The sequence below is a fragment of the Marmota monax genome, unplaced genomic scaffold (genome assembly GCF_021218885.2).
Source record: "Marmota monax isolate L192 unplaced genomic scaffold, Marmota_monax_Labrador192_F-V1.1 WCK01_AAM20220418_F8-fsc00073, whole genome shotgun sequence".
In the NCBI taxonomy this organism is placed as follows: Eukaryota; Metazoa; Chordata; class Mammalia; order Rodentia; family Sciuridae; genus Marmota; species Marmota monax.
In genome coordinates, this window is record NW_026692846.1 from 6,754,130 (window position 1) to 6,826,218 (window position 72,089).

General features: G+C 44.3%; 1 long non-coding RNA gene across 1 annotated transcript; it reads left to right on the forward strand.

The window, feature by feature from the left end:
• Positions 1 to 22,374: 22,374 nt before the first annotated feature.
• On the forward strand, positions 22,375 to 28,039 carry LOC124095687 (uncharacterized). The gene is made up of 3 exons (XR_006852571.2): positions 22,375 to 22,628; positions 24,665 to 25,096; positions 27,518 to 28,039. It is a non-coding gene; the product is annotated as an uncharacterized LOC124095687 (long non-coding RNA).
• The last annotated feature ends 44,050 nt before the right edge of the window (positions 28,040 to 72,089 follow it).

Genomic DNA, 72,089 nt, shown 5'->3' on the forward strand with positions numbered 1-72,089 from the left:
AGATAATACCATGCATCTTATCTGATCATAATGGAATGAAACTGAAAATCAACGATAAAAGAAGGAAGGAAAAAGCATACATCACTTGGAGAATGAACAATAGGTTACTGAATGATCAATGGGTTATAGAAGACATCAAGGAGGAAATTAAAAAATTCTTAGAGATAAATGAAAACACAGACACAACATATCGGAATCTATGGGACACACTGAAAGCAGTTCTAAGAGGAAAATTCATTGCTTGGAGTTCATTCCTTAAAAAAAGAAAAAAACCAACAAATAAATGATCTCATACTTCATCTCAAAATCCTTGAAAAAGAAGAGCAAAACAACAGCAAAAGAAGTAGAAGGCAAGAAATAATTAAAATCAGAGCTGAAATTAATGAAATCGAAACAAAAGAAACAATTGAAAAAATTGACAAAACTAAAAGTTTGTTCTTTGAAAAAATAAACAAAATCGACAGACCCTTAGCCATGCTAGCAAAGAGAAGAAGAGAGAGAACTCAAATTACTAGCATATGGGATGAAAAAGGCAATATCACAACAGACACTTCAGAAATACAGAAGATAATCAAAAACTATTTTGAATCCTTATACTCCAATAAATTAGAAGATAGTGAAGGCATAGATAAATTTCTTAAGTCATATGATCTGCCCAGATTGAGTCAGGAGGATATAGACAACCTAAACAGACCAATATCAATTGAGGAAATAGAAGAAACCATCAAAAGACTACCAACTAAGAAAAGCCCAGGACCGGATGGGTATACAGCAGAGTTTTACAAAACCTTTAAAGAAGAACTAATACCAATACTTTTCAAGCTACTTCAGGAAATAGAAAAAGAGGGAGAACTTCCAAATTCCTTCTATGAGGCCAACATCACCCTGATACCTAAACCAGACAAAGACACTTCAAAGAAAGAAAACTACAGACCAATATCTCTAATGAACCTAGATGCAAAAATCCTCAATAAAATTCTGGCGAATCGGATACAAAAACATATCAAAAAAATTGTGCACCATGATCAAGTAGGATTCATCCCTGGGATGCAAGGCTGGTTCAATATACGGAAATCAATAAATGTTATTCACCACATCAATAGACTTAAAAATAAGAACCATATGATCATCTCGATAGATGCGGAAAAAGCATTCGACAAAGTACAGCATCCCTTTATGTTCACAACTCTAGAAAAACTAGGGATAACAGGAACATACCTCAATATTGTAAAAGCAATCTATGCTAAGCCTCAGGCTAGCATCATTCTGAATGGAGAAAAACTGAAGGCATTCCCTCTAAAATCTGGAACAAGACAGGGATGCCCTCTCTCTCCACTTCTGTTCAACATAGTTCTCGAAACACTGGCCAGAGCAATTAGACAGACGAAAGAAATTAAAGGCATCAAAATAGGAAAAGAAGAACTTAAATTATCACTATTTGCAGATGATATGATTCTATACCTAGAAGACTCAAAAGGCTCTACAAAGAAACTATTAGAGCTAATAAATGAATTCAGCAAAGTGGCAGGATATAAAATCAACACGCATAAATCAAATGCATTCCTGTATATCATCGACAAATCCTCTGAAATGGAAATGAGGACAACCACTCCATTCACAATATCTTCAAAAAAAATAAAATACTTGGGAATCAACCTAACAAAAGAGGTGAAAGACTTATACAGTGAAAACTACAGAACCCTAAAGAGAGAAATAGAAGAAGATCTTAGAAGATGGAAAAATATACTCTGTTCATGGATAGGCAGAACCAACATCATCAAAATGGCGATATTACCAAAAGTTCTCTATAGGTTTAATGCAATGCCAATCAAAATCCCAACGGCATTTCTTGTAGAAATAGAGAAAGCAATCATGATATTCATATGGAAAAATAAACGACCCAGAATAGCAAAAACAATGCTAAGCAGGAAGTGTGAATCAGACGGTATAGCGATACCAGACTTCAAACTATACTACAGAGCAATAGTAACAAAAACAGCATGGTACTGGTACCAAAACAGGCAGGTGGACCAATGGTACAGAATAGAGGACACAGAAACCAACCCACAAAACTACAACTATCTTATATTTGATAAAGGGGCTAAAAGCATGCAATGGAGGAAGGATAGCATCTTCAACAAATGGTGCTGGGAAAACTGGAAATCCATATGCAACAAAATGAAACTGAATCCCTTTCTCTCGCCATGCACAAAAGTGAATTCAAAATGGATCAAGGAGCTTGATATCAAATCAGAGACACGCCGTCTGATAGAAGAAAAAGTTGGCTACGATCTACATTCGGTGGGGTCGGGCTCCAAATTCCTCAATAGGACACCCATAGCACAAAAGTTAATAACTAGAATCAACAAATGGGACTTACTCAAACTAAAAAGTTTTTTCTCAGCAAAAGAAACAATAAGAGAGATAAATAGGGAGCCTACATCCTGGGAACAAATCTTTACTCCTCACACTTCAGATAGAGCCCTAATATCCAGAGTATACAAAGAACTCAAAAAATTAGACAATAAGAGAACAAACAACCCAATCAACAAATGGGCCAAGGACCTGAACAGACACTTCTCAGAGGAGGACATACAGTCAATCAACAAGTACATGAAAAAATGCTCAACATCTCTAGCTGTCAGAGAAATGCAAATCAAAACCACCCTAAGATACCATCTCACTCCAGTAAGATTGGCAGCCATTAGGAAGTCAAACAACAACAAGTGCTGGCGAGGATGTGGGGAAAAGGGTACACTTGTACATTGCTGGTGGGACTGCAAATTGGTGCAGCCAATTTGGAAAGCAGTATGGAGATTTCTTGGAAAGCTGGGAATGGAGCCACCATTTGACCCAGCTATTCCCCTTCTTGGTCTATTCCCTAAAGACCTAAAAAGAGCATGCTACAGGGACACTGCTACATCGATGTTCATAGCAGCACAATTCGCAATAGCAAGACTGTGGAACCAACCTAGATGCCCTTCAATAGACGAATGGATAAAAAAAATGTGGCATTTATACACAATGGAGTATTACTCTGCATTAAAAAATGACAAAATCATAGAATTTGCAGGGAAATGGATGGCATTAGAGCAGATTATGCTAAGTGAAGCTAGCCAATCCCTAAAAAACAAATGCCAAATGTCTTCTTTGATATAAGGAGAATAACTAAGATCAGAGTAGGGACGAAGAGCAGGAGAAGAAGATTAACATTTAACAGGGATGAGAGGTGGGAGGGAAAGGGAGAGAAAAGGGAAATTGCATGGAAATGGAAGGAGACCCTCAGGGTTATACAGTGGAGGGGGTAGAGAGAGAGGAGGGGAGGGGAGGGGAGAGGTGGGGAGGGGGGATGGTGGAGGATGGGAAAGGCAGCGGAGCACAACAGACACTAGTATGGCAATATGTAAATCAATGGATGTGTAACTGATGTGATTCTGCAATCTGTGTATGGGGTGAAGGTGGGAGTTCATAACCCACTTGAATCAAAGTGTGGAATATGATATGTCAAGAAATTTGTAATGTTTTGAACAACCAACAATAAAAAATTAAAAAATAAATAAATAAATAAATGAATTTTAATCTTTTTCAGAAGAGTAGTTAACAAAGATTTTCTTTCCACATTATATTGGTTCTCTTCACATTTCTAACTGTTTTCTTTGCTGTGCAGAAGTTTTTGTTGTTGTTGTTGTTGTTTTAATTTGATGCTATCCCATGTATTAAGTTTTGGCCTTTTTTCCTGAGCTTTAGGGGTGCTCTTGAAAAAGCAGTTGCCTGTGTCTATATGCCAGAGTCCTGACACTACGTTTGCTTCTATGAGTTGTGTAGTTTCTGGTCTAATTCTTAATTCTGCGAAACACTTTGAGTTGAATTTTGAGCAGGGTGAGATATAAAGTTCTAGTCTCATTCTTCTACATATGGGTAGCCAGTTTTCCCAGTGACATTTATTAAAAGGCTATCTTTTTCTCTAATGTGTTTTGGCACCTTCATCAAGAATCAGGTGACTAAATGCACAGGTTTGTCTCTATGTTTTCTATTCTGTACCATAGTCTATGTGTCTGTTTTTATACCAATATCATACAGTTTTTGTTACTATAACTCTGTAGTATGATTTGAAGTCAGATATTATTCCGGACTTCAGCATTGCTTTTTGGCTTAGAATTGTTTTGACTGTTCTGGGTCTTTTGTTTTTCAAAATGAATTTTAGTGCTTTTTGTCATTCTTTTTTAGATATGGGAAGAATATCATAGATATTTTGATGGGATTGCATTGAATCTGTACATTGCTTTTGGTACTATGCCCCTTTCAAGAGTATTAATTTTCCGTGTAAATGAATGTGGGAGGTCTTTCCAATTTTTGTGTCTTCTTCAATTTATTTTTTCAATGTTTTATAGTTTTCATTGCAGAGGTCTTTCACCTTTTTTCTTAGGTTTATTCCTAAATACTTTTTAGGCTATTGTGAATGAGATTGTATGCCTATTTTCTTTCTCAGCAGATTCACTGTTGCTATATAGGAAAGCTATTGATTTTTATCCTGATTACTACCTTGCTGAATTTGTTTATTAGCTCTAGAAGTATTCTGGAGGAGCTTTATGGATCTTCTAGGTATAGGACCGTATCATCCACAAATGGTTGAAAATTTGACTTCTTCCTTTCCTATTTTTATAAATTTCATTTTGTTCTCTTGCCTAATTACTCTGGCTCAAATTTCTACTACCATATTAAATACAAGCTGTGAGAGTGAACATCCTTATCTTGTTCCAGATACTTAAGAAAATACTTTCCCTTTTACTATGAGATTGATTTTGTGTTTTTTATGGACAACCCTAATGATGTTGCGATAGGTTCCTTCTGTTCCTAGTTTCTCCAGTGTTTTTATTATGAACGGATGCTGAACTTTGTCAGAGTCCTTCTCTGCATCTCTTGAGATCAACTAAGAAATTTTTGTTCTTAATTCTATTTTTGTGATGAATTACACTATTGATTTGCATATATTAAAACATTCTTGTATCTATGGAACAAACCAACTCCTTTATAATGTATAATCTTCTTAATATACTATTAAGTACTATTTGCTAATATTTTATTAAGGATTTTTGTATCTAAGCTCATCAGGGATATTGGTCTGTAGTTTTCTTTCCTTGGTGTGTTCTTATCTAGTTTGGGTATGAGTGTAATTCCTCATAGAAAGAATATGGAAATATTTCATCCCTTTCTATTTCATGAAATAATTTGAGGAGCATTGTAATCAGATATTTTTTAAATCTGGAAGAATTCAGCTGAGAATTCATCTGGTCCTGAGCTTTTCTTTGATGGAAGATGTTTTATTACTACTGCTCTCTCATTACAAGATATTGGTCTGTTTAGGTTTTCTATGTTCTCTTGATTAAATTTTGGCAGATTGTATTCTAGAAATGTATTCATTTATTCTACATTTTCTAATTTATTGGTGTTTAAGTTCTCAAAATAGTCCCTAAAGTTCCTCTAAATTTCTATGATTTTTATGGTGATTTCTCCTTTTTTATCTCTAGTTTTATTAATTTTGGGTCTTTTCTCTTTTTCTGTTGTTTAGTTTGGCTAAGGGCTATTATTTTTTTATCTTTTCAAAGAACCAACCTTTCTTTCATCGATACTTTGTGTTGTATTTTCATTCTCAATTGCAGTGATTTTCCTTTAAAAGAAGGAAATAATTGAGGTAATATCCTCAATTACTTTACTGGTTTGGGAACTGGATTGTCTTTGTTTTTTAAGGCCTTTGAGATACACTGTTAGATTATTTTCTTAGGGTTTTCTGATCTCCCTATGTAGGCACTCATAACCATAAACTTTCCTCTTAGAACGGCCTTCATAGTGTCCTAGAGGTTTTGGTATGTTCTATCACTATTGTCATTAGAGTCTAAGACTTTTTTTTCATTTCCCCCCTCATTTCTTCTATTAACCATTCATCACCCAAACTGTATTGTTCAGTGTCAATGTGTTTATATAGTTTTGTAGGGTTTTTTATTTGATTTCTAATTTTATTCCATCATGATCTGAAAAGATGAAAGTAACTATATCTGGATTTGTATGGTGTGTGTGTGTGTGTGTGTGTTTGTTTCATTTTGTTTTGTTTTGTATTTGTATTTGCTAAGAGTTGCTTTATGTTTATTTATGCTCTATATTGGAGAAGGTTCCATGAGCCACTGTGAAGAAAGTACATTGGACTCTTGTTAGATGAAATATTCCATAGATATTTGTGAAGTCCATAGACTTATAAGACTTTTCAGGTCCAGAGGTTCTTTATTGAGCTTATGTCTGGATGACCCATCTATTGTTGTAAGATATATGTTGAAATCACCTGGTATTATTGTACTGAGGTATATTTGAGGCTTTAGTTGGAACAGTGTCTCTTTTATATAATTAGTTGCACACACTTTGGGGACACAAACATTTACTATCATTATATCTTTTTGGAATAGCATGAGAAGAAGATCATCATTAAACAGGGACAAGAGCGGGGAGGGAAAGGGAGAGAGAAGGGAAATTGCATGGTAAAGGAAGGAGACCTTCATTGTTATACAAAATTACATATAAGAGGATGTAAGGGGAAAGGGGAAAAAAACAAGAGAGAGAAATGAATTACAGTAGATGGGGTAGAGAGAGAAGATGGGAGGGGAGGGGAGGGGAGGGGAGGGGGGATAGCAGAGGATAGGAAAGCGCAGCAGAATACAACATACACTAGTATGGCAGTAGTAAAAAAGTGGATGTGTAACTGATGTGATTCTAAAATATGTATAAGGGGTAAAAATGGAAGTTCATGATCTGCTTGAATCAAATGTATGAAATATGATATGTCAAGAGCTTTGTAATGTTTTGAACAACTAATAATAAAAAAAATTTTTAAAAAATAAATAAAATAAAATAAAATAATTAAATTATTCCCGGTTTTAAAAAAATAAACTTATTCTTAGTATTTTTTTTAAAAAAAAGGATTGTTCCCTTTACCAATATAAAGTGACCTTTTGTCTCTCTTTTGATGAATTTTGGTTTAAAGTCTACATTGTCAGATATGAGAGGAGCTACTCCTGCTTGTTTGGGGGCTCCATTCACATAGTATATCAATTTCCATTCTTTTACTTTCAGCCTTTAGCTATCTTTGCCTGTGAGTCTCTTTCAAACAACATATAGTTTAGTCTTTTTTTTAATCTGTTCTGCCAGTCTGTGTCTGTTAATTGATTAGTTGAGACAATTTTGATTTATTTCTAGTGTTTAACATTGTGCTGTTTCTCATCTTCCTACTTACTGTTCAAATGAGATTTGTTCATTTGTGAGCTCCAGATTTTTTTCCTTCTGTGTGGAATATTTTTTTTAGTATACTCTGTAGTGCTGGCTTAATAGCCATAAATTTTTTTTAATTTCTGTTTATGTTGGAAGGTTTGTTCCCCCTTTTTAATTCTTTTAAATTCTTTATCTGATATTTAATTTATTTCAATAACTTTGGGGTTAGTTGCTGGTGACTTATAAACTTTAGATATCATTTCCTATGTTTCTTTATATTTCTTGTATTATGGTTGGGTTTTATGAATCCGTTGAAATGATTTTTTCTTTTATTTTTATGTGTGGGTCTTTTTACATCTCATCTTTCTCTTGCCAAAGTGTCCTAGTGCAATTTATATGGATACATCCTTGTAGTTGTGGTATCCACAGCCTTTGTATTAATCTTCTCTGTTCTTGCTGTAACAGTAGATTTATATGAGTGGGACCTGAGGGCCCATCCCTAGCCATTGCTATTTGGGGCCTGTCATTAGTTTGGATTTTGTCTAGTCTACTCTTTGTAATAAGGTATAGCTATTGAATAAATGTTACTAATCTGTATGTGGAGCAAAGTACACTGTTTTTTGGCTGAGTTTAGGTCAGCAGCCACGTCTCTACCCTAAAAACTTAGTGTCACTATACTTTCCTGGCACCTCAAAGAAAGGGGGAAAATAACGACTAATGTAAATAATATACATCATTAAAATAAGCACCTGGTTTCTACAATGACATCTACAACACTATTTACCACAAAAATTTGACTAGTGGGGTCAGCAATTGCCAACAGCAAATACAATAAATAATCCAAACTGAATCTGGCATTAAAACAAACAGCTGTTGTCAACTATGTCATCCATAGCAGTAATAATAGCAACAGGATGAATGGTGAAAGGAGGATCTATGCAAACTACTTTGTTCTAAAAGATTTTTTACAGTTGATTAAGAGACAAATAAGTGTGGTAGGGAGTTAATAGAGAATTTACAACATTCAAAATCTGAACAGAGAAAATGCAGAGGAAATATAACAGGAAGTACTTATAAGGGAGGAGTCAAACATAAAAGTAAAGGGAAAAAGAAAGAAAAAGAGAATTTGGTTGTTATTAGGAAAAAAAAGAAATGAAACAAAAATAGACAAGCCCAAAACTGTAACCTTCAAATGACAAGGCAAGAAAAATAATTACAATTATGTATATATTAAACATATACATATATATGAATATAAAAATAATATATATGTATATCATGAATGAAAAAATCAGCATAGCATACATATATAAATTCTTAATGAAAAAATGAAAGGATCATATCCAATGAGGTGGTCAAAACAGTAGATGAGAATAGATGATCCCTGACTGCCCAACTGAGCTGGGTGTTTTAACCCCTTCTTTTTGTGTTGGTCATTGAGCCATCATTTGGAATGAAGCCTCCAGCTGGTCTGAAAATGAAGCTGGTTGAAATAGCTCACAGCTTCCCTTCTCACCAGTACAAGGTAGAATGGAATGGTTTTTGTGTGTGCACAGACCAGATCAATGCATTCCCAGAGCTGGGGCTTAGGTCTAATTAGGCCTTGGGGACTTTGTTGGGAGATAAATGCTCTGGAGAGATTAGATGAACACACCCCTAGGTCCCAACAGATGTCCATCACTGCTGGGAGACTGTATCTTAGGAGCCTCCCAAGAATTTTACTTATGGACCACAGAAGCCCATCCTCCACACTCTCTGCTGCCCATAAACACAGCCTTCTCTGGCTTGTTTCCTGAGTGTATCTGCCTGTTTAGATGCCTGACCTACTTTAGCTGGTCACATGAGCCATCAGATTAAAAAAAAAAAAAAAAGAAAAAGATTTTTGGCTCCTCTTCATTTTAATGACATGAACCCCCCCTGTGTACACTCTCTTCTGTCCCTGTTTCACTCCTGTTCTGCTACGTAAACCTGAAGGCTACCCTATGGGTGCTTGCCAGGACAGTATAGAAGTGTTTGCTATGATCTCCTGGAGTCCAGCAGCAGCGTCTGCAGCCTGACCACCTCAAGATGGCACCCTCAGCTCTCTGCTGCCAGTTTAAAAGTACAGAGCGTTTTTCAAATACCAGTTTGTGGTGCAGTCTCTAGATTAGTTACATTAAGGCTGCTTTTCTGATCTACAGGTCTTTCCATACCAAGTCTTCCTGTTGTGTTTCATGTTATCCCTCCTCTCCACAGTGAACCAGTGCTGCTGCCACTGTCACATCCAACTTGGTTCCAATGTACTCTTTCTCCTTTGTTGATTGTATCCAAATCTCTGGGTCTCTAAGACATTCTGAGTGTCCAATATTGAATTTTAGTGAAATTTCTCTTTCACCCAATCTCTGAGAAGCACTACTTCTGCTGCTAGAACCCCAAGCCATGGAGTAAATGGAAATGCAATTTTCCTTAATCCACCATCTTGAATATCCCTTATTAGAAAATTATTTATGTGAGAAAATATCTTATATAAACACATTCATTTGTGTAATTACTTATATTCAGCCTCTCCACAACTCTTACTATTTTCCTCAACAATGCTTGCCAGTGAAAGTCTGAATAGTCATTGGCTCACATGTCATTATTGGTTAAATGGGTGAATAAGTGGAAGACCTACCACATTCAACTTCAACTCCATCTTGTCTTAGAATGGGTCCTGGTCAAAACAAAAAGTGCCTTAATATTATCTTCATGGCCAGATTAATTCATGAAGAAAAGGTATAAATGCCTGTATTTCCAAAGATGGTCCAAAGCAAAGATGAAGGTATCATCCATTAAACAGGTTGGCCAGTCAAACAGTTCAACATCAAGAAAACAAACAATCCCATTAGAAATGGGCAAAGACAATGAAAATACATTTCTAAAAGAAAGACGTATAAATAGCCCATAGGTATATGAAATGATGTTCAACATCATTAATCATGAAGAAAATACAAATTAAGAACACAATGAGCTATTATTACCTCACACCTGTTAAGATGGCCATTATCAAAAAAACAAAAGATAAGTATTGGTGAGAATGGAGAAAATGGAACACTGTATGCTGCTGAAGACAATGTAAATTAATAGAGCCATCATGGAAAATGATAAATAGAACTACAATATGATTTTTCTTCTAGGTAGAATTGAAATCAGGATGTCCAAGAGGTATCTGAATCCCCATATCCATTGTATGATTATTCACATAACCAACATGTGGGAATATCCTAATCACTTCTCAATAGATGGATAAATAAAGAAATTGTAGTACATATTGCAAACAATGTAATGCTATTCAACCTAAAAAAAATGAAGGATATATTGCCCTTTGCCACATGGATAAAACTAGGAGATTTCTTCTAAATGAAATGTGCTAGTGTTATAGTTAGATTTTGCATGTCTGTGACCAAAGTATCTGATAAAAACAATTTAGAAGAGGAAAAGTTTACTTAGGCCTAAGTTTGGGAGGTGTCAGTTCACACCTTTATTGCTCTGGGCCCAAGATAAAGCAGCACATATCATGAGGAAGAGCCCAGTGGAGAAAAGATGCTCAGCTCACGGTGGGGTCAGGAAGCAGAACAGGGGTGAGGGGACACAAGAAAGATGTATCCTTCCAAGGCACACTCCCAGTGACTCACATTCTCCAGCCAGGCTCCACCTACCTAAAGTTACCACCCAGTTAGTCCATTAAAACTAGGATGGACTGATCAGTTTATAACTCTCATAATCTAATCATTTAACCTCTGAATATTCCTTCATTAACAGGAGCTTTTGGGGAACATTCCATAACCAAACCATAACAACCAGATACACAAAGAAAAATACTGTAAATTCTCATTTATATACAGAATTAAAAAAAAATTACACCCAGATTAAGCTAAGATGCCATCCTCAGGTCTGCTAAATTATACAGAAGTCAGTATGACTGTGGTCTTTTCTTCTCTCATGTGCCCAAGTTGTTCTCTGCCTCTAGAGCCAGAAAGACACATAGGTGAGCATCAAACCTCCTGTTTCACATCCTCCTGAGAATTGGTGCTGCTGTTCTAGGTGACCAACAATTTTCCACTGAAGAAACATAGCAGTAACCAGAGGCTGAGTGCAAAGCCACAGACATCATTGCTGGGTGTTATCTAATATGTGGTAAAAATTCAACTGGCCAGAAGATATGGACAGGAGTTGGCATTGAGCTGAATTGCCCCATGAGTGATTATTGATCATGTCTCTATGGTACTGCAGTGTACTGACTGTGAATTCAGTGAGAAGTAATTATGCCCTTTAAACTAATGTGTCCAGTTGAAAGGGGTAGAATATGCAAAGCATTCTGAGAATTCTTGCATGATAATGGAATGCATCTAAAGAGTGGGGATATGCTGAGTTTGTTGAGCAACCTATTCTGGAAAACTTCCTGCCTCTGTGCTGATAGAATAGTCACCAGAACTTACTACAGCTGTCAGAATCCAAGGAACCTCAAGATAATGGCAGGTGGCCAAGTTCAGTAGACAAATGCCAATCATAAGGATCATCACTATATTCTCAGTGATAGCTGGTATGTTATTAGTTGCTTTCTATGTGCTAGACATTGAACTAATTTACAAATTGCATCTGATTTAATTCTCTAGACTTCAGAGAATTGGCAAACTATGGCCAGAAGGCTCAATCTAGCATGCCCCTGTTTGGTAAGTAAGACTTCAACACAGGCAAAGCCTTTAATTTGTCCAGTTTGAGTTTTTCTCACACTATTGAATTTAGGAAACTAGATTTAGAAGCTATTCTACCTGATACATGCCCTGCATTTTCCCACATTTGCCTGGCACCACCGAGATCTCCCTGGTGCCTCCTTTCCAGTGGGAGTCCTCAGCATGCTGTGTGACAGGTGCTTAGATGATTATGTTTCTGTTTAACAAAGAAAACACTCCACTCAATTTAACCCATTTTCCTGGGAATAATTTTATATGTATCAGCCACAGGAAGTTTAAAAGGTAGGCACTGTTTATGACCAAACTCAATTGTCCAATTACAAGGAGCTGATAGAGTAGAAAAAGTCTATTGGATGAAGTAATGAAAACTCAATCAAATACATCATGTGGCCTAGGGTTAGGATCATGCTAACTGAAAAGGGCAGAATATAAATTTGTGTTTTTATAATTGAATTTGAATGTCAACAAAGACTCAGTGATGATCTAGATACTCCGTGAAACACTGCATGAACAGTGGTAAATCAGTAGATGTTCTCCGCCAAGGAAGTTTGCAGTCTACAGGGAAGAAAGATGAACAAAAATCACCAAAACTGAGGCAGAATCACAAGTTCAAAGCTAGCCTCAGCAACTTAATGAGGGCCTAAGCAACTTAATGAGATCCTGTCTCAAAATTAAAAATAAAAAGGGCTGGGGATGTGGCTCAGTATTGAAGCATCCCTGATTTCAATCCCCAGTACCAATAAATAAATAAATTTATAAAGAAATCAATTAATTAATTCACCCAAACTATGATAACTATAGTGAAACCGAAGTAGAAAAGCAGAATGTTTGGATATAGTTTATCCAGAAGACTGGTCCATGCGGGAGCAAGGAGGAGTTCTTGACATGTGTGGGGCATGTTGGGATCACCCAGCAATGAACATGGGAGAAGCTTCAAGGCAGAGGAGGGAGCAGGACAAGACATGGCATGGTGGGAAAGCCAAGGGGATGTCTGCGAGACTAGAGGGGGATCTGTGTGGCTGGCATCTCAGAAGCCAGCAGGTTGCCAGGAGGTGAGGTCAGAGGTGAGAGGACAGCCCAGGGGAGCTGAGCTGTCAGGTTGGCTGATGTTGGAAGCTTTATCCTGAAGGGCCTGAGGAAGTTCCCCAAGGGCTCAAGTAGTGCATAGCACTCCCAAGTTTATGTGGTAAGACATTCTTTCTGATTGCCTGCAGAGCATGGGTTGCAAGGGAACAAACTAAAACTGCAAACCTGGCACCACGTACACATGACCAAGGATGAGATGGGCACGTGAGGGCATCACCCTGCTTTGAACTGGATGTTGTTTTTCATTTTTACCTATTTGCATTTTTCCTCACATGTTCTATGTAATTGTTGTCTTTTAATAAACAGGAAATCAGACAATTATATAAAGTCCAATGAGAAATAAAAAGGATGTAAGGATGTGCACGATGCCCTTATTCAGGCCAGAAAGTGGCATGCTGAGCTGAAGGAACCTCCTGCTGCTCCTCCCTGCGCGGCCTGTGCCTCCCAGGGCTGTGGTCCTCGCCCTGGGCTCCTGTCTTCTCCAGACCCTACCCAAGGAACAGCTTTTGTCATTGATCAAATGCTGCAGCTCTCCTGGAGCCATTAATCAATTTCACCAGCTGTTTACAGCTTTATTTACTACAAAGGAAGCAAGGTAATCCCTGTAAACTCAATAGATCTAAATTAACTGCATGTTCAGGAGCCAGCTTAGAAAGAATGATTGCTTCCTGACTCGGGGGGACAGAGAGAAAGAATGAGCAGGGAACCTGTGCAGAGGCCTGCCTTGTCTCAGGTCCACGAGGGCCACCTCACAAAGGACACTTGCCTGACTGGGTCTCTATTAATGAGGCCGCAGCATAGAGTCGGGCAGGGCTCTCGCTGGCTTGGAATCCGCGCTGGCTTCCCCGCACAGCCATCTGCCTTTCACTCCTCTTCCTCCCTCCTTCCTTGTCTCCTGGGCCTCGCCCGTCACTGCCTTCCCTGCCCCAGGACACATTCTTCTCAAGTGATAAGAATATTTCTCAAAATCATTTTTAATTAATTTTTTCGAGCTAATTTTGAATTTGTTTCTATTTGTTGAATGAAATTATTATTCAGTCCAAATTTTCTAGGCACCAACTGAATGCTCAGAGAAGATACCCATATTCTATGTGTTGGGAATATACTGGGTTCTTTCATGCCATTAGTTTTTTTTTGTTTTTTTTTTTTAATTTGTCAGAACAATCCTGTAAAGTAAATACAAATGTTTTTAGTTTAAACACAGGAAGACTGAAGCTCAAAAGATACATAAATTCCTAATGTCACCAGAGTGGCTAGAAGGTGGTTCTCCTGGGCTTCAACCTGCTCCCCCAATGCATGCTTCTTCTAGATCACAGTCCTGGGTGACTGGCTCTGTAGCCAAGATAGCTGGGCCCTTCCTGCACTGTCACTTCATTTCCCACTTGCCTTAACTTACCTTCTTTCTCGCTTACTGCTGAATGCCATCAACACTGCTTTGTATTTTAGACTTACCCCCAAGGACTTGCAATACCTCAGGCAAACTTATGCCTGAAAGGTTGTGGCCTGTTTGTTTCCCTGTCAGATGCCCAGGGGGCCAGTTCCTGCATGCCACAGTCTGGCTGGGCAAAACAACCAGGGGGTGACAAGCAACTTGTGAAGATTGAAACAGCAGGAGTCGCTTTATTATGGGACAGCAGAGGTATATATACTTAACTAATTACACACAGCTTAACTTAATTAACATCATCTAGATACAGCAGCCAGTCATTAAGGAATCCTCATCATCTTAATGGCTCGCTGGCTTTACTTTACAAACCACTCCTCCTGGCAAAGTGCCAGGCGCCATCTTAACTTGATTGTGGTCCTCAACATCTGCAGACCTGGGAGACCTGCCTGACTTACCTCCTCGCTTTCCTGCCCTAGTAGGGTTAGGCACTCCTGCTCTGTACCCCTGTGATCCTGCTCATGCTCCAATTACTTCACCTGTCACTCCATTGCATGTATCACCAGGTCCCCAGCAGGTAGCAAAAGTGGCGGTCACAGAATGTATGCTCCCTTTGTTGAAGTCACTGGGTTGAAACAGGAAAGAAGAGTCTGCCTCTCAAATGGCATTGAAGGGACGAAACTTAAACACTTTCAAAACATGGGACAAATGTATAAGCAAACAAACTTCGTCACTGCAAACTCACTATATCGCCCTAAGACAAGGACCTTGTTTTTTCCTCCAGTGTCACGACATCAGTTAAAATAGCAACAGGAGGTTATTATCGAAGGTCGCCATGGTTTTCCCTTCTCCTGCCTTCTGTGCATATTTATTTCCTGGCAAGCCACACAGCAGCAGATGGATGGCATAGCCTGCGCTGCATCGTCCACAGTCTGAATCCAGCGTAAACTCCAGTCACCATGTAATTACAGGCACTTGCTATTTTCACACTGTTCCCACCCAGGCTAAAAATGCTCATGTTTCTTTTTCTCCATGGACTCACCATGACTCTCCCCCAGCCTCTGAGGCTGGAGGCTCCCTGTGCTGATCCACGTCTTCGTTCTTCACCATCTGCACTGCTCCACAGCAGCTCATCCTCCAGGGCTCGCAGGGACGTCAACTGTCACGCAGATGCTGCTGAAATTGTCCTGAGCCCAGGGGTGTGGGCCTCCCAGGGGTCTGAACTCAGGATAGAATTTACAGAGGACAGGCCCTGGCACCTGTTGACCTGGGCCTGGCGACAGACAGGAATCAGGAGTTGTCCAAAGGAGGCGAGGCTTCTGCTCCACTCTCCTCACACAGCCTCCCTGCTCCCATTTTTAAGATGTTTATACTGCTCTTCTCTCTTGTCTCCTCTGCAAACATGAGCCACATTATAAACTGGAAGGGAGGGTGCACTGTCAGCAGGGTGCTGGTAGATCAGGGACAATGATGTCAGCTAGTCCAGAGTTCAAATGCAAGCCCTGCTATTTATCTTCTGTTTGAGGAATGTAACCCCCTTGCCCCTCTGTTTTCCTAATCTGTAAAATAGATGCAGAATATCCTCCTCATTGATCTCTTTTGATGACTGAACAAGGAGGAAAATAATGTACAGCCGTTAGCAAAGCACCTTGCATAAAATAAGATCTCAATAAAGCAATTCAGGGGGTGTGGCTAATAGCCTGTGAGCCCAGGTGAGTGCTCAGCAGCACCTAATTCCTCTTCCTTATCCCTGGTGATCCCTGGGGACAGGCAAGGAAAGCAGCTTCTGAAATAAGCACCTTCCAGGCAATTCAGCATTAGGCATCAGGAACTAAAAACATTTCTAATCTTCAGCCCAAGAATAACACTGAAAGAATCAACCCAAAGGACATCACCCTGCAAAATAGTTCGAACTCTGTGCTGGAGGAGTAACTGACAAGAGAAAACGTTCTGGGACGTTGGGAGGACGGAGAATAGCTTATTATAAAAGAGCAAGCATCTGCATGGGGACAATATTAGGCCTGCATTAGAAATAATCTTGCTTAGACTGCATAGCAGTATGAAAAGCGCCACCTGCATAGTTCTCAAAGTAGGATGGAAGACACAGACAGTGGGACTGTAGTGGTGCAAATTTAGGTAGAAATTTGGATAAGCCAGGATAGTCACCCACAAGCCTGAAGATTCTGTTTGGGGATGAAAGGTCAAGGGTGACTTGGGTCTCTTTCTCCTCTTTCCCTTCTGCTGTTGTCCCTCTGTGGCTAGTGGAGGGAAACAGAACCCAGCACCTCCTGCTGCTCAAGGTCTGACCTGAGCTCTTTTGAGCAACCCCCTGGCCTCTGGTATGAGGAGGAGCCCAAGTGCCAAGCCATGGTGACTGTGATCCTGCGCTCACAGCTGTCTTAATGCCTTGCAGGGACAACCCCCCCCCACACACACACACAGAGACACCACCCCCCAGGATCATGATTTTTTTTCCTCTTTTACCAATGAATGCTGACTTGTGAGAAAAGGCAAAAAAATATTAGTTAAAAGAAATAAATCAGCTATAATAGATTGCTGTTAAATCAAATCTTACTTTACTAGGCTTTTAAGTTGCGTAATATGTGTATGAACTCATTTCAAATTTACCTTTCATATAGAAAATGTCCAATTATTCAGCTATCATTTTAAGTGTATTTGATGGCAAAAAATGTTCATGTGCTGTAGAGAAGGGAGAAGGCTCCTGCATACTCTTCCTAGGATATGAGAAGACGACGCAGCAATGGGAACCCCAGGACTACAAATGAAGCAGCACCGAGAACTTCAGGAGCCCAGATCTTTCACCAGCCCCACTCCTGAGAGGGCGGGGGGCAAGCCCTGGCTTCTTTCTGTGGATCTCGCCTTTTCCCATATGAATCAGTAGAGACATCTTCAAAACCAAGAAGATTCCAATCTTAGCTATGAAAATACCAGGCAAGAAGTAAGAAGAGGAGAATTTTCAAACCTCTGTGAGTCAACTCCATGTTTAGCGGGGGTGGAGGGAAAAGAACAGCAGGATGGCCTCTGGGCCTGAGCAGTTGCAGGGCCAGGTAGGTGGACAGGAATGGTGGGAACAAGGTGGGAGGGCATCTCAGAACTGAACCCTATCGGACCCCCATCAACAGCAACGACGCACAATTTTTCCCTGTGTGAAATGAGGACATTCATGTATCTCTTCATTTGTTCATTCACTCATTTGTATTTACATCAAAATAATTCTGAGGGGTTCATCCTATCTTCTTGGCAGGGTTTGGAGCCCACCTATAAAGAACCAGGGCTACAGAGGTCTGGGATTAGAGTGTGAGCAAGACAGAGGCAGAGGGCCAGCCCACAGAATACCATCTGAGCCAGGAACGAGAAGACAAAAGGGTGTGCTACAATTTGTGACAGATATTCACTGCTGTTTTCTGCCTTTTGTGGTTTGATTTTAGTGTTACATGATTTCATTTTCTCACCTTTCTTAGCATATTGTTTATCCTTCTCTCTCCACGTTTGTGTGTGTGATTGTCCTAGAGTTTGCAACATGCAACATGATCCAAGTTCTCTCTTTCTCTTCACAGGTATGTTCTTTGTAATAACAAACTAATCTTCACTCTTCCCTCCTGTCCCTGATTCATTGCTTTAATTCGTTTTACTTATATATAAGTAGATGTAGGTATAGATGTAGATATAGATATAGATAGATGGAATTACTGTAAATAGACCTCCAACAAGAGGCTGCAAGGTGTGGGGAGAGGAGGAACCCATCAGTCCTGGGAGAAGTCCTCAGACCTGCAGTGAGCCTGCGCCATGGACTCTCTGTCACCGTTTCTTGGTTCTTTCTCTGCATGGATTGGATGGGATGGCTACGGGGGCGGCGGTTGTCAGTCACCTGGACTCTCTAGGTCAGACCTTGTAAAGAGCACAGCACAGGGCTGGGGTGTAGCTTAGTGACAGAGTGTTCACCTACCATGTGTGAGGCACTGGGTTTGATCCTCAGCACCACATAAAAATAAATAAAATGAAGGTATTGTGTCCATTTACAACTAAAAATATATTTTTTAAAAGAACACAACACTTTTCAAGTCCCCCCTTTTGCTCACCCCTCTGGAGGCACAGAGTTTCCACTGCAATATTTACCATGAGGACCTGGGAGAACTCCTGGAAGTAAAACTCCCAAGGGCTGACTCCCCCATGCGACAGGTTGCCCTAGCCTTTCCGCCCACCAGATGTGTCCACCCTGAGCCCTGGGCAATCCGTTGGTGTCAGTCCAGGCTTTCCTGCCCAGCACTGATTCCCGAGGAGGTGTCTGCTGGCGGGTCAGCCTCCCTGAGCCAAGCCTCCCTGCACCCATCTGCCTATTTCCAACCTCGGGGGCATTGGTTTCCCCTGTGTCCTATCTCTGTTACAGATCCAAGAAGAACTGTGGAATTTTCAGTTGTTCAACTTTTTCCTTCTTGTTAACTGGAATGACAGCATCCAAATTCTGGGTGTGTGAAACCAGAAACAGGAAGTCTCCTTGGAGTATTCATATCTACATACACCTAATTCTCATAGGTCCTCTGAAGTAGAAATGATTTGATTCACAGACAACAGGAAAACTGAGGCTTAGAGGGTAGGGAAGCTAGCCTTGAATCCTGAGGTGGACTTCCTGGTGCTGGGGTGAGACCCAGGTTGTAGGACTCCAAGTCTGAGGCAGGTGGCAATACCTACACCTTATTTCCCAGTCGACTGATCAAATGTGATTCCTTTCCCTCCCTTTCCTGGTTTTATCAGTACTATTTTTATTATATGGCTTTGGCTGCAAACTCCTTTAAGTCCTTTTATGGAAAGATGTAGGCTAACAAATAAAAATATTTAGTGGAAGTCGTTCTTGCCTGGGAAGCACAAACCCTTTCATTTTCAAGGCCATTTCACTGAGAATATCTCATTTCATGCTCATAACAAACTTTGAACATGAGTGAGGACATTGCTCAAGTCACTCCAGCTCTGGACAAGTCTCTATAAATTTGGGATGAATGAAGAGATTAGAAATAGTCTATAAGTCCCTATGGATATGTGTGTGTCCCCCACCAGGCTGTGAAGTTCCCGGAGCTCCAGGAGACTCTTCTTCATGCTGCTCACCTCCGTGGCTGGCAGTGTCTGGCTTGCCGTGGGTGTGCTAGAACACATGATAAACGTGGAGGCAGGAAGGAATGGATGGATCAATCAGCCTCTCTAAAGTATTTCAGATAATCTCTAATAGTAGAGAGAGACATGCTTCCTAGGCCACTCCTTCTATGCCTAGGATGCATGCTAGGATTTCTATGGACCTTTAAGCAAAGTATAACATTAAAATCCGAACTTCGGCATCTTCAGGTATTCACTTAAGATAGTTAAGACAAATGGTGACTGTAGGCCAGAATCACAAGAAGACCTTGATTGTCAGTCACACGAATGACAGACGCATCACTCTCTTCTCTTCAAAAATACTCATCTAAATTAAAACGTGGAATTTCACGGAACACTTTACTCCCAGGATAGGTTTCCAGATCCCAGTAAATCCATGAACCACAGTGCATGAAACATTTAGCTAGGCCAGCTCCCCAGCCTTACACAGAGGATCCATTTTTTAAGTTCTCATTGTCTATGTTTATTTACCCATTTTTGCTATAGATGGAAATATGAAGTTACTCCGAAAAATAGATGACTTTTTTCAATGGTACCTGGCGATTTAGTGGCAGAGTAAATTCTGGAAAACAGAGATTGTGACTCCTACTATAGTGCTCTCTTCCAGCACACTGCATGACCAGCAGTTTGCAAACAGTTGGTTAATGGTTGATGTCTGGGACAACAAACAAAGTACTAAAAATAATTTATTTGGAGAGTAAACCAAAATCACAGGCTCATTACTACTGGCTCCTAATTGGCTGGCCCTGGGCTCTGGCCCCAACACTGTCTCTTGAACACTCGATGCAGAGCACAGGGACTGAGTGTTCTCACCAGCCAGGCAGCATGGAGCCATTGGCTCAAACTCATTATGTGTTTCAAGTGCAGAGAGATGCAGAATTTCTGTTCCCCTGAGGCACTGTGGGTTTTCTCTGTTTGTGTGGAAAAAATGAAGAGTAAGCAAAATTAGAACATCTATTTTATATCCAATACATTTAGAATCATTAGGTTGATCAATGAGGGCTGAAATACACTTTAGTCTCTGTTTTTATTGCATTTTCAGGATTTGAAAGATGCATAATGACATGGATTTAGACTAAGAAAAGCAAAACCCAGGGCAGAGATTAATTGGGCAAATGTTTTGTTGTTTGATAGAAAAGGCAGATAATTTGCTTCCCAAGTTTCAGTGAGACTGAGGCAACAATGAGAAAAGTGGAAGCCCCCAGTGTGTGCTTCCTCCTTGCATTTTTACACAACACCTAGCTAAAAGCAGTAGGTTAATTGTGGAAGTCAGCATGGACTTTGCATTATGTGTAAAAACAGAGAGTTGCTTGGGGCCAAGAAATATTAAATGAAAGAGGAAGAAGCTCCAGAATATTCACCTCTTTCTTTAATATCTGCAATGTTGGGTGTTGTGTTGAACACAAACTCCTTGTGTTTCCTTTTCCATTGAACAATGCCCGGCTTTGCTGTGGCATTGAAGATCTGGGTCTGGGAGCCCAAGGTGATCCCGTGGTGATTTCAGTCATCCATCCACCCCTCTTTCCATTCATGTATTTTTCTGCAAAACTTTTGTTAAGCACCTGCGCTGGGCCACACACAATGTTAAAAGGTGCAAAATAAAAATCAATGTCCATGGTCCCTTGCTTCCTTCCAGAACTTTCAACCTACTTAAATATGGACATGTAAGCAGACCAGAACGGGGCATTGTGGCTGATGGATACGATCCAAATTTGACAGTAAGGGTTGTTGCTGGATCTCTGGAGTCACACTGCATTCAGATCACAGGCATATACTCATGAGTCTCTGGAGCCTTAGACAAGTTGCTTAACTTCTCTGAACCTCAGTTCTCTTTAGCTGTAAAATGGTAATGACCACACTACAGGCACTAGGAGCTTCTGGGGACAAAGTTTATATAGTTTCCTGACCTGAAGAGTTTAACCATGTTCAAGGTAGTAAATAGCACTTGTTCTATTTCATTATCATTACTATAATTCTTCTTATTAGTTAGTAGTAATGGTAGAGATGATGTAGGGGACCTTCTGAGGTGGCCACAGGAAATGGTCCTCAGTGGACCTGGAGAAGTCAGGGGGGCCTGAAGCCAGTGTATCAGGTCTGTGGGGTGGGGAAAAACAAGGCAGGAGACAGAACAGCCTGTGTTACACATGATTATTGTACAGATCCTGCAACTAAGGGCCAGACAGCGCCTTGGTGTTTGTTGGCCTAACATCACCCAGAGAATCAGTCACAGGCACAGGAAGAATAATAAATCAGTTTGTGTCATTGAAGCATAAAATGAGGACAGAAGTGGAAAGATGGGGTGTGGCAGACATAGAGGGCAGGATCTTAGGGACCCCGCCGTTCACATTCAAGGATTCTGTCTGTTGATTCTTAGGAAATCCCACATTTTGAACAGTGGAATGACCCATACTGGACTCCAGTCCTCTTTGCAACCCAAGAGCCATCTATTGTGATGTTGTTCTTAAAATCAAGCACACATTTGCTTTCCAGCCACATGGCAAATCTGGAAGTTGCCAAAAGGAGACATGGTGCTTGTGCATGATTTGTGTGGGCCAGGAGGTGAGGCTCTTTCCTACGAACTTAGCGAGTTTTCTAATTAAGAGAATTGCGATTTTTCTGAAATTTAGGAAATTAAATGGTGTCAGTTGGAGTTTAATCAGAGAAGCAGACACAGGGGTCCATGCATAGACGCACACACTTAAAAGGGAATTGTAGAAATTCAACTTCATGCAATTGCAGGTGCTGATAATGCTGTTGTTTCAGGAAGTGACTTAAAAGCTTGAGGTCCATATGGCAGACAGTCCATTCAGGAAGGAGAGATAGAGGTAAAGAGAGCAAGAGAAAAGACGCACCAGGACCTCGAGGGCAGGCTGACAGATCTCAACTGCACTGTGTCTGGAGGAGCAGTGGACCCCCTCCCCGATGTCCAGCCTGGGAATCAGGAGCTGGAGGAAGCAGCAGACATGGGCAGGTGGAGCAGACACATGTCCCTGCGACTGCCCTGCACTATCAAAATGAGCCAGCAGGTGAGTGACAACCCATGAGCTGAGACTTCTCTTCCACACTCAGATGGTGTCACCAACAGACCCTGCTTGCTCAGGACTGTCCTGGCTTTAACAGTGAGAGTCCTATGCCAGGGAAATTCCAGCATTTGGGGGAAACCGAGACGCATGATCACCTTGCCTGCAAATCTTGCACAAGCATCTCTCTTGTTTCTCTTACCCAAAATAGGTAAAAAGAGGCTGCTGGACATATAGTTCATTCTTGACTAGTAACACATGGAAAAAAAGCCACAGAAACTACTGAGTGTCTCTTTTTAATATTTATTAAAATCCCATCAGAATATTTTATCAAACAAAAATAACTTGTAAGAAGATACATAAAAAGGAGATTAAAAAATAGGAGTAACTATGATTTTTTTCCCTGTGTTTTCAATCACTATTTAACCAAATCCTTGGCTGCCTTTCTATCTTCAAGGGTTATTTATAACTCCCTCTAATTTCCTGTGCTCTGAGATTAAAGAGCTCTGTGCCCCAAGGCCATCGATAGTCTCTGACGGATTATGGGCTGCTCGAGCACTGAAGTCCTTGTGGACATTCTTCCTGCTGTCTTTTTCACTGAGCCTGTTGATGGAAGCCCTGCCTCGTGTGGATACCTCAGTCCATCACCAATGCGTCTGAATGGGTGGAACAGGCTCCCCTATCTGCCGTGTGCCTTTAATTCCGACTACCTATTTGTCCTAATTTTAGGAGAGTGCTTTTCTAGATTGGAGCATATATAATTGAGGCAAGACACTTTTGCCTCTCTCCTCTCCCACCATGACTTATTCCCAGCAGGAAGCGGCTGCCACACTCCCCAGGGAGAATGGAGAGCCTTTGGTCTCCACTGGTCGGGAGTAGGAAAACCAGCAAAGAATCATGAAGCACCTTGGATTAGACATGGGTGCTTGCCACCCTAAGCCTGAGGAAGCAGGTGGTGGGAAAGGACAGGTTATTGAGCTATAGATCTATAACTATTGGACCTACTAGATCTATGGCTGTAAGAGTCCTAAATCTGCAGGGGCCAATGCCTGACCACAGTTGTAGCCCTAGGCAGGAACACTCAGCTGTAGCTCCAAACTCTATATCTTCTTGCTGGTGCTTCCTGTTGGCTAAACCCAACCCAAAGCAGAAAGGAGAGGGAGGGAGGGTGAAGCGGTCCTTTGGAGTCGTCCTAGGAGTCAGCTTCCCAGGACACAGAGCAGGATGGGGAGGGAGAAGAGTTAAGGAGAATACATGTCTTCCATTCTTATAGTGTGTTCACAGAGTTTTTCTATTTTCTAATAGGTAGAGAACTATCTTAGCCACTCAGTTACAGACTCCATTGATTAAGTCCTCCACCTCTCATAGTCCAATTAACATGGTCACCTACGCAAAGCCCTATAATTTCACAAAACATTCAGATCAATATGCCCTTAAAGGGCTCATGCTTTATTTTCTCTAAATATAATTTCCACAAATTAAAACAGGCTATTGTTCCTCGTATCTGCATTCAGAATCTATGCTTTGGGACAATACAGCTAATGAGATCATGTAAAAATGCATTACCAATAATTGTTCCAATTAAGTAAGCCCCCTGCGCCTAAGATGAGCTGGCAAGGCAACCCAGAGAGTTTGGTAGCCAGGGTGCCAAGGGCTGAGAAAGCTCTGGCTGGACTCTGGCTGGCCCTTAGCAGCACAGGACCCCAGTCACCCCACCTACCTCTCCAGCTGGTCTTCTCCCCTTCTCATAGAAATACCCAGTGACTCCTTGTCATTGGTACAGAAATAAGCAATAAATCCTATCAGGGCCTAATAAGGATTTATTGATTATTGATAAACATTGAGTTATTACAGCTGAATGGTAGGTTCTGGAAAGTCTCAAATTTGTGTACATAGGTCTGTGGATGAGAAAAACAAATTATAAAAATCACCTTTCAATGCTCTTTAAAAACCACTAGGTACATGAATCTTGACCTCTATTTTATAATAGTAATGTTATATTTTAGTATTTGTCTTTACGTATGCTTTACTGTCTTTGCTAGGTTCCCTGAAGAGTACTGAGGGAGATGTACACCATTGTTTTTTATAATTGTTGAGTGAGAAAAATCCTATGGGCAGTTTGTTGATAAAAGAACTCAGAATTGAATAAAGATGCCTAGAATCCTGGCTAAATCCACAAAATGGTACTGACCCTGGAAGACAGGCACGAAAACAGATCTACTTTGCAAGTCAACACACTTTCAAATCTTCCCAGTCAGAGACCTGGTTCAAACCCTGCCTCTGTCCTATGAGCTTGGCCATAACCACACCCACATGACAAAGTTGATATTTTAAAGTAAACCACAGACAAGAACACATGAGACAGCTTCTGGCATGTATAAGCAAGGCTTGCTAAAGGCCATCGGAGCTCCATCTTCCACCTGAAGATTCCAGAGATCTTCCTTGAACCCTTCAGACTGAGTCTTTCTGGCCAGGTTTGCATTTAATTTTATATTTCCAAAGACCTTCCTTCCCTGAGCCCTCCTGTTTCCATTCTTCCACTAGCATAGATAGTCTTCGTCCAGTCATAACGGCATTCCTTCTGCAAACTCTGAAAGATAAAGCCAGGATTACTATCTGCCAGGCACTGCACTGTTCTATAATCATTATCTCATTTAACTCATGAAAACCTAATATATTGTCATTCCCATTTTAACAACATGGAAATTGACATTTGGAGGCATAGGTGAATTCAATCGTTCATCCACTCATCTGCTGAGCGTCCGCACCCTAGGCTTGGAGCCTCTGGGGCTGTCAGACCTGTCTCTGTGTCTCTGTGGTGCTCTCCTTCAGCAGTTTGGTATATATATATATATATATATATATATATATATATATATATATTTTTTTTTTTTTTTTTTTTTTCCTTACTCAAGTCACACAGTCAATGAGGGGTATAAGTTGGATTCAGTTTAATTCTCTTCTTCCAAACCCCATGCTCACCATTTCTGGGCCGGTGCTATCCATGCACTGGGTGAATTGTTCTCCAGAGACCTCTGCCTTTGGAGACCCCACACACATTTGCTCAGGAAGGAGAAAACTGCACTGGCATCTGCAGGCCACCAAGGCTGGAGGATCAGAAATGGCCACTTTCCAAACATTGCTGCTTTGTATAATCTTAGAAAAGGACTTATTTGTGCTTATCACTTTCAAAGCTTTTCCTTATTCATGCATTGAGGAAGGAAACTCTGGCTGTATTCTTTGACTTGTTTTATTTCTTTGTCACTCGTAAATGCTTTCTCTGCTCAGTCACTGGGAGGCAGCATGATGTCACTGTGAGAGGGCTCCCTTGTGATCGATCCAGGCTGTGATAAGGCTGGTGATGATGGAGACGAAGGCAGTGATGCTGCCTCCATTCCTGACTGTGGCCAAACGTGACCTTCTCAAAGTCACCTTCTCTGGGTAGCCTAGCAGATAGCACATCATCTCTCTCTTTGTCCTGCCTAATTATTTATCCCAATCATTTTCCCTAGCTGAGATTCTATCATACGTGTTTTTGTGTTTGTAGAGGATGGTTTCTCTCCTACTAGAATATAAGCTACATGAAGACCAGGATTTTGCCTCCTTAATTCTGTTTGTACCATCAGTACCCAGACTGGTACCTGCAGTCAATAAATGATTAACAAGTAGTTTTTATTTAGAACTCACCATCCACCAGGCACTGTGTTAGGTGTCATTGTGCATTATTCTCTCACAGTCTATTAACAACCCTATGAAAATGATGCTTATTCTCTTTTGGTATTGTTTTCCCTATCCTTTCCTTAAATGTCTTTATTAATGCATTATAGTTGTACATAATCGTGGGTTCATTTTGACATATTAATAAATTTTATACCACTGTAAAAAAAAAACATAAAAAACGGGAGCATAGAGAACTGGGGAACTTGCTCAAGGCACGCAGCCCCCGGAGAAGCAGGGCCAGGATTCAATGCAACCTCTTAACCACTGTTCTGTATCTCCATGAACTTTGGCCAACTGCACTACCTTTGAGACTCAGTTTCGTCATCTGTACAATGAAGGATGTTGACTGCGATTATTTCTGAATCGCCAAACTGCTCTCACCCAGTAGAATTCCACAGTCCACCAAATCTCAGGCACTCTCAGAGCATCAGTGGGCTGAGCTTACTGCAGAAGGCTTCAGGGATATTAAAGGGTGAGAGTTGATCCTTGAAGGAGACAAAGAAATCATCTAGAATGATTTAGTCAGCTATTTCGCTGCTCTGGCTAAAAGATCTGACCAGAACAATTGCCGCAGTCCCGCTGCAGCAAAATAACCGGGGTGGGGGCGGGGGGGTGACGAGTAACTTCTGTAGACTGATACAGCAGGAGTAGGAGCCGTTTATTGTAGGACTGGAGGGGTATATATACATTCCACACAGCTTATCTTAATTAGCATAAACTAGATACAGCAGCCAACCAATAAGGAATCTCCACACTTAATGGCTCGCTGGCGTTACTTCACAAACCACTCCCCCCGGGCAAAATGCCAGGCGCCATCCTGACTTGTTTACAGACTCTAACAACAATTGTAGAGGAAGAAATGTTTATTTGAGAGCTCACAGTTTCAGAGGCTGGCTCCATTCCTTGGGGCCCGAGCTGAGGCTGAACATGATGGTGGGAAGGGAGGCACAGGGAAGCAGCTCACATCATCGTGATCAGCTACAGAGAGACTCCACTCGCCAGATACAGAAGTGCACCCCAAAGCCACACCCCCAAAGTCCCACCTCCTCCAGCCACACCTGACCTCTTCAGCTACCACTCGGTTAATCCTAATCAGGGGATTAAATCACTGGTTTGCTTAAGAGTTGTACAACCCAATCGTTTCTCCTCTGAACCTTTTTTTCATTGTCTCACAGATGAGCTTCAGGGGAACACCTTACACCCAAACTACTACCCAGAATAAGAGGAAAAGAGATTTTGGCTCCAGTTATGGAAACCAATGACATGAACATGTCCACAGGTGGCCAAGGTTGCAGAGATGAATCCCAGGGTGGCTTCTAATGGGAGGAGTAGCAAAGGACTTGTGGACATATGTGATCTACGGTAGGGCATGATGTAACATGGGACATGCTGCATCCGAAAAGAGGAAACTTGCTGGCTGTGACCGGCTTCCCAGTCCTGGGGCCACATGTGGCTAAGACAGCGCCTGGCAATCAGCCAGAAGGCATTGCTCTGGGTTGTGACGGAAATCGGACCACCTCTAGGATAGACTCAGAACCCTTCTGCCCTCACGGACAGCTCGTGTTTCCCATTATGGCCTGTAGGATGGGTGTATTCGTGAACCCTCCCCACCCTGCTGACCTTTACCCTGATTGGCTCCTGTATATTATATTAGCTGTGTGTGTTTTCTCATTAAACGAGATCCTGCTTTGACTGTTCTCCCTGGCGCATCTGATTGTCCTCCGGCGGGGGAGGGCTGGGTGCAGGTGGCCAGTCGACCTTTGTCTTTCTTGGCTTGTCCTGGTCGGGCGGGCCTAATCCCATCTCTCCCGCAGGTCAGGAGGAAATGGGAGGCTAAAAACCCCGACAATCTACCACTGTGTTGAAGTAGACCAAGTGAGCAAATCTCAATGTATTCCACAGGGAAAAGTGGGCAAATGAGAACATTAGAAACCACTTCAGGTACATCCCTGCCAACCATGGGTGTTAGGGCCAGTTCTTCATCGGCCTCTCATCATCCTTTCACAAGTTCTTCTCACACAGGTTGGGCCTATGCTGGCCGAGCAGGCTCCTATGATATAAGAAATGCCTTTAAGCAGAGCAGGACAATTCCCCAGGGCTTCCCTAGCAAATTACCACATTGCTGTGTCCTAAAACACCAGGAATGCGCGAGGCCATAGTTCCGTTCCAGATGCCTGAATACCATACCAGTTCCGTGCTTCCTCTAAAACCTGAGTGGAGAGTCCTTCCCTGGCTCCTCCAGCTTCTGATATTTGCTGGAATCCTTGCAACTCTTTGGCTTCTAGATGCATTGATCCAATCTCTGTGTCTAGCATCATGTGTCTATCTCCTCTCCTTGTGTCTCTCTTCTTATAAGGACACAAAAATACTGGAGCAGGGTGAACATCTGCTCCAATATGACCTCCTATTAACTAATAACATCTTCAGAAACCACATTTCCAAATAAGGTCACCTTCTGTGGTTCTTGGGAGTCAGAACTTCTGCACATCTTCTTTGACGTGTGGGAATTCAACACACAACATATGGGAAGCTATAAGTGTGTCGAAAACCATTTACCATGCCCGCAGGTTAACGCAGAGGTAAGCACAGGGTAACACGGGGCAAAATATGAACAGATTTCAGTTTTTACCTTGAATGCTAAATTTAAGGATTCTCTGCAGTGAAATTGCCTGGAGGATGAGATAAGTAAAAAGGCCAAGTCCTGGAAGAACATGGGTCACTGCCAAGTGTGAAGTATGAAGTGAACACATTTAGGCTGGGAACTCATTTGTGCTGGGATTTACTACCTGATAGAAGGTCACATCAGCAGATTTAAAGGTGGCTACCTATCATTTTTAAGAAACTTAGTCATTTCAGAGAACTGAACCTGCAGGGTTGGGACGGCCATATCCTAATCTGCATGTCTAGCCATTCAGCAGCCAGCTGTGGAGAATGTCTCAGTGCGTGGAGATGGTATGTCAGGAGGGTGCCCTGTAGCACCCCCTAATCAATCACTCCGGCTGGAGAGCTGGCGACCCCAATGCTGGTGCCTGTGTCTTCACTCCCATGTGCAACATCCACATCAGAAGAGCTCAACCCTTGAAAATTCTCTTCCCAAGAGGGGCCTTGCTGCAGAGCAGATGTTTGCAAATCATTTAGCCTGTCGGTGATGAATTAGCTTTTAATGGCGTTCCCGTGTACTTGTTATAAATCATTAAACATCCAACAGACTGTCTCCTATCTTCGCAGACCTGGTCTGCTGGGGTTCCTCAGTAGTAAAAATGCATGTCACGGGGCAGGATTGCTGCACGCGGTTGAAAACACGCCTCCCTTCCTCCCTTTTCCACTTGTCCTTGACCCTCACCAGACCTTCCCCTGGCCTTTTCTTCTCCACTCCTGTCTCCCTTCTGCATCTGCCTCTCAACCCTCAAAGCGCTTGGCCTCTCCCCACCTCCTCACCCTCCCCTGTGTCCTTTCTCAGCCTCCCTCCTGACTTTCTATTACTCTTATCTCTCCTCCCTCCACACTGGCCCAAACTTCCCTTTTTCCCCAATCCCAATCTTTCCCTGGCATTAAGAATAAAAGCTGTTTTCTTTTGATAAGCCTAGAGAGAGATCCACATGCTGACACAGTGCGATTCTTAACGCCAGTAATAAATTCATGGTCAGTTCTTCCTGGAAACGCAGGAAATTAGAGTTGGGGTGGAGGAAGGGAGAGACAGGGAGCAAGCCTCACCAGGAGACAAAGGTGCCCAAGTCCACTGAAGAGCACTGAGTACTAACCACGCAAGCCAGGACACTGGCCCCTGAAATCAGCAACATGGCAACCTCACACCAGAGATGGCATACAAGTTTTTTGGAACATGTGAATTTTTGAGTCACATAGCCCCCTTGATAAAGGGAACTCAGGGAATTTCTGAATGCCTTCCCTGCAGCATGTAGGGTAATTCAAATACGAAATCACAGCACACCACAGATTTTTCAGAAATAATTTTCCTCTTCTTATGTTAGCATCTAGAGAGTAAAGAAAGAAAAATTAGAGACAAGAAAAGCCAAAATCAAACACTGTTAAAAAGCAACACGTAGATGCAATACCTGTGCATCTACAGAGCGCTGCCGCGTACCAGGCCACGTGCGAGGCCCAATTCAGTTTGGGTTCCATGTCACCGCACCATCACCTTCTCGTAACCCCACGAAACCAGAAACACATGGAGTTTCCCGCTGGCCTTCTCAAGCTAGCCTAACTCTAATCCTAGACTATTACTATTGGCAGAAATTCTGGACCCTTCCTTCACTGGGTCCACGGGAACTTAGATGAGAAACTTCCGTTTCCTCCTGCCCTAGTGTTCTGCTCTGCACTGGCTTACACTCACCAGGGTTGTCCCTGCCCATGCCCTCTGTGCCCGTCTTTATGCTTGCTCTGCCACCTACTGGGGTAATTCCCCCCTCTCCCCTGTATCTTCTCTCTTTCTCCCCTGCTCGGAGGTTTCCCGAGGATTGACAAATGCTCTGACATTCCTCATCTTGAAGCAAAGCAGCCCTCACCACACCCTCCACTGCTACATTCTTGACACTCTTTCCAGACGTTCACCTCACCCCTGGACGTCTGGAAAGAGCGCTCAGCGCTGACCGCTGCCTTTCCCAACCAGAACCTTCCTTCATGGCTTCACGCACTTGTCACAGGTTCCACCCTCCTCTTGGTCTCTTGTCCTTGTCTGGTTCCTGTGACAATCTCCCACTCCAAGGCCTATGGTGCCTCATTGGAACCCAAGGAACTGAGTCCTGATGACACAGTCCAGTCCCCATACTCCTGCCAACTTTCAGAATGCTTCTGCTCCCCTGCTGCCACTTCTTGGTGTTCCTCTAAAGGCCACACTCCCCCCCTTTCCTTCTGAACCCTCATGCCCCACCTCCAGAGCTCCTCCTCACCCCTGTGCTCTAACATTCAGCCTTCTGCCTGTAGGCACAAGGGTCCAAGCCGGCCAACTCTCTCCCCTGGGTTCCAGATTCTGGAATGCTCCACATCTGCTGAACTATGAATGCAATGCAGTAGACATGAAGTCTCCATGTCTCTTCCCAAACTAGCTCTTTCTTGAGTCTCACAATGGCTAAAAATGGCGCCATTGTCCTGGTAGGCACCCAGAGGCTGCAATGGACTATGGGTGCCTCTGTCCTCCTCGGTCCTCACACCTGTCTGTGGGGTCGCTTCCTTCACCACTGGCTTCACACCTCCTCTTACAACTCTTCACCCTCATCCAACTGTGTTCCACTGTCACCTTCCTGGTCCTGGGGCTTATTGCCACTTGCTTGAACTATTCCAACAATCTCTCTTTTTTTTTTTTTGAGAGAGAGAGAGAGAGAGAGACTTTTTTAATATTAATTTTTAGTTTTTGGAGGACACAACATCTTTATTTTACTTTATTTTTTTAATGTGGTGCTGAGGATCGAACCCAGTACCCCGTGCATGCCAGGCGAGCACACTACCGCTTGAGCCACATCGCCAGCCCCTCCAACAATCTCTTAAATGACCTGTCTTTAGTCTGCCCTTCCTACCCCTCATCCCACATTCAGGTGGTCACATGGCCTTGGTGGTCTCTCAGCTCCTAGAAATACATTGAATAAGGACCAGCTTCAGCCTCTTCAGACATCCCCAACCTATCTGTTCACATTTGGTAAGTGACACATGTGCTGTGTGATATGCATTTGTGTGTGTGCGTGTGGAGTATTTTTACATTGTCTGATATATCCTGAGTGCTCATTCCATTTGGGTTTTCAAACAAGTAGCTGTTCTCAATATTACATTGAGAACCCTGAGTATCAGTTTCTAGTTTTCTTAGACAGCAAGGGTGACCATGTATAATTTGTTGAATTATTCTAAGGATCAAATCATATCATATATTTGTAAAGTTTAGCCCAGTATTTACTAAGCACATGGTAAGCATGGACTCCATTGATATTGGTTCCCTTACCCTCTCTGTGGGCCTAGTTGGCTATAATCCATGCCTTTAAAATTCAACTATAAATGCATGCATTCATTCAAGTGCTTATTAGGCTGTTACAATATCTAGCAATGAGTTTTTAAAATCAGATTGAATGGTATAGAAAGTAAATGCTATAGGAGGACAAAGAAAATGCCACTTAAGCACAGAGGGAGGTGAGAAGTTGGGAAAGCAGACATGTGGCCTTGGGGAAGAGGTAAAACAAGCTCATTCCTCAGTATGCACTGGAGATTGGTCCAGAATTCCCCCACCCCAGAGTCTTATAGGAAAAGGCAAAGTATATAAACTACACATGTTCTCCTCCCATGTACTTTAGCTCTCTATGTTACTGCAATGTGGATGCCACCTAAGAAGCAGGACACTGTGTTGATCAGGGAATAACAGGTGGAAGAAGTCTGTACATGTGCAATACAGATGCACTTTTAAGACAATAATTTGGTTAAATCCATAAATGCATAACCTGGTGATACAGAGGACAGACCAAATATAGAATGCTGAAAGTAAATACAGTCTTTCTTTATTCCAAAGAAATCCAGCTGCCTTTTCTTTTAAAACCAGAGTATTAAAACCAGAGTATCATTCTATGCAATATCCATTACCTGCTTTTATGAGGACAACATGTTGAAGCCTCCTTCCCAGTGGTAGTGACTGCCACTTGATCATTAATGGAACAATGACATGTAGACTTCCTATTTATACCAGCCCTGTGGTCTTCCCATTGCACAAATGAGAAATGGAGAAACTAGGAGCTGATTTCATTGTCCAAGATGCACAGCTGAAAGAGAAGAATGCTGGCACCTACTGAGATGCCAGACTCCAAAGTCTCTGAATCTACTTTGCAGATTTCTTCATATTACACATACATAGTCATGTCATGTCATATCTATAAATGAATATGTGTGTGCATGTGTGTGCATACCCATGCGTGTGCACACATGTACACATGTTGTTTAGGAAAGAGTCTGGCACACAGGACATGTTCACCAAATATTTCCAATTATCCTTCCTTTGGGAATGTGGAAGAATTGTGCTTCCCAGCAGTCCTCGGCAAGGGTGATCACATGACCAGCTTTGGTTAATCAACTGGTAGAGGAGTTGACGCGTCACCTTCAGATGGGAGGTTTTATAGCTTGCTTCTTTTGCTCTTGCTTTTCTTGTACCACTGAGAAACCCGACAGTGGCTGCTGTGTCTGTCTGGTACTAAAGGAGGGGCACCTGCGCAGCGCCCAGGAACCTGCCCAGAGAGGAGGAGTGATAAGCATGCTGTGCGCCTGGGAGCCCCCGAGGCACTGGGGTGTTTGCTCCTTCACAGTGACCTAGTCCTGCGTGACCTAATTCCCTGTGTGCCATTAGTAGCTGGGTGGCTGTCACTTCTGTGACACGCTGCCCTTCCCTTCATGTTTATGGAGAACCTGGAGCTGCCCTGGGTGCCGAGCCTGGGCTGCCTGCTAAAGGTTCCTCTCCCAGACCACCAGGCACAATTCAAATCCCCTTCCCACATGCCATGCAGACCCCCCACATGGCCCCAGTCAGTCCCCAGAGGAGAAAGGAGATGGGATGTGGGCAAGGCCATAGTGATTTAATGACACTTATTAACTTCAAGGTAAAAGTTGGGTTTATAGCGTTATAAATGAAAAGTGCTTCCTCGCCTAGCTCTCCTTAGGAGACAGGACTGAATGTCATTCTTGGTTTATTTCTCTGGGGAATTAACTGCTTGGATTCCCTCAAAGTTTAATTAAATTGTCACATAACACATAAAATAGCAAATAAAACAGGCTTTTCCTATGTCCTGGTGTTAATTTTATGTCATCAAAATTGTTTAGCTTGTTAGCTGCCTAACTCCAGCTACCCTAGTCACCAATTAAGGGTTCTATGTGAGCGCTTCTCCCTCTCAACGCCGGCTCTAGCCACGCACTCTTGTTAAACTTTTCATTTCCTTGGGGTTGCAACTGCTAATTTTTAATAGGTTCTTGATCATGTAAGTTTTATGCTGTGTAGCTTTTGATAGAAGAAGGAAATTCAAAAAGTTTGGCTCAAGAAAAAATGTCAACAAGCTGAGGTGTTTGTGGAAAAGGACCTTACGTCTTATCATCTCCAACCTGCACAGGCCCAGGTGCAGATCTTGTTGGTAGCAGGAAATGTTCCAATGAGGACTCAGTGGAGAACGGTTAAGTGGAGAAGGGTTCTATGTGAACAGCATGTGAACTCATGGTGCTGATGAAGAGACAGGCTCAGAGGTGACGTGAGTGGCCACCACTCACCTGATGAGCAAGCAGCAAGGACTGGGGTGACACTCCAGGAAAGCAGAGTTTAAGGGTGATGCACATGAAGGTCTGTGGCTGTCGTTTCTCCTGGTTCCCTCCTCCGTTCAATGGTGTTTCTCAGTCTAGGGCCTCCCCATCCCTGTGCTGTTGATTTCATAACTTGGCTTTCCTGGGTAAGGTACACCTTTTCTATTTCCCTCCCTCTCTCCTTCCCACCTCATGGCTCAGTTTTCAGAGTGAGACCTCCATCCCACTCCCTGGAGAGAGGAGGGTGGGCTTGATACCTCAGGTCACCCAGTGCCACCTGCCCTCTGCTCCTCCCCACGGATAAGAACGTGACCCATCTGGTTGCTGTGCCTCAGAAGCCTGGCCCACGCTGGACCTCTGGAGCGGGAGCCAGCCATGGCCTTGAAGTCATGCTAGTGGGACGGACGTTCTCACCACAGCCCCTCCAGATGCGGGGTATATGGACAGGAGCATGGGCTGTGCTCCAGGGGCTGAGCGGTGTCCCGATGGAGGGTCATAGTCTCACCACACCTAAGACAGAGGGAGGCAGGAGCAAGCCTCGTTGAACTGGGTTCAAGCTGCCTTCCCAACTGTGGCTCCCTCCTGGAACCAAGAACACAGGCATGATGAGAGGTGGACCAGCCAGACCAAGAGAGATGCTGTGGCTGGATCTCGAGTCTGTTTCCTCAATGGCTGAAACCCGGTGGGAAGAAGGGGTGGGTAGCCAGCACCCACAGATTTACAGCTTGGATTTGTTGGTATTTCACCCTCCCCATGAGTACTGCTGGATGGCTTAAGTCCTTCTGTACCTCTCCAGTGCCTACGTTTGGGATAAAGTCCAACCATTTAGAATAATGGAAAAGGACGTTGCCTTTCTGGCCTCTCTGCTACCCACCATCCTCCTCTGCTCCCCGTCGCCCTCTGGAGCATTATGATTCTACACCTGTGCCCACAGATGCCCCTCTACATGGGTTCTACCTCATCCCTGCTCCCCTCCAGCCCTCCGACCCACCCACCTACACACACGATTCACTGCTTGGCAAACTCCCACGTTCCTTCCAGAACATGCTGCAATGTCAGAATGTCAATGAAGAAGCCAAATTCAAGTGAAGAAATAAGCAATGATTTCACCTAGGTTCAAGGAAGTAAGACCTCATATGATTCTTCTTTCATTTTTCATCTTTTTGATTAATACTATTTCATATTTTTTCCTAACTAAATAGCATTATATTATAAACAAATAGTACCTCTTCTCCCTTCTGTTTCCTGGGGTGAGGGTCAGATGACCCCTGGACCTGAATGGCCTGGCTTGTCATTTTTAGTCAGGATTTTTATGACATGCAGGGAGGATACTGCAGATTGTGATGTAATCCATACTCTTTTTCTTTATCAGAAATAAATGATGCTTTGAATATCATAAACATGTGCATTGCCTCATAAATGTGTTTATTGATTTTATTCAATAGATGTTTAATGAGCACCTACTTTATGTCAATTCTGCTATTCATGAGGATTTGAGGACAATTAAGATATAGCCCTGTTCCAAAAAGTTCATAGATTAGAGGAAACAAAACATAGATAAATGTAGTATAGTGTAATGGAGTGATTTTTGATTTAACAGGGCCAGAGAGAAAAGGGAATTTCTCAGAGTAGGTAGGAAATTTTCAGAGAGAGAATAAAACTCAGCCTGGTCTTTGAAGGGTGAATAATAACTTTCTAAGAGAGGGGGAGGCAGTGCATCTAGGTGTCTAAGTGCCAATGAATGCTAAGGAGAAAGACTGCTTGGTACTTTGTGTTGGAGAAACGGTGTCAGGAAAATGCTCTACCATCCAGTCCCCAGAAGCATCTGTACCTTGTTCAAAGACCCAGTTCTGAACAAACCAACACCAAGCTTAGCAAACATCTTATCAAGAGGAGAGACTGACCTTTACAACAGGTACTTTCAGAAACTTCTGAAATGAGGATTCTCACAACTATTATTGGAGGCCAAAGTATTGCTATGTGTCCACCACTCTGGTAAGCATTCTCCATGCATTATCTAATTGAATATTCACAACAAATCTATAGGGTAAATACTCTAATTCAAACAGTTATTTTTTTTTAATTTAAAACCCTAGGAATAAGTCAGATGGTAATGGGAAAGTTGTTAACCACTGGAAAAATAATAGTCACTTAAGAACTCGGAGGAGAAATAGAGGTAACAATTTGCTGCTTTCTTTAGGCCTAATGTTCTAGAATATTCCATGGTACTTCCTCCAACAGAAGGACAAGTTTATTCCAACTTGCAACTTTTTTCACGAGAATAGATGCACAGCATTTTGGTGTGCTTTTTTTATTTCAAAATAATTTTATTTATTAAACTTGGGAATCTTTTTCTAACACATTAGTTAGTTAATTTAAAGACGTTCATTCCTAACTGGTACTAGAGCATGAGAAGTTTCTATAGCAGATCCTGAAATCAGTGCACACTTTCTATCTCTTGAACATAATGATCTGACAGATCCTGTGCTTCAGGGGTGTCTATAGGAGGCAAAAGTAGCATGTCAATCCCCACAAGCCCCATTGAGAGTGTCACAGTGCAGACTCCTGGAACCAGGAAGCAACACCATTATTCCTGTATGAGAAAATTACTATCCGTTTGAAAATCAGGGTCTCCCGGCAGTAGACACTTAGCATATGAACGTGAAACCCCAAATGCTTAAGCTATATGACCTGGCCATTATGGATTGAGTGCTGTGACATCTATAAAGTCATAGGTGGGAACAGACAAGTAGTGATTCATTGTAAGGTGGGTGGGGTGTGGTCAGAAGCGGCTGAGAAAATTCCATTGGAGTTGGCCCACACAGCCATGTAACCTGTGTCTATTATGTTGATGCCTCTTCTTTGTCTCACTGTGGCCTAGTATAGAAGTGGGGTGTCCCCTGCGACCAGCTAATGGAAAAGAAATAACTGAGCTGCTTCAGTACAGTTTTACCCTGGGGTGTCCCTAAAGAGCTATGACAGAGAGACTGACAGGCAGGTTGTGACTCTTGGGAGGTTGTCCACTTTGCCTGTTGGAGAGATGAACCAAGGACTGTATTGACTCTTGGGCAGTGGTCAGCTGATCAGACACTTGATAGGCACGTGATTAGGCAAATAGAGAAAAGGGAGTCTTGGGAGGAAAGACGGAAATAGATAAAACTGGCTATGTGGGTGTGGACCTTTCTATCTCAAATAATTACTCACTAGAGAGCTTCCCTAGAGAAGAGGCACTGAGCAGTCAGGTGGAGGGACAGCCCAACCCCGGGAAGAAGGCCAGGCTTTCCTCCAAGTCACTCTAGAGTTTGTGTAATCAGCCCTTGAATGTTGTGCACGAGGTGGCACAGGTGGCATTTACAGAGAACTCGGCAGTATGGCTCTCCTCTTTCCAGGATGATGACCGCTGTCCCCACTGCATACACAACACATCAGCAGAGACCAGCCCAAGGTCCTCTATGGGCATCTTCTGAGAGCCAATTAGTGCACGACTCAGTGGAAGGTCGACTGTACCAGACACACTCCACCAGGAAGGGCACAGTAACCAATGGGACCCTCCTTCCCTGACCACGGTGCCCCTTCAGCACCGCCATCCCTGGACTCACAAAATGCCTGATACGTGCCACCCCACAACACTGCCACAGACCAAAGGAGCCATCTGATGTGAAGTCAATTCTACAACAGGCTCATGACCACGGTGCTGACGGGTCTGACCTTGTATCCTATTATGCAGAAGTGGACAGGCTGAGGGAATCATGGCTTGAAGACCCAGCTGAGACACCAACCTGACTCCAGTGAGATTGAGCACTGACTTCCAGGTCATGTGATCAAACAGAAGTCAGAACACTATGGCCTGTAGGGCAAATCAGACTCAAAGTCTGTTTTTGTTTTGTTTCGCTTTTGTTTTTTCCCTTTTTAAATAAAATGTTACTGAAACATAGCCAGGTCACCAGGTCTATTTGTTTGTATATTAGCTATGACCATTTTACCATAAAAATGGCAGCTTAGTACCAGAGACAGCATGGCCTGCAGATCCTAAAACAGTCAGGGAGGGCCCTTTTCAGAAAGCAAATACTTACTCGCACACTAACCCCCGTGGCTGCTATAGGAATAACTGGAATAATTGGTTGGCTCACCTTCACCTCCAGTGAGCTGCCTGAAAACGTTGTGTCCTGTGCTCTGAGCCTTTGACTCTGAATGTTGACGTCCTATTCCAGGAGTCTGTGACTTCCTCCGGACCACTGTGGGGCCCCCATGCCAATGAAGCAGCAGGAAAAAGAAGTCAACTCTGAGCCTCTGAATGCGCCTGATTCTGAATTCCTGGGGGGCTGCAGCGAGGGCCAGGAGGGCCTATGTGGCAACCAGGATTCACTGTCCTCCTGTGATCCTCTTGGATACTATCAATGGTCAGTTTCAATAGTCATGACCCATCAAGGGCTGGGAGTTAGGGACTCCGTCACCTGGGGGATGAACGTTTAGGTCGCTAGGAAGCAACTGAGAAGTAACAAAGGGCTGCGCCTGGGAGAGGGAAGTCTCAAAAGGCCATAGGGAGGGAGAAGATGAGCCTCAGTTAGGGCCCAGGGTCAGTCGCGGGTCAGGGACCACAGCTGGGGTTGCTAATCACCTGGGTCTCTGAGGAAACTGCTCTGGCCACCCCTGGAGAGGTGGAAGAAAGCGTACATCCTCTCTCACAGAGGGAGACACTGTTCTGGTGAGACAGCGAGGGTTCTGAGTGGTGGGGGAGCAGGTTCAAGTGCACGCCCTGTTTCTGCTCTTCCTCAGATACCCTGGGACCCACCGCGCCCTCCCGGCTGCTCCCACCAGCCCTTGTCCTGCCGACTCCTCCCCTGGGCCCACCCTGGGCTCTGGCTGTCCTCTGACAGGCCTGCCACTGTACCCACAGCAGCCAGGTCCAGCCCAGCTCAGCCCACAGGTGTTCTGACTCTCCTGCCTCTTCTGATGCAGATGAGAAGCCCGCCAGGAGACAGGGGCCCAGTGGCTACCTGGAGGGCTGAGGCAAAGCCCCCTGGAAGTGCAGATGTCCAGAAAAACAAGGTGGGAAGGAGCCGAGAGAAAGCCACACCCTTCCCCTGCCCTGGCCTGACAGCTTCAAGAGGAAGGGCCACTGTGTGGCCCGTCTGAAGATTTAAAGATTCCTGCATGACAGCTGTGCCCTGTGAACCCGGCCAGCCCCGTCACTCCTCCTAGTATCTGCTTTCCTTCCTTCGGAGTCTTACTTGCCTTCTCCCTCTCTTTTTCCCCTAGGATTGCACTTTCCAATAATGCTAGCATGTGCTATTTTTACCTCTTGTGTGTGTGTGTGTGTGTGTGTGTGTGTGTGGTTTATTCTTTTGAAGAACGGACTTAAGACAAGCTATTTGAACATTCATCTTGAGTGAGGCTTAACCCAAGAGTCTGATCGTAGAGGTGATCCAAAGCTTTTCACCTTGAAGGCACCCACAGTATTTTTTATTCCAAACTACTGAGACTCAACTAAGCAGAAGTAAGTGTGAGGTTTAAGATCGGTCAGACCTCATTTCAACATTTGATTTTGCCATGTAGTTGGCTGAGTCGATTCATCTATCCTCTCTGAACTTCTGTGTCTTTTTCTGAAAACTAGGAAACAATGAGATCTGTTTAACAGAGTCATTTTAAAAGGCAATAGGACAAAAAGAACCAGTACATTGCTCATCACATGACAGGTAGTCAATAGTTATTAGTTTTCCTAGTTTGGAGGAACTAACTTCTAGGTATGGAGAGATCTATGGATGTCCTAAATTTAGAGTGTTTGTGTCTCCTCTTAATTCAAGTTCTAGGCAGGGAGTGCCCAGTGTGGCTTCCAGGGACAAGACATTTTAGCAGTGGCCTCCATATGGCAAGGGATTGACATTTCTGGCTAGCAGGTGCCCCATGTCCTCCCAAGAGTCTGACACATCTTAAAGACTTCATGTCATTCATCAGAACCCTTATGCCAGGGGACACCTTCTGTCTGCAGCTTGTACCTTTGCTCTCCTTTTGGCAGAAGACAAATGAGAAAAGATAATTCATAACCATTTTCACACAATACACAAAAAGCAGTTTGGTATTTAATTTGGCAATGTTGCCCAATGAACTTCTCCTGGATCTTAGGATCAAGCTCTGTGAATAAATTGTCATTTCCAACCTTCTGCGTGGGAGAGTCTTTTCTATTGATTCCAGGAATATATCTACATAAATATGAATATCAACATGCAAATGCATGGAAATGAGGCCCAAATGGGGCTAAATATAGGGTTGTAAAAGAAAATTAACTTGTCTATGTGAGCATATAAATGTTCTATATGAGAAAAGCATTTACTTATTGTTCTCCACATTCATGAAATCTACTCAGAAGAAAATTGCCTACAAGAGGTAACTTAATTAAACTTGAGGAAGGATGACTTGGCCTTCTCAGAGCAAAGAGGTAAATGACAAGCTAGGTTGGGTTTCCACTGGAGAGCATGGCCTCTCGGTCCAACCTGCTGTCGCCAGAACGTAGAAAACGCCAACAGGCCTGGAGGCGTGAGGATGAAGATGACTTCCACCCCCAGGACATGCAGACAGGGGAGGATCTGAGCACCTGCGAAGCGCTAGTCCCTTCTCTGCCCTGTTTATAGGTAAGGAAGCCAAGGCCCAGAGAGGTTAAGCAGGTTTCCTGGCGGTGCCGAGCCCTGTCGACCTATGTGGTTGAAAAGCTGAGACATGAGCCTGGAGCGTCACCCCTTCACCCCGCACACTACCAGGGTCCCCATGCCAATGAGACATTCTGAAAGAAGATAATCTGAGAGAAAGCAAGGAGGGACAGGCAGGAGGAAACAAAGAGGAGCCAGGAGAGTGAGGACTGTGTGGTCAGAGGCTCACAACCACTTCACCCCGACGTCCTCAAGAGGGAGGTGCCACCAGCATCACCCATCACCCCGTCTGCAGCTGCTCCCTGCCCGCCCCACTGAAGCTCGGCCAGCCCTCCCTTTCCCAGGGCAGCACTTCTATCGCATCCCACCTGGAGCTACTGTTCTTCCACGTTAGGGAGGTCAGAGGAATACTCAACTGGACCTGCACGGCGACACCTCGGCTCCCCTGTAGGTGGCCATTGTCCCAGCAGAGAGGGCCAGGATCACCTCTCCTTCTTCGCGCAGGGAAGGCCCCGCCTATTTAGTGCCTCGCCTGTTCACGGAGACCACCTAAACAGACGTGCCCACGCACCCCGTGACGACCCCAGCCTTCACTGCTCTGCCTGTTCTTTCTCTGGGGCAGGTCACCATCCCCACTTGAGACCTGCAGTGGCCCCTTAATGGGTCTCGGCCAGACTCCATCCTATTTTCGACCCTGCAGGCAGAGCCTCTGCAATGCCAGCCAGCTCCCTCCCTCCTCTGCTGAGCCCCACAATGGTCTCATCCAGAGGAAAGTCAAAACCCTCGAAGTGGCCAAAGTCCCGTACAGAATCAGACCTCCATTTTCTTCTCTGATTTCATTCCCTTTGCTGTACTTAAGACACACTGGCCTCCTTCCCGGCCCCCAGAATAGGCCAGCCACGCCCTTCCTCAGCACAGGTGCATGGCCTGTCCCCCACACCCCCAGGGTGCTCCTCTCATGAATATTCATGAGCTTTGCTGCCTCTAGTCTTTTCCTGCAAGTCACCTCTCTAGATACCCTCTCTAAAATGCCTCTGATAACTTTTCTCCTTAGCAACCATCACTAATGCAGTACACTATCCTTCATCATTTATAAGATGAATTTTTACCAATATTTTTATATCTTTGTCATCAAGATATATCAAACTGCTGATCATGTGTCCTGGCTTCAGATGCCCTAAGGAATAGGCCTGGGGCTGGGGCACACACACCAACACTGAATCCCAGAGTCACCAAGTCCACACTTCTCAGGGGCTTCTCTGTGCTCTGGCCCGAGTGGCTTCTCCTGGTTCGGAACCAACAAGCACGTCAAGGTCACTATGGCTCACACAGCACGAGGATTCTGAAGGCCACAGCTGTGACCCACCACAGCTGCACTGGACTCACAGGGCTCCCCATAAACTGGCGCATCTTAATTCATTGGGCACCACATTTTTTCTCAGCAGCCCATGAAATATTGGATTACCTAGCAACTCACTTTGACCTGATGTAAGATGATCAGTTTCTATGTCCATGCATCTCTCCACTAAAAAGCAGTCTCTGTGTCAGCACATAGTTCTCCTGATAGGTAAAAGGACCAGCTGCCTTTCTGGATATGCCTGGTACATAGTAGGACTTCAGTAAGTCTTTGTTGAGAGAATGAAGCAAGTGAATAAATAAATCTCAATGCAAATGCAGCTGAATGTGTATCATGAGGGTCTCCCCTTAAAATTCTAGCCATGAGCAAGTTGACAATCACTGCAGGGTGGTCTAAGTTATTTTGTGGCTGGAGCTGGTCCTCCAAATATGGTTAGTGACACAGTCTGCAGAAGGGTTCCAACACCCCTACCCATCATCTGCCAGAAAAGGGGATTTTTGTGTGGAATAAAGCCAAGGACGCCACTAAGGTACAAGTTGAAGAGTGGGGTTGTTGGCTGTGCAGCTGGGGTGGGAAAGGAACAGGAACTTGAGAGTGAGGAGTCAGAGTTAGATTAAGGACCTGTGTGGCATGGTCAGAAAGTCCTTTGTTCATTTGGAACGCTTTTCCCTCTCCTACACACTGGGCGTGGCTGCAGCACTAAGGGGTGGTGGAAGAAGGACCCTTGCTCTGCTCTTGGTAAGAACAGACCCAACAGCAGTCCCAGCCCTTCCACAGGTCTCTCTGATCTTTAGTGTCTTCGGTGGTCTGGGGGGAACTGGTCTCTTTCCTCCGTGTGCTGAGCTGGACCACATGCAATTCATAAGTATTTGTCTTGACCCAACCTAGCTCCCTAGCACCGGAATCCCCTACAGGAAATATCCCCCAAAGCCAAACCATCACCCACAACCACAAGCACTATGTGATCCTGTGTGGAGGTGTCTACTGAACAAAGAGAAGGAGGAGAACTGTGCTGCTTTCCCTCGGGCAGGTGCCCTCTGCTCCATGAAAAACTCTGTCTGCTTCTGAGTCTCCTCCACAATCCCCTGAGCCCACAGAGGAAAACCACAGCCCTCACCTGGCTCCAGAGTCTCTACCCCTCTGGCTTCTTAACTTCATCAGCCTCAGCTCGGATGACTGCCTGCCTTGTACTCCAATTTCCAACCTAAACCCTTCTGGAAACACACGTAGAAGAATGACCAGTTCTGCAGCTGCTCCCACGTGAGAGGCGGAGGGGATGGCAGAATCAAAACCGACTTCTGAGCAGGGGACCCAGTGGAGCAGGTAGCCACTGGCAACACCATACTCCTCAGGGACGAGACCCTTGAACCCAAATCAGAACTCGATTGCCACAAATTGTGATGTAAGTATTATCTTTTATGAATCAGTCAGTCCCCACATTTGGAACACACAGAAAGAAAAACATTGCACGCCATCCACATGGCCCACTCTGGACTAACACATCCATGCATGTTATTAATTGATATTTTAAAATATTTTTATCATATACAACATGATGTGGAATGGTCATTAAAGTTTAGATCCCCTCACACTTATTTGTGTGTGTGTGTTAAACTGTACTCTCTTAGCAATTTGGGGGAAGATAATACATAGTTCTGAGCAGTAGTCACCATGTTCCACAATAGATCTTTTGAACTTATCCTTCCTTTCACATTCTTTGTATTAGCCTATTCGATCTCACAGTGACCTAGAGGTGGACAACATCATTTCCACCTTAGGAGACCTCTGAGACCCCCTCAAAGGCAGGGACACACAACTTGTTAAATAAAAGATCTGGGATCAAACCCGAGAGCAACTCTGAAGGCCTTGCTCTTTCCTATATAATATGACATAGTGTCTAGAAATACTCGTTTCACATAGAGTCTACTTGAAATAGAATAAGAATAAACAGTGGTGCAGACATCCATCCTTCAAATCCAGGAGCACCCTAGCACCCCTCCTAGTGTCTGAAAGGTCATGCCACCTTTTCCTCATTGGCATTTCTCAAAACCAGCTATATTTCCCCTGTGGAACTGATGAGCAAATCAAGAAGGGTGTGTGTGAACCCAGATTTGCTCCAATCAGTAGGTCCTTTTTATTTGATTTTTCTTTTGGTACAAACATAGCAGTTGGGACCTAATTGGACCCCTATGTATGCATTAGGATACTACTGTCCACAGGTAATAGAAAAACCAATTTTGAGTGGATCCGAGGAGCAGGGAAGATGATAAATTATCTCAGGGAACCAGAAGACCAGAGCTTGTGTTCCAGCCTAGCAGGTCAGAAAGGCCTGGAACTCTCTTATCTTGCCAGTCAGCTATCCTCGGGCTGACCTTGTTTCCTGCACTGTTGCTGCTGTTTGTTTGTCTGCTTGTTTATTTGACAGCTGCAGGTTTACATCCTGAAGAAGTCACCCCTAAGACACAGGGAGCAGGTGCAATGTGTCCTCTCTCAGGGCCCCATCTCTCGTGTGTAACTGAAGCTCCTGGCAGAGCCTCACCTTATCTCTTACTGGGTGGAATCGAGCCATAACATAAACCAAACACTAGCAAGAGATTCCCGCAGTAAACCTAGATCAGAGAAGGTCGATTCCCGTAGGTTGAGGTGGAATCTTCCTCTCCTAAAAACCCAATGACACAAATGCCTATCAGCCAGGCTGAGGCTGAAACTTGGGCCTCTCGAGTGCTGGTCAAGAAAGACTGAGCATTGGAACCGCCATCTAACCTGACCATGGAGAGCCACCAGCAAATGAGCAGCTCAGCTGAAACGGTGGCTTTCATTACTCACTAAATTGTGTTTTGAGGTCCATGTTTTAATGCACAAATAGGAATGGACCCAGCATATTTTTCAAAGCCAAACACTGTCAACGGGTCTTCTCTCCAGATGAATGGGAAAGCAGTTATATGAAATATGGCTCTTGGCCTAAATACCATTTCACAGAAATTTGACTCAGTCATGAGATTCTCAGGCCCCCTCACTATCCAAACCCAGTACCAGACATACCCTGCCAAAAGCTGATCTACCAAGTGGATCCAAGCACTGAGCTAGTGCTACGCCCAGAGTCAGAATTGGGTTCAATGCCAGGCTCTGCCACTTAACACTCTCTCCAAACCTCAGCTGTTCTGCACAGAGACAGGGAGCTCCAGAAAGGCAGAGACCATAACACGTCACCCTCCAGCCTTGCGTTATACCACATACCTGACCTGCCCTCGAGACTCAACAAAGACAGCCATTCACTTGGCAGTGCCAGGTGCTATCTAGCCAGCTGAGACGCAGTAGTGATGAACAGATGCATCCTGTGTGCGCAGGGCACACAGCCCAGCTAGCAGGAGATATGACCAAAAAATACCCAGGACACTAGAGCACAGTAGGTGCTTCTGCAGGGGGCTAGAGGTCCTCCAGGAGCACATGGGAAGGACAGTGGCTAGAAGGCAAGCCGTGCTCACTTCTGATGTGATGTATGAGCTGAGCTCTGAAGCGTGAGTAGAAATTGGCCAGTTAAAGAGGGAGGGGAGAGGAAGAGCCCCCAGGGGGACAGAGCAAAGACTTGCGAGCAAGAGAGAACTTGACAACTTCCAGGAAGTAAAAGTAATCCAAATTGACTGGACTGTGAAGTCCACATGAGTTTGCAGTTTGGAATGGGGCGGGATTCTAATTGATGTTAGGGTTTCTGAGAGGAACAAGAGACGGGGCTGGAGAAGCATACAGAAGTCAGATCATAACAGACATAGAAGCTTTGCAAAATGTTTGTTCAGTAGCTCAAATGCAAGCACAGGCTTTAAGCAGAGGAATAAAATGATCGTGTTTGCATTTTTTTCGTATTGACTTGGCTGCTGTGAAGAGAATGGATTAAAGAAGGTGAAGACCAATCATATGGAGATTAATTAAAAGACTACTTAAGGTAGAACAGATTAGAGATGACAGATTCAAAGATTACAGTGGAAATGTTACCTGAATGTCTATGTCCCTGTCATTTTTGTTCACTCTCTCCCTTGTTCTGTGATAACGCATTAAGCCCCCACTCAGGAGTACCTGCTACAGAAATGGACAGGTCTCCATCACTGCCACCAAGGGGTGTGGACTAGAGGAAGAGACAGATTAATGAGCCAAGCCTTAAGCTATTCTACGAGGAGAGTAGCAGTGTGAGCATTTTTTCTTTGTTTTTGCCTATTTCGTCACCTCTCCCCTTTCCTCCTAATAATGCAAGCTCTTTCCTGGGGAAAAATCATTCTGTCTGGGTTCGGTAGGGCTATTCAAGCAGGCATATTTGTGCTCCTAACCACAGAAATGATTAAGTGTGTACATACCCATCTACCAGGGACAACCAAGTCCCACCAGGATGTTTACAGCATACATAGTGAAAGACTCTGTCTGTCAGCTCTAGGATTCTGACATGGCAAGAACAATCAAGACTCTACATTGCCAAAGGGTGATTCCCACCCACACTCAAAGATCTTGCTGAGATTGGAACTGGGGTATGCAGAGCCAAGGGGCACAGAGAAAGACAGTAGGTACATCATTGCCCTGATTGCAACATGTAAAACTTAAAATAATACCCATCATCTGCAGAGGATCTGAATATGAAAAGATTCATGGAAATACAGACAAGAGGAATAACAAGTTTTTGGTGGGCAGTGATCTTGAGCTGAATTTTACGAGTGAGAGGACTACATCCTTCAGGTGGAAGGCAGAAGAAGGAGGCGTTCCAGGAAGGGGGAATAGATTGATGAAGGGTGGGTGAACAGAAAGTGACAGAGAAGTACAGGTATTTTTGCATTATACTGCACACGAATACATCTAGTTAAGTGCATACACGTGGTAGGACCCTGAGTCACCTTTGAGGCACCTGGCTCAGTGGCTGGCCACTAAAGTTGTCATATAAGTGCTTTTAAAGATAGCATAAGTGCTGAAAATAAAATTTCAAACCGCCCAAAGAGTTTCAGTTTGAGTTCCATAGTAACACCAAGAAGGGAAAGCCAAAGCCTAAGAATATATTTGAACTTTCTGGATTAGAAGATAGTCACAGATCTTTAACTTGGGAAGTTTTCCATTAAAACCAGAGGGAAATGTGAGATGGTTGTGCCTGCTGTATTTCATCTTGACAGTTTCTGGGTCCAGCCGGAGCCAATGAAGGAATCTAATAATGGAGAAACCCACCCACATGCCTTTTGGAGGGAGAAGAGAGGGTAGAGTGTGAAAGCCTTGTGCTCTGCTTCAGAGACAGTTTTTGACTTTACCAACCATCAAGTTAAGAAGGAAAGAAATCCACTCATCTTGCTCCAGGTTTGCAAATAATACATCTAGCTCCTTGGCAGCGTGGAGTCTCTCCTGTGGAGGATGAGGTGGCTTTCATCTCCCGGCAGTTTTTTGGGTCAAGCAGATTCAACCTGTGGAAGGTTGTTGCCAGTGTGGTTTTTCATCAACTGTTCAGTAGGAAGAGCACAGGAAACAGATTCCTTGCCCATGAAGGAGTCTGAAAATAGATGCCCCCAATAACTGGTTTATTTTAGCAACCAGATCTTTTATGTTTCTTACCCGAGATAGTCTTCTTTCCCAATCCAATAATAATCAGAAGATGGCAACTGTCTCCATTGCAAATGTTAGAAACCCTGATTCAAATGAATGTGAACCACTGCCTCAAAACTGAATATTTAAGAAGTATGTCCCAGGCTTGGCTTGAGCAGAGCAGGGCCTGGTCACTGCTGCCTCTCAGCTCAGCCTCTCTCCTTGTGGTCCTTCCTCAGACAAGAGTCCCCCAGAGACCCAAGAAGGCTGCAGCAGCTCTGGATTTTGCATCCTCTCTGATTCAATGCTGCAGAAAAACAGAGTTCCTTTTCCAGAAGTCTCTTCAAAATGTCTTTTTTCTAAGCCAGGCAAGGTACCCAGGGAAAATAACAACCACCTGTGTTGGGTCCCAAAGGCTAGAGAGTGGAGTCCCCACGGAACCACTGGAACTGGAATACACAGAGTAACTTGTTGGTGCTGGGGATGCTGGTGGTCAGCAGCTGCAAATGCAAAGCCCACCGCAAAGCATGGAATCAGCACGCGAGGAGGGGCCAGGCCCTGGGCACTTGTCTGCCATGCCGACCACCACCCCTCCTTCCCACTGCCATGTTCACTGTGTGCAGATGAATGTCCTGGACTCGGCACAGGTCAGATCACCCTTCATGGTGATGCAGAGACCGTCGGCTCATTTCACTCTCAGGAAGACCACAGGGGTGCTTCACTGTGTGCTCCCACCTGAGGACACAGCTCAGAATTGAGCACGTGGAAACAGATGTGAGGAAAGTAAATCATCCTTTAATTTAGTGAATATTTATTGAATACACACCACATGATGGATATTGAAAGTACAAAGTAAATAAGGAAATAGCTACCATCAAATTGTACATAGTTTAGAGCTTCACAGGAAGAAAAAAACTACAGTTTGTGGTGGGAGGGCTGTGAGCATAGCAGGAGACTCCATTCTTCTTCCTTTTGCCTTTTCTTTGCATAACCTAGATTTCTGAGTCTTCCCTGGATCAAAACCATTATATGAGCCAGGCACAGTGGGCATGACTGCATTCCCAGCATCCTGGGAGGCTGAGACAGAGTAATCCCAGCATCCTGGAAGGCTAAGGCAGAGGATCATGAAACCCAGCCTCAGGAACTTAGTGAGGCCCTAAGCAACTTTGTGAGAGCCTGTCTCACTGGGATGTTGCTCAGTTGGTTAAGCGTCCTTGAGTTCAATCCCTGTCATAAAAACAAAAGCAAACAACAACAACAAAAAAAAAAACAGCATATATTACTTATATCTCCAAGAGATCCCTGAGGAAGAAGGGAAAATGTTATGAAGTCTGGAATGTGCATCAGTCTTGGCTTCCCACCTAAAAGGCTCTGCTTCATACTAATGCCATCTCAGTCACCTGCACAACTCACCCACTGGTCAAAACCTGTACTTTCTTATCTCCATAATGCTTTGACTTCACCGGGCACAGTGGCCCATGCCTGTAATCCCATTGGCTCAGGAGGCAAAGGCAAGAGGATTGTGAGTTCAAAGTCAGCCTCAGCACAAAGTGAGGCACTAATCAACTTAGTGAGACCCTGTCTCTAAATAAAATACAAAATAGGGCTGGGGATGTGGCTCAGTGGTCGAGTGCCCCTGAGTTCAATCCCTGGTACCAAACAAAAATACCCAAATGCTTTGACTTCAACTTACAAAAAAAAAAAAAGTTTCTCAAAACAGAAAAAGACCACTTCAAAGGCAATCATCATTTTAATTAATTTGTATACAGTAGACCAATTAAACAGGACAGGGATGTACAGCTGTGAACACATCCATGCATGCACACGCACATTTATTCATTACAAAACTGTAATTTGGGATGTACTTCATGCAGGTGCAGTGGGGTGGGGGGCGGGGGGCAGATGGAGAGCAGAGATGATATCATGGGGACAAAGAGCAGCACCTTAATGAGCCAGGTGCCAGCTCAGGACCACTTGCCCTTGGTGTGGAAAGTGATGTTCCAGAAATATGTGTCAGGCACCCTGCCAGTTCAGAGGGATAGGTAGCACACTTCCAGGGCGTTGGGGAGGGAGGGATTGAGAAGCTTTCAGAGGGAAAAATGTCTGGGTTGGTTTTTTTGGAATAATTACAAGTTGTATTCAGATAAAAAGTGGGAATGGGGCGCCACGTAGGGGAGGGTGAGGGGCTCCATGTAGGGTGTCCTCGAAGTGCAGAGGACAAAGAATCAGTGCTTAACTGATGCCTGGGGATTTATTGAGGCTCAACCAGCTAGTTGAAGCCCGGTAACAACCAACAGGGGCGGGGAATATCACTGGAAATGAAAGAAGAGACTGTGAGAGAAGAAGTACTTCAATAGGGCGTTTAGAGGAGTGAACCCTCCCCAAGGAGCCCCAAAGCCCCGCTGATCACTCCGTGGTCTTCCAGGAGAAGGAGGTTGGGTACCTGGGTACTACTGGACTCATTCCTCAGTGCACGACAGTGAGTAGGTCTGGGGCTGCACTTTTGGTGGCCTGAGCAGAGACACACTGCACACCTGGGCCACCTTTCTCCACCTTTCCTAGAAGTAAGGCTCGGCCTTTTGCTGATATTGCTGAATCCTTGTAAGGCCCGGACTAGACAGACATCAGCTTGAAGGGTGACAAGCCGGACGTCTGCACAGGAGGCTGGGACTTGGCCCAGCCTGGGGAAGGCCTTCTCTAAGTTACCAGGCCTAACAAGTAGCCACAAGACGGCCCACATCCGTGCTCACGTAGGCACGTGGAAACCAATGTCAGTGGCACTCTGCTTGGCAGCCTTTCCCTGGAACACCACGGAGCCCCCGCTGCTTATGGTGATTAATGAACTAATAATGAAGATGAAGGTTTCTGGGTGCATGAGCAGAGGGTAGCTGTCCACCAGAATGGATGAGCCTGTTCTTTCGGGTGGGGCCCTGAGGGGAATGCAGCTTTATGCCCCTCTGGGGACCTTATTTAGCCACAGCCAACTTGTCATAGGATGTATTAAGGGGAAAGGAATTTGGGCTGCCTGCTCCAGCTGCCTGATGATTTTGAGTCTGCAGAGCTGGTCCTGTCCCAGGGGAGGAAGTTCAGAAGGGGATCTGAGGTCTGGGCTTCTCAGCCTGCTCTAGAGTGAATTGAATATGTCACTTTGAAGAAGTCACTTTCTTCTGAGCCTCAGTTTCCTAGCATGTAAAGTCCCCGAGCCCCCTCTTTAAAAGGCAATCCATGATCCTATTATATAAGCCACCAGTGAACTGTCATCAGCAGCCACTCACCATTCCTTCTAGAGTACACGTTGCTAAAACAGAGTCAAACTCTTCAGTCCAGGCCTGGCTTTCCTAATTGGACATAACGTAAATGTTATGTTCAGGTGTTCAAATTCAAAGTGTTAAAATCAAAGTGTACAACTCAAAGTGTTAAAGTCTCCAAGTCTCAGGGGCCACGTCAGACAGGATCTTAATCTCCAGGGAAAGACTGTGAAATCAGAGTTTTTAAGACCTCAGGTGAGTCTCATGATTGCTCAAGTTTATAAAACTGATAGACTTCTTGGTGTGCATGTGGGATCTATACAGAGCTCAAACCCATGGTTTTCAGCTGACTGCATGGGGGAATCACCTGCACCTTTAAAACCTCTGCCACCTGATGCCATCTCCAGAAATTCAGAACACATTGGTCTGGGGTGTAGCCTGGATTTGGGGGATTTAAAATACTTTCCAGATGGTCTTGATATGCGGCCAGGGATAAAAACCTCTGCCCTAAACCCAAACTATGTGCTTTCTACATCCTCAGCTTTCCTTTCTGGCAATGGCATAAATCCAAGTCCAACCAAATTCAAATGCTCCTGAAAGGACTATGTGGGACCCTCCATGCTAGTTACGATTCATGACTGAAGAACCAATTTCTGTTTTCCACACACCAGCACTGGAGCACTGAAAGGGGTATCCTTATGAAAAATAGGATGTTGATGGCTCCCTAAATGTCACTGGGAAGATGGGACGCCCAGCATACCTATGTAGACCATGGGTGCTCAGTGAGTACTTGTTGCACTGAAATCTAGGAATAATCGGGATTTTTTAGGAAATGGTTGGAATCAACTCGCAGTCCCAACACTTATCCAATAATTGTGTGTGGATGTTGTATCATTTTTTTTTTCCTATTAAAAAGCAGAAATAGTGACTTTAACCACCATTCTTGAGCCTCAACTATACCCCCTTCACTGACTGACCTTCACACCGTCTGCAGAAAGGGGAAGTTTTGCCTGTGAAACTCAAGTTGAGAGACTTGAAGGTCACTCTGCCAGCACAGAACAGAGGTCCAAGCCCACATTCGTCAAACTACACGCCAGCCCCGGCCCCTGCCACACCAGCCCTGCAATTTATTTGGTAGATTGTTTTATTTCTGAGTAATAAAGTCTCTGTCTCTGCCCATCATCTAATTCCATATAATTTACATGAAAACACTGTCACCGGAGTGTTGTCTCTGTGGGAGACATCAACCCTTGTCACTTGTGAAATATTCAGGGCAAGAGCTGGAGCCTGTCTGTGGGAGGTTTTCCACAATTGGCCAAAGTCTCTTAAGGGGGGATTGTCCATTTTGAGAGTGACTTGACATTTTAGAAATGTCTATTCATTGTCAACAATACCTTTTCAAATGTTCCAGAGTTCTCTAAAACCAACAAAATCAACCACAATGTATGGGAGTCCATCTTTCACATCACTCCGTTCAACACTGAAAGGAGATGTGTGTCCCTGAGTATCTGTGTAGTGGGAGTGCACACTCGTGTATGTAAATGTTGTGTATGTGTGTGCACGCAGGCACACATGTGGAAGTGTCCCCTGATTGTGGAAAGAAAACATTGTCAATGGCTCCGAATTTTCTATATCCCAAAGAAAGAAGAGTATTGACATCCACTTTCCACGTGCCCCCCGCCCTCATGGTCACAGTGAAGGCAAACTGAGGTGAACTTCAAGGAGTTCTGAAAACACTAGCTATAATTCACATGCTGGAGCTACAGTCTCCCATCTGTAAGAATGGGGCTGCTAACGGCTGCCACAGAGTTGTTGTGAGAATCAAGTGGGATTTGATGTTGGCAGTCCTACACAGAGGGTTAGGTAAGAGTATTGATTTTTCAGAAATTACCCGTGTGACTGGGCTAAGTCACTTCAGCACTCTCTGTCTTACCAGAAAATTCATTCCTCCAGGTCTGATAGTTGCAGGGATCTAGGGTCCTCCCTCCAGTCAGACCTAGGATGCCCCTCCTGGGTGTCCTTTGTTATTGCCATTCTCTGAATTTCAGGGCCCAGCTGGGGACTCAGTTCCCTCATGACTTCCTTCCTGACCAGCACAGGATTGTCACTGCTCAACACCTGGAGCTCAGTGGTGGGTACTAAATACAGTGTGACTTTAGGGTTGTATTCCTAATGCCGCCACCAACCCGTGACTTCCTCAAAAATGGCCCTTGCATCTCGTGCTTCACCTAGACCAGCTCTATGCTGCAGCAGAAAGAGCGTGTGCATCTATCTACTTCCAAGAGTTAGAAGAGCTGGTTCAAGTTCTCCCACCTGTTAGTGCTAATATTTGGGGACAGTTTCTGAGGATTTCTGAGCATCAGGTCATCTATTATTCAATCTGTGTGTAAAGAGGAGACATGAAAAATCTCAGACATCACACCTCCTGCTCTGCAGGAAGAGGCAGCAGAGCAGCACACGGGAGCGATCATTTGCACAGAACCTGCTCTCAAGTAGATTTCCCTGGGGACACAGGGCAGCTTCAGGAACCCCAAGCCTCACTTGGATGCTTTGGCACACTCAGGACCCTGGGGAAGTTTAGACTGATTCCTGAAAGGAGCAGAAGTCCTTTCAGGGGAATTCAAACCACTGCACAAGCAGGCCGAGATGAAAAGGTGGGAAACACTTCAAGATCAATCATCTGGGCCTGACCTAAGCCACTGAAAGACCCTGGAAGGACCACAAAGGAGAACAGGGCAGAGAAGAGAGGGAACCTGAACAGACACTCAGGTTGAACACAGATGTCTGGTGCTCATCAGGGTGCTGCCTCAGGCACAGTAAGACTGAGACCCAGACCCTTTAGCACCCCACCACTGTAGAAGGGGCACTGTTTAGGAACAATGGCTGGATGTGCCAAGGTGAATGAAGCAATCCTAAGCATGGCCATTCTTGCTGTGAGCCTTCTAGGCACTGAAGAAATCACCTAGTCATCAAAAAACATCTGTGCACCCTATCTTTGTAGGGCAGCACTGGAAGTTTTCTACAGCTGAGTGGATCTGATTTTCCATTCTCTGGCAACCTGGCACCTGCTGCCAGGACTCCCCCTGTTAGACACAGAACATTTAACAAATTAGGGCACAAGGACCGCCCCCCCCCCAAGACACCATCTCTTCTGCGATCAGGCAGACATCTGCTACAGCAATATTCATGTAAGTTTGAAATGTCCATGTGCTTGTGTCCCAAGCTGGTGGCCCCATTCACATCAGAAAGCATAAAAGCAGAAGCCTATCTTGCAAGCTGTGGTGAGGACTGAGCAGAACAGCCATGGGAAAGCCCAGGAGGAACATTTCCTCTCTTCTCATAGCCTCCCTTATTCTGCAGTGGCCAGAACCTCCCCTTACCTGTGGGAAAGCCTCTGCACACTTTGTGCAGTAAGTAATAACAATAAGCCACTAGAGTCTGAGGAGGAGGGCAAGCATATCCTTTGGGTTCCCCAGAATCTAAGAAAGTTGAGGTTCAGAAGGACCTCAGAGGTTGTGCCATGCCATCACTTGTAGAGTGAGGAAACAGATTTCTAGAGTGGCTAGAGAGTGCTGTGGCCAGAGAGTGCCATGGCCAGAGAGTGCTGTGGCCAGGGATGAGCGCTCCTTCAGAGACAGGCGACCTGTGGCCTACAGGCAACACCACAGCACCACACGGCCTCTTCCCACTCCCCTCAGGCCTAGCACACAGCCTCAGCTTTAGTCTGCACCAGGAGACAGTGTGGCACCCATTTTCTACCTGCCAATGCATTCCTATTCAAACACACTGAATTGCCAGCCCCCTGAGTTATTCCTCAGGAACAAGTGGGTCATTGAGTACGGAGAGGTGGGTAGGGGTGTTCAGGAACTAGAGAGGGTGGAGACACACTTGATAATTTATCAAAGTTATAACCACTGGCACCTCATTTTTTACAATAAAAATGCTGTTGGTATAGACTACAAATATGTATGTATGAAAAAGAAGAAAATATAAAATGCCTCATTTTTGTAGCCAGGGAAACGATTGATATTACAAATCAATATCAACCCAGACCTTGGATCATTCCAAATGTCTTTTTATCTATACTTTCAAAGAAGAATTCTCTGAATTGATAGAGAAAATCATGCACATAACCATGCAGATTGGTACCAGTGTAAATTAATAAACATTGCACTCTCCTATCATTTGAATGTCCCCTAAAATTCATGAATTGGGAACTTGATCCCCACTGCAACAGCACAGGTGGAGCCTAATAAGAGGCCATAAGGTGGGAGAGTTGAACCTCATGAATTCATTGGAGCTGTGTCTCAGTTACTGTGAGAGTAAATGGTCCTCTCTGGCTCTTGCCCTCTCTGGCTCTTACCCTTTCTTGTCCTTCTGCATTCCACCAAAGGATGAGGCAGCACAAAAGCCCTTGCCAGGTACTGGTGCTATACTCTTCAATTTTCCAGCCTTCAGACCCATGAACCAAATAATTTTTTGCTTTATAAAGTACCCAGTCTGAGATATTCTATTGCAGCTGTGAAAAACAAATTGAAACAGGCTAAAGTAGATTCAGTCCATATTCTGCTTCTTGAAAGAGAACACAACAAACCACTTGCATCATCTCTAGATGGGCACCAGTTGAGTGTTAACAGCATTCCATCAGTTCATTAGGATGGCCAACTTAGGGGGGAAGTAAGGTATCAGACCTGGTGGAACAACTGGTCATGTGCCTACTGGGACACTTCTTAATATAAAATGGGGGAGCTAACAACTGAAGCAAATTGTGTGGGTCCCCATATACCTAGAAAGGAGGTGCTGCAGAAACATGGAGGGCAGGGAAGATAAACATGTGCCAGCTAACTACAGCCATGACATCATCACGCCCTCCAGTGTTAGAGTCTGTAAACAAGTCAAAATAACACCTGGCATTTTGCCAGGGGAATGTTAGAGTTCGTAAACAAGTCTGGATGGTGCCTGGAAAAATGCCAGAGGGAGTGGTTTGAGAAGTAACAAAAGCGAGCCATTAAGTGTGGAGATTCCATATTGGTTGACTGATGTATCTAGTTTATGCTAATTAGATAAGCTCTGTGGAATGTATAAATACTGCTCCTGTCCTGCAATAAACGGCTCCCTCTCCTGCTGTATCAACGTGCACAAGTTGTTCGTCACCCCCCGGTTATTTTGCAGCCAGCCGGCCTTCTACACTCCAGAGTACAAGGAATCCAATGTGAGCACTCTCTCCCAAGTGGCTGGTTGGCCTCCCCATGGGATGATGCCATTTCAGCAGCTCAGGCATCTTTGCAGCTGACAGGTCATGGTAAGCAGCAACAGAACATAGAGGGGCCTGGGTGCATCCGGCCCAGCAGTAGGCACCATGCATAGCAGTCTAAGACTAATTTTTAGGCCCTCTATACTAAACTTGACGAGGAGAGGAAACCCAGCTGACATCCCAGGACAAGTCTAACCTGATTGGAGAATGACTCATCTGTGGTAGATGCTCTCTGGTGGGCAAAAAGATCTGTAAATAGTGTGCCCACCCCTTGTAGACCTCCAATCAGCCTACCATTCCCCTGCACACTGCTTAGTTCTGTAACTCAGGCCATATTTTCTTCCAGACCAAGTGCATTTGTCTGCTGAGGCTGACACAACAGGGTGGCTTTAACAGCCACAGTTCTGCAGGCTGGAAGGCTGAGATCAGGGTACTGGCACGGTCGAGTTCAAGTGAGGGCCCTCTTCCTAGCTTTTCGATGGCTACCTTCTCACTGTCCTAACATGAACGTTCCCTTGTACACATGATGAAAGCAAAGCAGAAAAAAATGCCCTAATGTCTGTTCTGATAAGGGCACTAAACCCAACATGCAGACCCCACCCGCATTGTCTCTTTTAAGCCTAATTATCTCCCAAGGTCTGTATTTAAATACAAATCCTACAGGGGTTTAAGGCTTCTGCATGAGGGGGCCACAAACACTCAGAACAGAAACTCACTGTACTGTGAGCAGCCTGACGCCCAGAGGTGTTTTCCCTCACAACCGTTTCAGGACACTTTTTAAATATTTTCAATGTCCACTTTCAAATAACACACCAGAAAAGTTATTTTTTCTGTAATAATATTCCATAAATAAGAGTTTGAGGATGTGCTTCAGTGGTAGAACACTTGCTCAGCATGAACTGAGCCCTGGGTTCAATCCTCAGCACTGCAAAACAAAACAAAAAGGTCATTCTGTAAATGAGGTCATACGTATGATCTGAGCAGAAAAAATGTTGGCACAATGCAGGAGGTGATCAGGATCCGGACCCCTCTTGTAACTTTCTTTTATCGTCTGGACCTGCTGAATCCTGGTCCTGATTGTACCATTTCCGTGATGTTGAGAGCCACAACCAAGTCAGGATGGCGTCTGGCATTTTGCCAGAAACAGTGGTTGAGGAGTAGCGCCAGCGAGCCATTAGGATGATGATGGTTAAATTAAGCTGTGTATAATTATTGGGATGATGGCTGATTGCTGTAACTGGATGATGCTGGATTGAGGCAGACTGTGTATTCAGTTGTGTATATGGACCTCTACTGTCCGGCAATAGGGCGGCTCCTGCTACCTCGGGTGCCCGCTACTTTTGAGTTCCCGTGGAGTTCACGTGGGTTCTTGAATAAAGTTCGTTCCTGATTGAATCTACAAGTGGCTCGTGTCCTCCCAGTTATTGGTGCCCAGCCAGTCTGCAGCACAGTTGTATCATATAAGTGCTGCAGATTCAGGGGAAGTCTCTGTACTGCCCTGGATTTTAACATCTTCTAAATAAGCAACACCTGTCAAAGTCAGTGCTTGATACCTAGAATCCACGCTGGCCACCTGAGGAGTAATACAGCACAAATAGGGTCAATGCAAGGTGTGGAGGGCCATGGGTCACTGGGAAGTCCACAAGTCAGTGTGTCTGTTGTTCAAAGAGGGATGCATATTCCTCCAGGATCAGGAACTGCAATGGCTTTTGGTGAGGCATCTCGAGGCCCTAGATTTTCCTTTCCAGTGTATTGGTGAGGAGGGACTGGGAATGACTTTCCCTCCTCAGACCTGAAGGTTAGCAAGAAGGCCAGGGGCACTTGTAGAAAACATGTCCCCTTCCCTGTGGTTGGATCAAATTTTACCCTGAGTGACACTGCAAAGGCATCTCATGAACACCTACCTGCTACAAGAATGCTCAGCTCTGCCCAAGGGGCCACCTCCTGATCATCCTCTCCCTTTCTTCTTCCACTGCTTGCCAGGAGCCTCAGACTTGCTTGACGGGTGCCCACAGCTTCACAAGCCAATCCTGCATAATACTGTCCAGCTTCTCGGATACAGCAAGGAACAAAAAGTTCAGGAAGGATAGTGTGATTGGAGAGGTTGGTCTGAGTCTGAGGACTGAGCCAGAACAGCAGGGGAGGCACCTGTGACCTCCAGGTTGAATCAACTCAAGCACCCCATTGTAGACAATTTGTCCCCCTCCCAGTCACCTTGAATTCTCTTGCCAATGATCAGTGCTCCTCCTTTAGTTTCTGTGGGCCACAAGGCTCACTGTTGGCTGCTGTGACCTTCTTCAGAGCTCTGCCCTTAGGTTACTAAAGCCAACTTAGCTACACAGAGAGGGAGAAACATCTGGGCGTTCACATCCTCTGGGTGGTCTGTGAGCAGGGTTTGGCTGATGCTGGTTTATCAAGGCCACCTTCCCTGCCCTAAACTCAACTCTGAGGTGCAACTTACACTCCTGAGCTCCACGTGGGTCAAGCTGAGGCTAAGTCTTCCCCTGAGGTTTCATCGTTGCTGCCTCCCCTCCTCCTGTCCTGTTCCACTAGCCTCTCACCAGTTCCTTAGAATCTTTCCTTAGAAATCCTGTGAGCTCAGATCCTCGATTTAGGGCTGTTTCGGGAAAGCCTGACCTCAGAAAACCCTTCCGTGCTAGCATTCCTCAAATGTACCCCACCCACAGCATGCTTTGCAGGAACAGGAAAGATCTGGAAAGTTTCAAAGCTGCTCTGGTTATTTTGGACAAAACAGGTAATTTCCAAATCATATTTAGAACTGAAAACTGTTTTTTAGATGAAGCAACATCTTACTTAGAACCCCAATGTGTGCAAGAGGTATGAGTCACCTTCTCAGTTCACAAAGCGGCAGATCCCGGCAGGCCCTTCTGTTTGCCCTGTCTGTACCCCACCATCACCCCAGACCTTCTTTCATGGACCTGGAGATCCAGTGATCCAGAGATCTCCACTGGGAGGTTTCCACAATCCCTGCAGACTCAACGCTAACGCTTCGCTCCGTGATGTGGTTCTTTAACCGCTATCTGTTGTTGTAGAAGAAAAGCGCAGGAAGCTCTTCTTGCCCCACGTAGTTTCAGCCAGTGACAGCAGCTTTGTTTCCCATGTCATCTCTGGGTCCCTGGCTGACCCCCAGCCCTGCCCCTTGCCCTGAACCACCAATGCCTCCAGGTGACTAAGTGAGCTGCAATTTCTTTTCTGTTATGGCATTGTGGGGGGTCTCATGTGTCACACTGACAAATATGACCCCGAGGCCTAGCAATCACACCCCCCTGGCATTTATAGTCCAAATTCAGAGGTAACAAGGACACCTTTTCCCTGGTAATCCTGCCTTCTGTGAACAAACCCCACCACTGCTCACTCCACTGGCCAGCCCAATGCCAAAGGTACATTGACCCTCAGAGGAAGGGGTTTTAACCCATCAGAGAAGCATCGTCGATTGCCATTTGGAGAGGGCTACAAATGTTCAGAGTGCTTTTTCTCAAGAACAGCAACAGCTTAATACCCCACTGATGTACAATTGGGTGGATTTCAGTTTGGAGTTATTACCGACAGAGCCTCCCATAAATATTTCATACAAGCATTCTGTGGGTTTGTGTTTTCTTTTTTCTTTGGTAAATACTTAGAATATAACTTCTGGATCATAGGGCAAATGTACATGAAACTTAGAAGAAGCTACCTGTTGTTCCATTTCACACACTCATAACAGTTGAAAATAAATCAAGACTTTACCAGCATTTGGGGTCATTTTTAAAGTCTTAACCATTCTAGCCCCTTTAACAGATGTCTTAGGTGCCCCTGGTGACCCTGCATGGAGCAGCCTCCGTGGGTGTTATCACTCATGCTACATCTTCATTCCTGTTGTGTCTTTCTTTCACTCACCCCCATGTTGATGGAGGCTCTGAGAAGAAATGGGCTTACTCTAACTCACAAGTTCCCATCTACATTCTAGTGTCTGGAATAGGACTCAGCAAATAACAATCCATGGACTAAATTCAGCCTCTGCCTTTTTTGTAGTTTTGAAAGACAGGAATGTTTTTTAGAGATCATGATTTATGATCAATTTGACTAACTTTGAATCCCAGTTAAGTAAAATGGCATCCCCCATTGTCCAAGTCCACTCAGGCTGCTGTTAAAAAAAAAAAAAAAAAAAAACAGTCCAGATTGGATAATTTGCAAACAATTGCTCTGGAGCTGTCAAGTTCCAGATCCAGGTGCCTACAGATGTGATGTTTGCTCTCTGCTTTAAACATGGCACCTTCTTGCTGAATCCCCAAAGTGCAGCAGGCGTCAACAGCTCCCTTGGGCCCATTTTATAGGGCTGCAGATCCCAGTGGTGTAGGTGGAATAATGGTGACCTAGCATCTCTCAAGGCCTACCCCATAATACCACTGCATTGGGAATTACACTCCAGCACATGGATTTTAAAGAGACATAAACATTCAGATCATAGCACTCATAAAAGTAATTCCATTCTTCTTATTGAAGACCTATTTTTATAATTTAGTTAAACATTAATATATTTTTAACTTTAGCAATTAAAAATTTACATGTTTGTTTTCTCCATTTTAGAATACCTATACCTTTTATGTTTGATACTGCTTATGGGCTTATAAAGCTTTAAACATTGATTTTCTGGCCCTTTTTACAAAATTTTGCTGACCCATAGTCCAGAATAAAACCTGATACAGAATAGGTATTTGGAAAATGTGTATTGAATGAATGAGTAGAGATTCAAGAGGGAGACCATGGAGGATATTATTTAATATGCTATCTTAGTCTATTTTCTGCTGTTATAACAGAATACCTGAGACTTGGTAATTTGTAATAAGCAGAGGTTTATCTGACTCAGAGTTCTGGAGGCTGGGAAGTCCAAAATGGAGGGGCTGAATCCGGTGAGGGTCTTCTTCCTATGTCACAACATGGTAGAAAGCATCACTCAGGGAGGGAGTACTAAACTCCCCTTTTATAACTAATCCACCCCCCAATAATGATATTAATTCATTCATGAGTGTAGGACCCCATAGACCTAACCATCCCTTACAGGTTCCACCTCTCAAAACTGTCACAATGGCAACTGAATTTCAACTTGGGTTTTTTGGGGGACATTCAAACCATAGAACATACTGTAGGAACTCAGTGGTGACTGAATCTCAGGTCTCATGTCCCAGTCATGGGCAACATGACATCTCCAGCATACACAGAACACAGATGCACATGGTAGGTCTTCCCACCAGCACCATGTGCAGCCACTGCTCATGCTCTGGTACCCCAATACTCAAGCTAGATGTATAATCCCAAGGATTCTGTGTGTGTTTCCATTCTGATTCCAAAATGTGAAATCTTGCATAAAGAATGAGAAATTACTCAGATTGAATCCAAGAAAGTGAAACATGTAACATTCCTTTTCTGGTAATATTTTCTGCAAATCTGAGGAACAAGCCCAGACTGACAATTTCTCTAAGATGACCTTGAACCCAACGGTAGATACCAAATTCTCTTCATACAGCCCTGAGACTGCCCCACCATTGCAGTTATGATGTTAGAGTGAAAAATTTGCTCATGTATCCATCTCTACTAGAACATGACCCTCAAGGGAGGAGAAGCTGCCTCATACATGTCCGAATCTCCAGAACCACAGCAGGACTTCTATTTGGAGATAAAAGTTGATCATTAGAGAGTGAACATGTAATTAGAGTTTAAGGATTGTCTTCACAGCAAGGAGAGGGGAAAACAAGCCTAAAACTCTGTTTCGATTAAGGAAATCCAGGAGATTTCATGGAAGTTCAGTTCTGTACATATTGGCCCCATTTTGTAAGTCTCATTACCTGGAATTTATGACAATTGACACTTCCTCCTATCTCATGCGTTTCCTACTGTGTGGTTTTGCCCTCCTAGATACTGCAATGACGTCTAAAGCTTGGGCTTTTAAGTTTCAAGGGCAAAAGTTCCAAGTGAGCCAAGTAAAAATACAGATGGACAATAACTGCAGTCACCCCTGGGCATCCAGGGGGTTGGGTTCCTGGACTCCAAGGATGCCCAGATCTGCAGTGCTCAGGTCTTCTTTATTAAATGGCATTGTCTTTGCATGTGAATGCCCCCCAAACATACCATCACCTCTAGATTACTTGCAACACCTAACACCATGTAAATGCTGGGTTAATAATTGTTTTACTATATTGTTTTGGAAATATTGAAAAAAATGTCTGTACATGTTAATACCAAAGAAAATGTTGTTCAAATATTTTCAACCTATGGTTGATTGAATCCATGGAGGCAGGACCCATGGATATGGAGGGCTGACTGTATATGAAACATTTTAACTGCATTAATTGTATAAAATGCAGCTATAAAAACATTAAAATACCATTTTATCTATTGAATTATCAAAGTCTTTTAAAGCTTACAGCTGCTGAGGTTCAGTCAAGCAGCATCTCTAATGCCCTGGGTCAATGTTTCTAATGACCCCATTAAATGGATGTGATTTCTATTCCATATTCCAGGAAAATGAGGCGCCAAGAAGATAAAGCCTCGGGCTGTTTAAATTGTCCTACCCTGAATCTCAAATCCTCTTCATCCCTTAAGACTCTGTTCAGATATTATCATTAGGGAAGTCTTCCAGAATATAGCTTCTTAAGCTGGACTTGACCGCTCTCGTCTCCGCCTCCATCCCCCTCTATACTCTTATGGTAGTTGTGCACATTTTCTACGGCTCCTCCCCTTATGAACTTGGAATATCATGCAGGTTTTCTTTGTGCCAACCTGTCTTTCTATGCCTGCCCTAAGCAAACTCAGCGCCCCTACACCTTGACATGGGCCAGCCTCAGTGAACATATGCTAAATTAAAAGACTTAAAGATGATGAGACAGATGCAAACCTCTGTCTTCCTGACCTCAAATCCCAGGTTCTTTCTAGTACACAATACAGTCTGGCTGGCTTAGTTGAAGTCTAGCTTCATAACCTACAGGGCAGACAGGACAAAATCCCATCTTCTTTGCAGGGGTGTGTGACACACTACAACTGAGAAAATATTGCTGTTTCTTTCTCAACATAGACAAGAGCCCATCCATAAGCATTGTATTCTCCCAGGAATGGGCATCCTCCAGGAACCCCATCTGGTCTTTAATGGCAGGACACTAGTGATTGAGAGGGCATACTTAAATGGGATGGGCACCTGGCTCCTATTCTTCCAGTTTGTTAATACCCAAAGTCCAGGCCCCCATGGTGAGTGAACTCTGAAATGGATGCTTCCTTGAGCATTTCCTGTGCTCGAGGCAATACATTTATTGTATTTGCTTTATCACATTTAACTTCCAACCAATTCTGCCAGGAAAATGCAGCTCAGAAAGGAAAGAAAGGTCACCCAGAGGGCAAGCATCAGAGCCAGAATTTAAGGCAGTCTCCCAACCACCAGCTCTCAGCTGGTTCAGTCCCCTGTCCTCCCTTCATGCTCTAAGACTGGATCCCACAGAACCACACCTGAAGCCCACCCCACTGATGCCGGGAATTCCAGGAGGCCTGTTCTCTGCTGGATGATCGCAACCTGTGCCCTCAGAGCAGCTCTCTGACTCCTCTTCCTCCTGCTGACCACTTTCTGGGGCCTCTTCTTCCTCCAGAATCACACAATCAAATTTGCCCCAAATGTTAGCTAGCCACAGGTTCTCACTCCCTCAAATTGAAAATTATTGCAGACAGCCCACATGCAGCTTTATCTTCTTTGTTACGTTTCAGAAAATAGAGACATTTTATTTGTCCCTCTTCTCATCTTCTTGGGCAGCCGAGGTGGGCAGGTAGTCTCTGCTGTGGCGTCTTCCTGTAGTTTCTTCAGGCAGCTGTGTCTCCCACAATGACTTTTAGTCAGTTGAATCTAAAACCCTAGATGGAAGTCGATACGCGCCAGGCAGCAGGTTATTTGCAGGAAGAAAGGGAGGGAGGCTCCCAGGCAGATGAGAGCATCATGCTGAATTTGATTCAGTCTGATAGGTCTTTGTGGGACACCTTCAGGAAAAGGAAGGAAGGAAAGACGGTGTGTATTTATTTCTTAAGCATTTGCTGTGGGCCAGGCCAGTACTAGGTGCTTCAGAAATCCACTGAAAGATATTTTCTTCACTTTAGAAAGAGGGACCTGATCTAACTCCCACAGGTAAGATGTAAAGGAAATGTTCAGAAACCAAGTTCATAATCAATCGTGAATACCAACTGGAGAAAATCTGAAATTCATTCCACACCATGGGGAATCCTCTGGCCACAGACACCAATGGGCTTCCCTGTGAAAGTTAGGTCCCCAAAGCTCACAACAGTACCAGAAGAGCCTGGACATAATAGCGGTGGGTCTGAGAGGATGGCCTTGGCCTGGGTGACCCTTGTCTCCACCCCTTCCCTTCAGTCTCTGCAGCTGGGCCTGTGCACTCCACTCTACCCTGGGTTCCCTATCTGTAACTGGACAGCACTGTGCATACATCCTCAGACCTGCCCCCACTTGACAGGATCGCAACTCCACTCCTTGACCACCTGTTCCATCCTACTGGTCAAGCACTGGCCTGGGTTCCACAGGGAATGAACCACCTGCACGAACCCAGAACACAGTGCGCACCACGTAGCTGTTTGTCGTTCTTACATTCTCTGGGTATGTTCTTTCTCAAACTCTGTAGAAACCCCCAGTGTCAGCATGTGGGCTCCTCGGCTTGGGAGAGCACTGTGGGGCCCCCTGCCTGTCCAGATCTCCCACCCCAGCCTTTTCTTCCTACTGTGTGGTCTATTGTTGATGCCAGCTGTCTACAGAGGAACTGGGTCGCTGTCTGGCAGGATAAGGATGCAGACATTTTCCATGGACCACTGGGCCCTCCTGCTGAAGCTTGGAGGCAGGGAACCATGGTCCTCAGATTCCCCAACTCCTCCCTGGGAGGAAGACTGATGAGAAGAGTGACTTCAGGGTGCCTGCAGGGCAGGGCGGATTCTTCAGCAAGCAGCAGTTGCAAGGTCACCACAGCTGTGTGAGCACAGCTTCACGCTCTTTCTTACCAGGGAAACTGGAGAAGAAGTTAGAGGTGGATAGCGGAGCTATGCCCCAGTCCTCCCATTAGGCGTTATTGGAAGCATGTCTTGGACCTAAATGTATCACCAGGTAGGACATTCTTAAACAACCACTCACTGTCCATATGTCCTGCTCAGAAAGCCTGAGGAGAAGCCAGGCCTTTTAAATTCCAGGGGCCAAGAACACTCCTGGATTGGAAGGTCCAAGAGAGGCACCAGTTCCAGGTGCAGAATTCTGATTGTGTAAAGCCAAGAGTCCCCTGCATTCACACAGGGATGTGGGGTCCTTAAAGATTAGTCCAAGGAATCCCTGAGACTGAAGAGTAGGGAGACTCTCTGCACTTCCTGTTGTCAGGGGCGGTGTGTTTCTAAAATCAGACACAGATCCTGAATACCTTTATTTTTATCTAAAAGTGCTCTTTTAAAATATTTATCAGGTCATCCATAAGGCATTATTCCTACCACTAAGAGATAATTTCTGATACTGAGTATGTTAATTAGCCTCTCCTCCTGTAGCATGGGGGAGATCAGATAACCAAAGTGCTTTAGGAGCTTCCCCTGGATTTTACCTCTTTTGGATACAAGGTTAAAAACTCTGAGCCCATGTCAAAATTCAAAAAGGTCTTAAAGCTAAAAGATATGATAACATATTGGGGGGCAAGAAACAGCCTAATATGAAAATTTTGGATGATAAAACCTGAGCCATAGTGAGGCCACCTGGCCCACTTCACTTGATCAGTCACAGGTTTCACAGTCAAATATTAATAGGCTCATTGACAGAGCAATACATAAGCCTGTCTATGCACAACATAGTCTTTCTAAAATGTAGAAAAACTTAATTCTTTTTAAAATTTTTTAAAATTTGTTTTAATTAGTTATACATGACTGTAGAATGCAAAATTTATGTGCTTTGGTATAACATACATAGATGGAACATAACTTCTCATTTTTCTGATTGTACATGTTATAGAATCGCATTGATCATGCAGTCATATATGCACATAAAGTAATAATGTTTGTTTCATTCTACCATCCTTCCTATCCCCACATTTCCTCCCCATTCCTCCCTTCACTCTCCTCTACCTAATCTAAGGTAATCCCATTCTTCTCTAGTGTCCCCAACTTATTGTGAATCATCATCCACATATGAGAGAAAACATTCTACTTTTAGTTTTGGTGGGTTGGCTTCTTGTGCTTATCACACTATGATATTCTCCAACTTCATCCATTAACCAGCAAATGCCATAATTTCATTCTTCTTTAAAGCTGAGTAATATTCCATTGAATATATATACCACATTTTCTTTATCTATTCATCTACTGAAGGACACCTAAGTTGGTTCCCTAGTTTAGCTCTTGTAAATTAAGCTGCTATAAATATTGATGTGGCTGCATCACTGTTGCATGTTGATTTTAAGTCCTTTGGGTATAAACTGAGGAGTGGGATAGCTGGGTCAAATGATGGTTTCATTCCAAGTTTTCTGAGGAATTTCCATACTGTTTTCCATAGTGGTTGCACCAATTTTCAGTTCCACCAGCAATGTAGGAATGTACATTTTTTCCCTCACGTTCTCCCCAATATTCACTGATGCCTGTATTCTTTTATTTAAAATATTTTTTAGTTATAAATGGACACACTATCTTTATTTTGTTTGTTTATTTTTATGTGGTGCTGAAGATCCAACCCAGTACCTCACATATGCAAAGTAAGTGCTCTGCTATTGAGCTACAATCCCAGGCATTGTTGCCTGTATTCTTGATGATTTCCATTCTGACAGGAGTGAGAAGAAATCCTAGTGTGTTTTGATTTGCATTTCTCTGATTGCTACAGATGCTGAACATTTTTTCATGTCTTTGTTGATAGATTGTATTTCTTCTTTTGTGAAGTGTCTGTTCAGTTTCTTAGTCCATTTATTGATTGGGTTATTTGTTTTCTGGGTGATAAGCTTTTTGAGTTCTATATATCCTAGAGATGAATGCTGTCTCAGAGGTGCATGTGGTAAAGATTTTCTCCCAATCTGTAGGCTCTTTCCTCACATTATTGATTGTTTCCTTTGCTGAGAAGCAGCTTTTTATCAGAAACAGAATTCTTTTCGCCATTCAAAGGATTCAGATAAGATTGCAGATCAGCACACTATAAGGGAGGTGATCACCCTTGGATCTGCTGGGGTGAGGGTTTGACAGAGGCGGGTGCAGACTTACAACCTCTGGCACATGCCTGGCCATCTCCTCTAACGCTGGGGGTTGGAGGATTACAGCCTAGAAGCCCATCCCAGACTGCTCCATCCTACAGGTTTGGAAGTGGAGCCCTGACCTCGGGATTGAGGAAGGTGAGGCTCCCCCGGACACTCTCCACTGTGGGGATTTCTTCCTCCCCTCTCCAACTGTGAAGCTCACAGAACAAGATCACGGTCTGCCTTAGCTCTCTCCCCAACCCTCACTGCCAGGTAGAGCAGAAGATACCTCCGGGGGAGGAGGAGCCTGGATGAGAAGACCCCTGCCATCCCGGCCAAAGCAGCCCTGGCAGGCAGAGTCCAGATGGAGCTAAGGAAGCTGCGGGCCAAGAGCCAGAATAAGCACCGGAGCACAGTAAGGAGCTGGCTAAGGGGAGCCAGCAACCCCTGGAACAGGCAGAGCTTTCAAAGGGGACAAAGAGAAACAGAAGGAAAAGGCGTGACAGATGCTAAGAGCCACACAGAGGGAAATGGCAGGGAATAGATGGCTGACGAGTGGGACAGCACCCGCCTGGGCAGGGAGGCTGAGTTCCAAGAGGGAGCTCTCCCAGCAGGTGTCAGGGAGGTGATAAAAGGCAGAACATACCCAACATTGAGTGTTTTCCTCTTTGTTTTTCAAATAGGAATTTAATTAAAGGATTTCCTGATATTAAACCATCCTTGACTTTTTGGAATAAAATTTATTAGTTATAATTTGTTTCTTTTAACTACGAGGTAGATGAATTATATCTTTTTTCATTATGCTATCCATTGACTTTTTAAAACCAAGATTCGACCAACCTTATGAAAATAACTGAATAACTTTTTTTTTTTTCTAATTTTTCTCCTCTGGAAGACAGCATAAACAATTTCTTCCTGAAAAGCTTGTCGATGGAAATACCTGGCCCTGGGAATCCTGCTCCTTCCTCTGCAGCTGTGTTATGTTAAGAGCGAGCCCTCCATGCTACCTCCCAACCCACCAATTCTCTTCAGTGGCAAAGTTCTCCCCGCCTTGCTTTCTTTTATTTCTTCTTGTGTTAGCCAGTTTTCCATCTCTGTGACAAAATATCTGAGATAAACAACTTAAAGGAGGAAAGATTTATTTCAGCCATGGTTTCAGAGGTTTCCGCCCAGGGTCCCTTAGCTCCTTTGGTTCTGAGCCTGTGGTGAGGCAGGGATATCATGGCAAAGCTGCTCACCTGGCGACAGCAGGCAGCAGAGGGTGAAGAGTGAGGAGGGGGCCAGGGACAAATGGCACCCTTCAATGGCTCGCCCTCAACACCCCACTTTTTCCAACCAGGCCTCACGTCCTAAAGTCTCGACCACCCCCAGTAGTGCCACCACCTAGGAACCAAGCCCTCGACATGTGAGGTCTTATGGGACATTCCAGATGCAGATGCTGTGATACCACCCTTCTCTCCTCCTCTCTCCCCACCATCAGACAACGTCCCAGTAGGCTTTTCCCACATGGTGCCACTGAGTGTTCCCGCAGGAAAGGGATGACACATTCAGAACAGGAGAATCCTAGGGGAGCTTTGTGAAGGGTGCATTGGCAAAGGAGAGGGCTGGCCACAGGAAGACCAGGAGGAAGTCCAAGACTCTGGACCAGGGACAGCGAGGCTGACCCTCCCCCAGGCCTGCAGGGGGTGGGAAAGGAGCAGCCATCAGAACCAGAGTCCTATGAAGAAGGCCACCTGGGTCTTGTCTGAAGAAGCAGCCCAGGTGAGGGGTCTCACAGCATGTGAATAAATGCTGTGATGACGTTCAGTCCTCCACGTCTCGCTGGAGCCACCGCTGGCTGAAACAGAGTCTCCTCTGCTAACAGACAGGAGACCAGCAGCAAGCAACTTGGAGGGCCCACCGGAGGAGACCCACAGACCTTGTCCAGCACACTAATCCCAAGTCAGGAGGAATGTCAGGGTCCAAGACCACACTGGAAACCAATATTTTATAACCAACTTGAAACATTTGCAACAGGTGGGAGGGGTTATTTGGAGACAATTCAGAGCACATGAAATCACCTGTTCTGGAGTTTGCTTCTGACAGCTCCCAAGGAACAGACTGTCTGCTTATCTTCCTGTCACCAGGACCAGCCTGAAACCTGGAAGACATCATGCATTTATTAGTGAACTGCAGATGAGTGAAGGAATCAAGACTCCATGTGACCTGTGTGTCACAGGAGACTTAAGGTCTAGTTCACTGTTGTTCTGTTTGTTTCGTGAGAATTTGAGGATGGAGTGGACCATCTCGGAGGTCTTGAGAACACTGGTTGTCCTTGTGTCAGTGACTGTGAGATCGTCTTATTCATCCTGGCAATGAGCATTGAAGACGCCCTTTGTTTTTCTTCAGGACCTGAGTGTTTTGGCTGGCCTACCAAGGCATCCCCGGAAACTGGGGTCTTTGGGCCAAGTCAGCAAGCAAGCCCAGATACTCCACTGCCTGAGAGCCTCCCGCTGAATGGCTCATTCATGCCTGTGTTGAATCACGTGTCCTCACCTCCATGCCACGCTTTCCAGCCATTCACAAAGCGCAGCTGCCTCTGCTACATTAGTACAATGGCTCCTTGAGAGGCCGCAGCATCACAAGAGGAAGGCGCTTCTGGACCTGTCTCTGTGGTGCTAATGGGTTCACGCAAAGTGTTCTGTGCATGCACCTAGTTTAGGGGAAGGAACTAGCATCATTAAGCACTTGCTCTGTAACTGCCTTTCATTTCTGCAAGAGCCCTGCAGTGGGAGAAGGAGAAGGCGCATGACTGTGTGTAGACAACACTCGAAACAGGTGAATCTGAACAGGGTCTCCCAGCAAATAAGCATCAGAGCAGGGGACACAGCCTGCTTTCCCGAATCCCTACCTAGTGTTGTTTCCGGAGGTGTGTGTTGAGTGAGGCAGGGCTTCACACACACGCAGGGCCAGTTTCAGTGTGTTAGTCGCGTCTATCTACAGACAGCTCAAGAGCCTCTGTTCTCGCTGTATGGCAGTCAACAAAGTCCCCTGTATAGTAATCAAAATAATAATGCTATTTAATTCCTTTTAAATTTAGTTTAATAATAATTTAATGGAATAGTAATAATAATAGCAGCTAATATTTTGGCAGAGTTACTCTATACCTGACCCTCTACTGAGAACTCCACCTAAGTCAACTCCTCTAAATCTTACAGTAAGCTTCTGCTGTCGACATCAAGGTCATCCCTGCTTTACCACAGAGGAAACTGAGACACAAGACGGTGAGGTCCGGAGGTGGAGGTCTCACAGGCAGTAGGCGGGCAGCCTGGCTTCACCTTACTCTATCATGGGTCCCCTGGTGGGGAATACAGGCAGGACTGCATTAGTCATGTGTAGACAGGAAGCCAAGGCTTAAAGAATGACAGTGACTTGCTGATAAACCAGATGCAGTGTTCGTGGATCATGAACAGCTCTAGCACACAGAGAGCAGGATGCCTACCCAGGCCTGTCATCTGGAGAGGGTATATCCACTTCTACCTCCTTGGTTACTTGTGGGGATTAACGGAGACATTGGACATAGGAGCACATAGTAAGGGATAGCTCCTTGACATCCAGTGCTTTCCTTATATTGTTTTAACTCTTTTGCTTTCAATGCCTTAAGCCCCTATGGTAAGAGGTGGAGCAGGACTCAGTGTTTCCAACTCCGTCCCACTGTCCTGCTGTGTACGTAATACCTACTGTCAATACCTACTGTCCAGGCTCTGCCCTCAGCTTTATGTGAATGAGCTGGCCATCTTCTCTACAACCAGAAACGTAGAGGTGGTAGGATTCTGGTGGGGAAAACAGGTCGTGCTTCTCAAAGGCAAACCTGAATGGAGCTAAATTGAAAGCCCAGATGACAGCAAGAGAGGAGATCCAGTATCAAATGAAGGAAGGAGGACCCCAAGAAAAATCTCAAGGACAGCTACGTGGGAAATTTAATTGCAACCTCATTGTGCACGTTAGAGAAATGTGTCACTCTTCATGGCTCATTCCCCTTTCACAGATATCTCTTGAACACCTCAATGTGCCAGCTTCAGTGAATCTAAGACAAGGATGATTCATGAGCCCTAGCATTAGGGAACGTATGGTCCCAGGAAGGCCCTGGAGAAGTAAGGAGGAACATACAACACAGAGTGGGCCGTGTTGCTGAGGAGCAGTGAGTTCAACGTTGGAAGCACTTAAGGGT